This window comes from Uloborus diversus, unplaced genomic scaffold (assembly GCF_026930045.1).
Source record: "Uloborus diversus isolate 005 unplaced genomic scaffold, Udiv.v.3.1 scaffold_149, whole genome shotgun sequence".
NCBI classification, from domain to species: Eukaryota; Metazoa; Arthropoda; class Arachnida; order Araneae; family Uloboridae; genus Uloborus; species Uloborus diversus.
The window spans coordinates 55215-127303 of record NW_026558198.1 but is presented as its reverse complement, the minus strand read 5'-3'; the positions used below and the strand labels follow the sequence as shown (position 1 = coordinate 127303).

General features: G+C 34.3%; 2 protein-coding genes and 1 long non-coding RNA gene across 3 annotated transcripts in view; all 3 read left to right on the top strand.

Annotated features, from left to right (window-relative positions):
* LOC129233002 (uncharacterized) overlaps window positions 1-401 on the top strand; it is a 21549-nt gene extending 21148 nt beyond the window's left edge. The window contains exons 3-4 of the mRNA XM_054867082.1: window positions 25-328; window positions 375-401. Coding sequence (XP_054723057.1) covers window positions 25-328; window positions 375-401 — 331 coding nt within the window. The remainder of the gene's footprint in view (window positions 1-24; window positions 329-374) is intronic.
* A 46-nt stretch (window positions 402-447) lies between these two features.
* LOC129233004 (poly [ADP-ribose] polymerase tankyrase-2-like) lies at window positions 448-2677 on the top strand. The gene has a single exon (XM_054867083.1). The coding sequence runs from the start codon at window positions 467-469 to the stop codon at window positions 1655-1657; it is 1191 nt and encodes a 396-aa protein (XP_054723058.1). The 5' UTR covers window positions 448-466; the 3' UTR covers window positions 1658-2677.
* A 17386-nt stretch (window positions 2678-20063) lies between these two features.
* LOC129233003 (uncharacterized) lies at window positions 20064-50092 on the top strand. Its single transcript, XR_008581419.1, has 4 exons — window positions 20064-20161; window positions 26790-26889; window positions 37616-37695; window positions 49336-50092. It is a non-coding gene; the product is annotated as an uncharacterized LOC129233003 (long non-coding RNA).
* Window positions 50093-72089: the final 21997 nt, after the last annotated feature.

Here is a 72089-nt window from a genome sequence, read left to right as displayed (position 1 = left end):
TAAAAACAACCATTTTGTCTTTAGGAAAAGAGTGGAAGCTTGTCACGATGCATCTGGGGAAATGAAACTCTACCGCGCCGTCCGATGCAGTGACCGGTGCGCAACTCTCGCAATCTCAACGGCTGGACCGAAAGACCTTGGCATGCAAAATGAGCGAGGGTGGACCGCCTTGCAAGAGGCCATCAAGTGGAGACCTGCAGAAGTTGTGAAAATGTTGCTGGCAGCTGGGTCCAGCAGCCACCTCGGAGCCACACACCCTCTTCTCGAGATGCAGGACAATGATGGGAACACCGCCCTACATGTGGCTGTTTATCGTGTGCGCCTCGAAGTGGTCGAAATGTTGCTCGCAGCTCACACTGACGTTAATCCAAGAGACGCCAATGGACGAAAGCCCCTCGTAGACATACAGAACAAAAGCGGGAGAACGGCCTTGCACGAGGTGGCACGTGGGTTTGGTGGAGCAGAGATGGTGGCAGTGCTGCTGGCTGCAGGGGCTAATACGCATCTTCAGGACAAGTGGGGCTGGACTCCGCTTCACATCGCCATCAGCAGACGCCACAAGGAGATTGCAGAAGTCATCTGCGATGCCGACGATAGAAACGTTCTTCGGGATGACGGTGGACGGACCGTGTTGCATTTTGCTGCGGAATTTGGAATGCAAACTATTGTGAGAAAACTTCTGTCTTCGGGACCTCTTCGGAAAACTCCTCGTTCGGGAAAGGAATCGACTTCGAATGCGGCGGAACGGGAAGGAATTGCGCTCTCGGCGAGCAAGGAGGACCTGGTCGACGTACGGGACAACCGGGGAAAGACTGCCCTACACGTGGCTGCAAAATATGGCTTCACAGGGATTGTTGAACTGCTGCTCGCAGCAGGGACAGATCCCCTTCTTCAGAATAAAGGAGGCAAAACGGCCCTCCACGTGGCTATCGATCGGCGCCGGGCGGGCACTGCGGAACTCTTATGTGGTGCTGAGGATGGAAACCACCTGCAGGATAAATACGGAAGGACCGCCTTGCATTACGCTGCGAGGGAAAAATACAAACGTACTGTGAGAAACCTGCTGTTTAACGGCGAGCATCCTCACACGATGGATAATCGAGGAAGTTCTCCTCTGCAGTTGGCCTTCGTAGACAACGGGGACAATAGCGTGGCTGAGATGATCATTTCTTTTATTGCCTGGAAGGACATTTCGGTGGATTGGAAGGGTTGGAAGGCCCGTGGAGTCGAGATCTGCAAGAAACGGATGGAAGAATGTGTTTCGGAGATCCGGCGAATGAAAGAGACGAAAGTGCTCGGTCGCAATATCACCTATTACGACGTTGCGGCGAGGCATGTGGGGAAGGTGGCCGACTATCTGGAGAGCCGGGAGTTCCGGGATGCGTTGCTCGGGGGTGGTTTTGCGCGGGACTTCCCCAATTATGCAGACTTCATCGACTTCAAAGTGAAGAAGGCTGAAAGGAGGAGAATCGTGAGGGCTCCCTGCCTGAAATGCTTTGAAACGTTGTTCGGGAGTCTCCCTCCTTTGCCGGGAACGATCCTGAACGACATATTAGCCTATTTGAGTGAACGAGATATGCAGAACGTCCTCGCAGCTTTTAACCGTGATGTGCCTGACCGGAGGGCTTTTGAAGCTAGCGGAGCTGTCCTCTCATAGCTTTGATTATGGTTTGGTCGCTTTAAATACGAAACGGAGTTATTTTCATTCTGAAACAAAATAATTGTTTTCCTTAATCCTTAAGACTATCATTTGTTTTATTGTTGATGTCTTTAATTTGAAACAGTATGAACCTGTTATTATTTACTCTACCATTTCTAATGTTCTGTAATCATAGTACTAACTGACAAAAGAGATTTAATCAAACAGTATAAATTTGACTTATAGATGAGTGTTTCAAGGACGCCTTAGATATTCTCAGCTAAATTTTATCATCGGAAGATTAGAGTTAAATTTTGTAAAAACAAAACCGTTGCATGCCAAATAAATATTTTTTCCATATTTGCAAAAAGTGGCAGGGACAGTTTTTAGTGTACTCCCTTCTCCTACCCTCTGGTAGAAACAACCATCCCTGTTAAGTCCATAAAAGGGCTGTCTAAAGGTGGTGCTGCATTTTTTTCCTACAAATTTGGCCCCCTGCCCCATTTTGTCTCAAAGTGTCACAATTCTTGCTCTTCTCACAAAGCTCATGTTTTATTAGCTGAATGCCATAACTACTGCAGTCCACAAACAAAACAAATATTTGTTTTTGTATCTGTTTCTATCTGTCAAACCGAATTTCTCAAGAAATTGACACTCAAAACAAAAAAAAAAAGTCTAACGAATATGCGGGAGTTTGAATGTTAATATCAACATCTAAGTCTTGATTCTCAATAGCATAGTTTTGGAAAAATAGATTGTGCACAAGTGTATTGTGTGTTCCATTGATTTTACACACATTGTTTTCCGATGGCAGAATCTGGTTCCTCTTTCTTTTTTGTAAAATTTTGGTTTGCATTTAATCCTCTATTCCTAATACTCATAAGTGTCAATAAGTTTTCTTAAGTTCGTTAGTGTTTGTACTTTTTCTTTTTTTTTTCTAAAGAATAATTTTATTTTTGTAAATATTTATTTCCTGTTTTTGGTGTCATTTTCATCATCTAGGTAGGGGTAGAGAAGATGATATTTCTGCAAATGCCTTTTAATAATTATAGTCGGGGCCCGACTAAGGCTTTTGAGGATACTGGGCATGAACTTCATTCGATGAACCCCCCCCCCCCACCCTTACTTATACAAACTTCTAATAAAGTATTTTGATACTTCACTCTAAATGGAAGAATGTTTGCTTCAACGAAAGTATTATAATATACGTATGTTGTTGTCAAACTTTAGCCTGGTAACAATAAGACATAAATATCAAAAATATCTCTGAAAAACATTTAAAATGCAATAAAATATGGCATAATGTTAGGGGAGCCCTACCCCCCCCCCCGAAAAAACCCCCCTTCAAAATACCCTCCTAGCAATTTAAATGCCGCAGTCTGCCCCATGACCCCTCCCTCCCTTTATGTGGACACCCTGGTTAAGCCTGGAGTGGTTTCGGGATTTGTGAATTTCAAGTTTTTTTTTTTTTGCTGGACTTAATATTTGGCTTTGCTATGGCCAGGGTTGGCTTTCTGCCAGCAGAAACTACTTTTTGCCGTGCCAGTGGCAGGAACTGGTTATAACCGGTAAAAACCGGCAGAAACTGGCAAAAACTTAAAAACATCTTTAATAACTCAAGTAATTACTGAAAGATATTTGTTTAAGTAAACTAAAGAATTGAACATATTTTCATATTTAAAAAAATAAATACTGTGCTAGTACCCACGATTTAGTTTGGAAAGGGAACTTTTCAATTGCAGATGCTCGTAATATTTGAATTAGTCTAACAAAGGACGGAAAATCATAATTAAAGAGGAGTGCAATACAGAATTAAACAGGCATTACTGACTGTAATTTGCTCGCTTATATGTTTCATCTGAATTGCTTTGTGATTGAAATTATCGTGAGTTTCAAGAAAAAAGTGCCAGAATTTTACTTGCCCATATTAGCGTAGATTTTGTACCTAGTGTCAAAACTTTGTGGAACAAATTGGCCCTATTTCTCCAAACTTATTTATCACGAACATTGCTTGTTCCTTGATGCATTGCCTGCTAGCTCTTCTGTTGCAAGAATATGCTGAAGTTTCTCATTTACGCATATTAAATCGAGAAAGTGTTTAGATTTTAGAAACCATCTTTTCTAAGAGGCAAATGCAGGGGCCAAGCAATGTAACATTTGATTTTGAATTGTGTTAATATTGTAATTAAATTGTGCTTTGGTAACAAATTCATTATCTTTTCCATGCATTTTCTATTGAATGTCAACAACTATTTTTTTTTTGGCATTTTGTGAGTTTTTGCCAGTTAATGCCACAAATGTGGCAGACAGTAGTTTTTGCCATGCCGGTTTTAACCGGTTTCTACCAGTGGTTTTAATCGCCTCGGCAGAAATTTGCCAACCCTGGCTATGGTGCAATTTGAATTCGTTCCATTTTTAAAAAATTTGGCTTCAGATTTGGTGCCTCCCCCCCCCAATATTGGTGCCCTGGGCCCATGGCCTTGGGCCCAGGGCATACTATAATCAAGGCCTGGCCCAGGGTATACCTTGGGCCCAGGGTATACTATAATCAAGGCCCTTAGTCTGGCCTTGATTATAGTATACTAAATTGAGGCATTATGCAACCAACTCTCATCCCCACGAGTTTTCTGGTCAAACAGTTTCCGTATCATCTCTTGGTTGCGGAAAGAGATAGAAAGCATAAATTGTTTCTGTCATCCTGTTAAAAATAAAGTCGGTTGAGAATGGTGGAAATCTAAGAATAAAGCCTTCTAAAAATAGACTATAGAGTTCTCTGCAAAAGAAATTGTAATGGTGAGTTGCGATTTTTCTATTTTATTTTTTCGTTTCAGATGCTAAAAAATATCTGAAACAAGTGCAGCAAGGTGTGCACTGTTTTTTAAAGTTACGGACTGTCCAAATAAATAACGTCAGAAAACGGTGATGTCGCATTTTTTGTTACCCTCACCCTCAAAGTTTGACATTATTTGTGAGGGAACCCTCCTAACTGAGCATTTCGGTTTACTTTTTTTATTTTTTATCCGTGTTATAGCTCATGTATTTAGAATCGGCATATCAAGACCAAATATCTTTTCCACAATAAAAGTTAGGGGCAAAAAAGCAAAATAAAATCAACTATGGGCAAGTGCCCCTGTCTTCAGGCGTATTTGACAGTATTCCTAAACTCAAGAGATTTTATGTGTAACTTCGGATTGTTTGGTTCATAACTGGTTGTAAAAGTTTTTCCACTCAAAATATAGGAAATGTGATTCAAAATAAAACATTTAGAGGGGGAAAAAACATTCCATAAACCCTTTTTTTGTGGAAATAAAACTTTAAACATCAAGAACTCACAAATGTTTGTGCTGAAGAGTAATTATAATCAATATTTAAAAAAGCATAATTTTGCAGATAATGGTATACATGGGTTTCAGGGTTACAAGGAAAAATCAGTTGAGGACCCTCTTGGTATCTCTCAAATCTTCTTCACATCAATTAATTTATATTTTGGCGCTAAAAACGGAGCTCCTTAACATATTTACAATATTTAACGAAATTGTTGTGCTTTTTATATGTCGTTGTTTACCTTTAACTTGTACTAATAAAATAACTTTTGCATTGAGTTTGAAGTTCGTTTTTATGTCATTTTAAGCATTACACTTTCAATAACAATAAACAGAATTCTGCAGAGCCCGACTATGGTTTTTGAAGATACTGGACACGAAATTTATTAGATGTCCCCTCCCCCCCCCCTTCATACACATAATCTCCTCTTATACTGTATAATAAAGCAATAAAATATTTGGATACTTGCGTATTAATAAACAATGCTAAATCTGGGTGGAACCTTATCTGTACTAATATTATAAAGAGAGAGGGCGGATTTTTGTGTGTGTTTATATGTTCGAGGTAATCTCCGGAGCCACCGCACCTAATTGAAAAAGTCCTTCACTATGTGAAAGGTGCTTTCTTACTGAGTGACATAGGCTCGAAAAAATCCGATAAATAGTTCTTTTTTTATTCCAATTGAGGCCCAAATTTCACATAAATTCCCGAACATGGGAGTGGAAAATTACTTGTTGCAGAACTATTTTTGCATTTGAAAGATATTATTTCATGTCTTTTTTTTTTTTTTATTTGGCGAAATATTTTAAATTGCAGTAAAAACCGCTTCACTCGCTAAATAGAGTTTTAAAACAACTGTAAATCTAATTTAGTGATTTGACGAAAGGTTTTAAATGCCAAAGGAATTTTAATAGTTTTTTTTATTTTTTTGAAATGGTCTGTATGCATTTTATGCAAAGAAAAATGATTATTTCAGATCAGAGGGTGAGGGGGCGTCAATTTTTTTTAATTCATCGGACTTCCATTAAATTTTTAGCATGGGCATCGCGGTGCGGGTACTGCTAGTGTTAAAATAAACGTACATTATAAAAAGTAGAAGTGATATAGTATGTACGGTAATCAAATATTACAATGTAGGATTTCGTCAAAATTTAACATCAACCTGATTTAAATCAGTTGAATTTTGTAAATCATTAATTTAAATCATGATGTTTAAAATTTAAATTTTTTTTACGTTCAGAAGAATTAATTTGAAAGTCAGAGTATTTTTATCAGAAAAAATCATAAACAAATATTTTTTTTAACAATTTCACGAAAAGAAGAAAGAATGATTCACACACACATATTGTTGTTAAATGAAGTGAATTGAAACTGAACAGAAATATAAAAAAAAACATCATTATAGCAATGAGATCAAACAGAAAAGAACTAGCAAAGGATATATGAAACAAGATGCTAAATGAAACTAAGCATAATTAATAGGATTGGATATTTCTCTGTTTGGGGTTAAGCTATTTAATTACTCATTTAAAAATAAACGTAACATAATGTCTGCTTTTCAGTCTTTGATGAAATTCATCTTAGACGTAAATTCATCAAAGAACGTTCACTATTTTCAATTCATTTTGTCCTATTTAAAATTATTTTTTTTCCTCAAATAATAGCTCTTACATATGCAAAGTTTATTTCATGTGAATGCTCAATGTAGTTATTCAATATATACCAAATGAAAAATAATGTATAATGCCTTATTTTTTTCTCTTTGAATAACTATTATTTCTGACAACTTGTGGCGATTAGAATTTTATCACATTTATGCATTATCCAATTTAAGAATCGTAGCAATCATCAACGCAAATCATTGTCCTTAAAAAATAATAATAATAAATATAGCGCTATCTAATGTAAATAATCAAGTATATAAGACAAAATTATATTTTACCTTTTTTTTCAGCGTAAACAATAGTTTTAACCTATTTAGTATTTTTTAAAAAGCATTGATATTGTTTTAAGGAATAAAGCGTTAAAAAAAGAAATCTCCAAATTGTGTCAGAGAAATATTTTATGTGACTACTTGTATAGTTGTTCGCTAGATGGCAGCACGAACGATAAATTTCGAAGTCTGGACTAAAATCGAGCGTTGCATCGAAGTAGAACGTAGTCTCTTGAAAGCGAAGAAGTACGAATTCAGATTTTCAAAGGTACGATTTTTTTAATGATTTCTAATTACTCTATTTTTTGTTTTGTTTGTATTCCATGATGCTGGAATTGTTGGGACAAAGTTCATTCATTATTCCCGTGCCTTTCTCGAAGGGCCGACGAGAGGCTATGTCAACCGAATCAGAAACTAGGGACACGGCTGATGAGGGGGCCCGATCTGGGATCGGAATAGTATAAATTTAAATGGTAGAAGGGGGACCAAAACTGACATGGGGCCCATCGTAGCACTCGACGGCCCTGCTTTCGTGTCCCGTTCAGTAGAAGTGTGTGTTACTTTTTTTTTTTTTTTTGCCCTCAATAACCTTCCCGAATTTAATGCTGCTAAATTTGAGAAGGCCATAAATTTCTCACAGATTATTCCTAATCCCCCCTCCCCTCAAATAACAAATGTTTAAACGAGTGATTGTTTTTAACTGCTGTAATGTAAGTTATCGTTTACAGAGGGTCCTTAGTCAGGCAGAAAATGTTATTGATCCTGGTATCTTAATAAATCAGGATTTCAAGTTTAGTCAACAGTGCAGCATTGCAAGTAACAAAACCAACAGAATGCTTGAGTTTATCAATAGATCTATTTCAAATAAATCTCACAAGGTTCTTCTTCCGTTATATAGGAGTTTAGTAAGACCTCATTTGGAGTATGCTGTTCAGTTTTGGTCTCCTAATCTCAGGAAAGATATTTCTGTGTTGGAACGGGTTGAAAGAAGGGTTACTACACTAGTAAGAGGACTTTCAGATTTAGACTATAATAACAGACTTAATAGCCTGGAGCAAAGGAGAGCCAGAGGGGACATGATTCAGTGTTTTAAGTTTATCAAAATGAAAGATGTTAACGGGTTAAATTTTCTCACGGAAAGCAAGACAAGGAGACTCCGTATTAAGCTATCCAAAACTCAGGCTAACCTGGAAATGAGGAAAAATTACTTCTTTAGTAGGGTCGTGGGCACTCGGAACAGCTTACCGGAAGAGGTGGTAATGAGCAAGGGGGTGGATAGCTTTAAGAAGACCATTGATCTTCATTTGGGACTTATAAACTGACTAGGATCAGCTTAGCTTTGCCCAGAGCCTGGTGCTGGTAGTCACATTTTGTATTGTATTGTATTTGTACAGCTTAACGAAAAAGACGAATGACGGAATGGTTCCTTCAATAGCAAAACATATCGGCGCAAGTTTACATTTCTTTCCATGATAGAAAGAAATTTATTAAAATGAAATCAAGTGGTAAAAAATAAAGCTACAGGAAAACGCATATCTTTAACGCTACAAACACTGAATATGGAAGCCGAACTCGCAGATATAGGTTGCGTTCGACGAACCTAGAGTCCCTATATGAAAACGTAGTTTTCAGAGTTGCGACAACAGCTACGCTCGGAGAGCGCAACCGGTTTCCAGGGGAAGATAGGGTTGCCGCCGAGTTGCAAGATTGACTGCTTGTTCGCTTTCGAGTTTCCTTTAAAAAAATTGTCACAAGCGGGAGCGGGAAGAGTGGATTAAACGGGTTATGAAGGATGTAAGCACGCTGATTCGAAAATGCATGCTGTCAAAAAATGAAGCGCTCGATTTAGATTTAAACATTAAAAAAAGACAAAATGGCTCTGTGTTAGCAGAATTAAAAGCAGATTTTTTCTTAAACCTTATTCTCTTTAATACTATTAATTTTAATTTAATCAAAAGATTCCGAGACAACGAAAATTATATTAGTTTTAATTGATTCCAAATGAATGAAGGAATAAAAACTGATTAAGAAAATGAAAATAAATAAATTGGTAACAAATAACGAACTTAAAAAATTGCTTGTTTTTGCTACATTAAATTAAGCTTTATAAAGATTTTTGAACTTAGAAATATTTCTTATATTGATATCAAAAGCATTACTTATTTATTTTATTTCTATAAAGGGGAAAAAATACAATTTTCTGATTTAAATGGAACAAAGTTTAGCATTAACTTAAAAATTCCGAAGGGATGTATATGCCTGGGATGGCCCTGGGATGGAATATATGCCTGGGATGGCCATCTGCGGGGGGGGGGGGGGGTATGGCACTCATGTATATGCAAAGGAAAGTTTGAAAGAGTAATACTAGACATATGTAGAAAGCTTAAAACAACGTACCCTATCCAGGCCTGGATCTATACATTTTGGGCCTCCCTGCAACAAAATCTGTATGGCCCCTCCGGTGAGATACACTGAGGTGATCAGTGTATGTTTGTAATGTTAAATAAGTCTTACCAGGAAACATCACGATCAAGGAAATTCAAAAAAATTCCAAATTGGTGGCATTCGAAAGAGCATTGGAAAACATGTTTATGGCACTGAAACTACGTGCCCTCGTGACCACGTTATCGAAATATGATGTCTTAAAAATTGCCGAAATTTTTAGTAAAGTCGCCAAATTTAGCGAGTTTTGTTCAGAAATGGAAGGTACGGCGCAAATTCAACATCTGCATCTGACAAGACGTTTCACTTCCATATTTGGTCACCACCAAAGCGGGTGAGAAATATCGCATTAATTCTTTACTCGGGGTGACTACCATGGCGCGGGGTGTCGTGGCACAGACTGCGGCATTGAAATTTTTAGGGGCTTGTGTTCCGGGATATTAACGTGCAACTGTATAGGGGAAAACGCCACAGCCCGAAATATTTGTTTTATTTTATTGTAAAAACAATGGAATTTTTTGTTATTCTTAAGACTGTTAAAAAACTGATGTTTAAAACTTTTATGCTTCTGCGGGTGAAATATTTCCACTGAAAGAGTTTATTCGATGATGAAACTGTTTTGAAAAAAATATGATAACCGTAGAGAAACGGTAAACATACTTTAAAAGTCTTTTTTTTTTAAAGTCGTAAATCTGAAGTCTTCAACAGTATCTAAATACGAAGAAAAAGACATTTTTAAAGATTTCAAACCATGTTCTCAAATTAAAAAAAAAACGATTTTTGTCAGTTATTTTCAGTGTGTTTTTCGTTATGTGTATCGTTTTCAAGTTATGTGTAAACCCTCTAACAAGTCAAATAAAAAAAAAACTGTATTAATTTTTATTTTGCTCGAATTTGAATTCCCTTTTAACGTGAAACATAATTGGTAAAAGTGACTTCAGTATTTTTAAAAATGACTAAATAACATGCAATATGATGTGCATTTACGTTATAGCGACTTTCAGTTGCAGTGGACAGACTCTTTTCGAACTACAGGGCTTGTTGTAATGAACGTCGACTATAAAATTTTTGATAAGAATCTGTTATGAAGTAATTTCCGACATCGTTAGTTTTGCTGTGCAAATTTTTGACATTTACTATCCGTTGTTTTCTTTTTTTTAATTATTATTTTTTTCGATTTTAAATTAAACATTTTCGCTAGCAGTGATCAGACAATAAAAACTTCATGAATGATAATAACTTTTGAAAAAATAAATAAGAGCTGGGATACTACAATCCATGATCATGTTCTTTCAACATCAAAAACTATCCATTTTATTTTCAATATATAAGCTTTAATAAGCATGTTTTTTTTTTTTACTTATTCATATTAATTCTCGTACATAATTTATTAATTACTTACAACACATTTCATTACAAGAGTACAAACTTAAATTAGTTAAGTAAAACACACTTGAAATGCACTTAAATTCTGAAATGCATTATTATCACGATTACAAAGTTAAATCCTACGTTCAATTTCGTTATAAAGTTGTAGCTCCTCTGGATAAAGCTCTCTAGTTTCCATTTCACAGGCTTCATAGTTACTTTTTAATTTTACCCACACAAGTAAAGGGTTAATTCGAAACATCGTTTACGCGCTTTGCAGATGACCAGAAATGGAAATGAGAGTCTTGCTAGACGCAGGCGATGAAATCACGTGGTATTTTCCATTTCTTGCCAAGTCTTTAAATTTGGGCGAATTTTCGTAAGATTTTAACAGACTTTGACCCCCCCATATCTCAAAAACAAAAGGACGAGGGCACACAATATTTGGATCAAATTTTTTTTCTTAAGATACTCTTTCGAATGCGACCATTTTTTAACTTTTTTCATGATTACTGAACTCGTGATGTTTCCTGGTTAGTGCTAGGATGTTTCTCAATTTTTTTTCTTCAATTTAATAGGCCGTTGGACCCCAAGACGTGGGCCACCCCACACTGTGGAGATCCTATCTCGTTCCCCCCCCCCCCCCCCACACTCCAAAAAAGAGATTAAGAACCTCTGAATATTTCAATGGTTTAGTGGGCACACCTAGTTAAAAGATTAATTTGTATAAAGTTGAAAACTGAAATATATATTAATTAACTAGATGCAGATTGAAATATTCAGAAAGAAATTGGGAAGCTAAAGGGGGGGAGGACATGTATTTTAATACATTATATTTTTCAACATTCGTATATGCATAAGAAACAGATGTCTCCATTGTTTTATATTTATTTTCTCGAAAGTACACTAATCTGTTACTTAAAAGTTTCAACAACATTTCTATACCAAAACAATACTGGAATGAAAGGTAGTAAGGTAGTCGACATTTTTTTAATGAAACAAAATTAAAACAATTCAGAGCACCAAAAAAAAAAAAGGCTTGTACTTATTTTGAATTTTTATGTGGCTTGATGTACAAAATATGTTTATTATTACAAAATGTTTAAAAATTCTTACTTCAAAGTGTTGTTTCCCTTAACAAAACATTAGTTTAATTAAAAACTTCAGTCACTAATGGGCTAATCCTCAAAAAGTGCAACTTGGCTGTCACATGCCTTTTTACAGTTAAAACTAAGGAATAATTTATTATTTTTTAATTTCAGCAAAAATATTTCCATTTAAATGTCTTTTTTTTTTTTTTGTAATAATTTTTGTTATTTTTTTTTTTTTTTTTTGGGGGGGGGGGGGGTTCGCAGCATGTGAATTCTCACCTCCATGTATTAGAATTTAATTGATTCAAAATAAATAAAATAAATGAAGAGATAAAAAAAGGTAAGAAAATAAAAATAAATAAATGAACGACAGATAATGCACATTAGAAATTGCTTGTTTTTTTTTGGGAAAGGCAAGCGTTATAAAGAGTTTTAAATCTAAAAATATTTCCTGTAACCATCTAAAAAGCAATTTTACTAATAAAAATGGTTTGCTATTAAAAAAAAATTGCATGTTTACGTTTACCCTGTACAATTTTCTGATTTTAAATGTGATTAAGTTAAACATTAAATTAAAAATTTGAAAGATAAATATGCAAAGGAAAATTTGAAAGTTCAATACTAGAAATAGGTAGATGGTCAAAACGAGGTAAATCCCCCCCCCCCAAAAAAAAAGAAAGAAAGAATACCAAGAACCTCTAAATATTTTAGTGGTTCAGTAGGCACTCTTGGTTAAAATATTAATTTGAATAAAGTTGAAAATTATTACTTTAATTTGATGTAGATAGAAATATTCAGAAATAAATTGAGGAGTTGAGGGGGTGTAATTTGAAACATTACTTATTTTCAACTCATATGAATAAGAAACAAATGTATCTATTGTTAATTTATTTATTTTTCCGTATCACATCATGCATCTATTACTTACATTTTGAACAATATTTTCAAATCAAAACAATATTATAAAGAAAAGAAAGTAGACACTTTCCTTAATGAAACAAAGAAAAAAATCATTCCCAGCACCAGTAGAGGACTTGTACTTATTTTTAATGTTCGTAGAAAAGCAATGATTACATTTAATTTTGACAGAGATTTTAAATACAACTTAGCACGAAGAAAACTCATTCATTCCATACTAACAGTTCAGGTCATTACCACATAAAGATTACAACAAAAGTCTGTAATGTTCAATTTATTTTTTGGTGTTGTTAAATCTGTACACTTTATTTCAAATATAGAATTTCTAACATTTTTACACACAAAAAAAAAAAAAAAAAAAAAGAGAAAACAAAGACATTTTTTCTCAATGAGGAAATTAAAAATCAAATTCAGGGTACCAAAACAGAATTTGTAACTTTTAAGGATTTTGGGGGCAAACTATTATTGTCAATAAACTGCTTAAGTAACAAAATAAGCAAAGATTAATCTTTGTGTTTTCTGAAATGCAACGTAACTTTTAAAATATTCACATGTTCAAAATGTGGTTATTACTATCAAATTTTTAAAAATTCTTTACCTCCAAAGTATCATTTCTTTAAAACTTATAACTATGGACAAAACACAAGTTTAATCAAAAATTTCAGTCACTTATAAGCATAAAGAAAATAAATTTTGTTATAGGCTTTACTCCCATCTACTCAATTAGGGAGTTTTGATTATACAGGGCAAAATATACTGATGCTTGTAATTTATTTTCTTTTCTACTATTTGTGAAAAAAAAAAACCTTGATTGAAATAAATTGAATTTTTTGTTCAGATTTTTTTCATATAGATTGCAATTCCATTCAATACCCTGTATCATGGATGGATGAACATGACCTATATTCCAACATCCTGAAAAATGCTTCCAGAATTTAGTCAGAAACAGAGAAGGTGCATTGACAGTCGGAAGTGGACTAAGATAACAGTTGCTACCTATCCCTTCCAAAATTGGAGTTATTTGCAGTTATTCAAATCCTGTCCCTGTAGTTTAAGTGGGGAGAAAAATCTGTTTTTTAGAAGGGGGGGGGGGATTTCTGGATAACTACACAAAGAGAATAAGCATCAATGAACTGTTCATTTAATGCTGAAATAAACAAACCTAAATATATCTTTCATAATTTTATGTATACCTAAATTTTTTAGCCTTGCATTGAATACCGAAAAATTTATTAAAAATCTAAATTTAAAACAATATTTTTTACATGACAAACAAAAATAAACCTTAAAGCATTTGTTTTACAAAACAAATCCAAAACTCTTAATTTAGAGAATCAAAACAGAATTCCAGCTATTTCTCAATTTCTGTTGCAAAATTATTGTTTGTTTTACCTCTTTACATTTCAATATTATTATACAAATGAATGATAATAAATATGATAATAAGCGTGACAAATCAGAAATACAGCACTGTTTGTATGAAGAACAAAATTTCATTTAATTACACTATTTAGCATTTAAACACAGAATTTTTGTTGGTTGGTATGTCATTGTTGAAAGTCCAAAGACCATTTCGGCAACAAATTTCCTGAAGTCATCAGCATAATAAGAAGCATAACAAACATGAATGGCATATTATGTATGGAAGTTTATTATTTTTTTTAAACAACTTCATTAGTTTTGATAAAGCTGTCAAGCTAAGAAAACCTTGGAAGATGATTTCTGGACATCCTTGTAAACTAAATATTGGAGATCATTCTATTATACAATTCTTTAAACGAACAGTAAAATACTATTATGAGTTTTCTAGAACATCTGCATCAGGGCTATAATTCAGTTAGTAGTCGAGCTTTCTTCAAGTTGCAGAATGTCTGGAAGAAACTTAAAAAACATTAAGGGCAAACAAATTTAAAAGCAGAAGTAAAATTCTTCAAATGTGCTAAAATCATCAATACGGGCTGAACACAATTGGCAGGAATGTTTTTTTAAACTAGTTCATAAAAATTATAAATGGAAAATAAATATAACACACTTTAATTGAAATAGAGCTGTATTTCAACTACTTTGCATTAAGTGTGTTGTAAAATTTAAGTTCAATTAACAGGGTGTGTTTTAAAAACACTTGAAAAAGTAAAACAACATATTACAGGGGAATATTTTACCTAATTCATCAATCTCTTTTGACTAGCATAGATTGCTTTTTCATTTAATTATGTACACAAAATTATGTACATATTTGTTACTGTGCATCATCTTTGCTCTTAAGAAGAAGAAATCATCAGTTTATGATGACTAAAATAAATAATGAACGTTCGTGATTCTACATTTTTTAGGAACCGTGAGAAAACTTGCTTGTTTTTTCTGCACCTCACTCAGGAATATCCACAACAAAATTGTAGGGAGAGGTGGGGCCCGTTGGACAGTGGGGCATGTTGTACGGGTTCCAATTATTTGAATAATATTAATATTTTTGTACCAACAAATAGCTACTATGGTCCTACAAATCCTATAATGAAATCACATGGTACAGTTATATTGAACAAATTTTATTCCAGAAAGTGTTATTTCAGCAGTCCTCAGTACTTTTCAGAAAATTATGAAATTAATTTTTTTAATGGTTTTAGTCAAGATTGGCGGGGAAAAAAAAATTGAACTCCTGTCTTAAACTTTTACATGAATGCCACCACCTCATCAAAGTGCTTACTTGTGATTGTGATTGAAAAAAATGTGAGTGCATCTTACTAAAGAAATTAATTATAAACTGTTTTTGTTTGTTTTTAATATATAAATTTAAGTGAAGTAAAAATATAGAGAAATGCAATATACTGATGCTTGAATTTAAATTCTTTAAAATAAAGCCACATTTTTTAGTAAATTCATTTATCTATACCTGATATTTTCAGCTGGCCACATGAATCAGTTTTGAAAGATGTATGTTGGGCACCACTGTTTTAGAGCATTTGAATTCCCCTTTATTTCAATGTTCTATTTCCTGACAAAAGTATTGATTTGCTAAAGACTTCAACAAATTAAGATAAGCTCTGTCAAATTGATTATTTATTTATTTATATATTTATTTTTATGAGTGGTTGAAATGAACTCGGATGCAATTGAATTACTTTTTGAGTGGATGAGGCAAAATCATAAACATGTAATAAATGAATATAAATAATGAAAGAAAAATTACTTTTAAAGTTGATGCATTACTAATAATAATATAAGAAAATAAATAACTCTGATATACGGAAGCAGTTACTATACACTTTATTTTGCATTGGTTGAAAACATCGGATAAATATCAAAGATATCCAATATACAGTCGACTCCCGCTACAAAGCGATCCGACTTACGCGAAATGGCTATAACGCGATTTTTTCAACAGTAAAGAATTTTTGAGCTAGCGTGAATTCCTCGCCTGCAACATGAAAATTTTGGGAAAGGAACCGCGGTGAATAAGTTGTTTTTCGTGAACGGACCTTCATCCCTTTAGAATCACTGAGAGCAGAAGTACCCACACTGTAGTAGTCTTTTATCGCTTATATAAATAACTACTTCTCATTTTCCATTATATTTTTTTCATTCTAAATGCGAAAGTTTACAAAATATAACGACACCTAGGAGCGCTGCTTTATCTAAAGTTGGTAAAGATAGAAAGAAAAAGAGAAAGTTTCTGACAATTAAAAAAAAGGTAAAGCTTCTTGAAAAGCTGAAGCTGAACCAAAAAATGCTTCGAAGGGTCGCACAACAATTAGGGTATGACGGTATGAGTAAATCTACCATACGTACAATTAAAAGTCAAGAAAAGGAAATCCATAAAAGTTCACCGAGTAATAGTAATCCAAGCAAAATGCAAAAATTATGAAAATGGAAGCTGTTTTTTACTGTAAATTAAAGAAACCAGGAAGAGGGGTAATGCCATAGATGGAAACTTTATAAAAGAACCAATGAAAGCAACTTTATTTAAAAAATATATTAGAATAACTGCAGCATAAATCATCATTTTCACTTTTTTTTTAAGTTACAAATATCATTACTGAATCAACTGTACAGTACAAACTATAGGGCATTTGTTCTCTTTACTACATGCCATACGTTACAGTACTGGTTTATTTTATGTCTTTCTTTCCCATTGATCATTGTTTTTGTGCACCATAGCAGAATTTTATGTTGAAATAAAACGGCTTTTTTTAAAAATACAAATAGGAATTCAGTTCTTTATGTAAGAAACAGTAAGGTATGGTTAAGAAAAGGTTTTTAACTGTTTAAGGTTGTGTTTACGCATGTCTAAAATGATTGGTTATGTTTATAAAATTTCTTACATACCTTTTTCCACAACGCGAAATTCCGACTTATGCGAGGGGTCTTGGAACGCATCCCTCGCATAAGTCGGGACTCGACTGTATATCAAAATATCGGATATTTTCGAACCCTGACCTTAACAGATAATCGCAAAACCCCACGATGACAGCCTTTATTTTAAAAATGCAATTCCACACTAGTTAAAATTTAAATCCACATTAATCGAGATAGGATTATTTAAAAATCATTTTCCCCACCAAATATTGAAATTTTTACGAACTTGATGTGGGGTAAGAACTTCATGTACCTTATTTTTCTGCTGATCTAGAAGAGTAGAATTCTTCTAAAGTTTGATTCCAAGAAACAGGTTGTGTCATAATGACACACGATAGACGTGAAACATTTTAACTATTCATCAAACACTTTTGAACTCAGATTGTGTTTCTTATTCATATTTTTACATAAAATTATATACATGTGTCTACTGATAATGATCATCTTCTTCCTTCTTAAGAAGAGAAATGATCTGTTTATGATAATTAAAGTAAGTAATTACAAATGTGCATACTGATCTCTGCGCTGCCTGAACGCAGTACATGCAACCATACAAAATGAGAAAGGAAGCGAGAAGAGTATAATGTCTCACTTTTCTCCAATACCTGAAGGCAAGCAAGCCACTGCTTTCCTTCTAACCGACATTGCTTATCCCCACCACATTTCATCACACAAAAAAAGGTTGGATTATAACTTCAAAGCCCTCGCATAAAAAGTTTCAGTTAAAAAATCTTTGATTCAGCATTTTATCATAAAAGTATTGATATTTCAACCCGCAAAACTTTAAATGTACCTAATTTAGACAAACAAGAGCTGTGGCTGGGAGGACTTTTACAATCTCAAAAACCCATGATAACGGTCCTGATCTCATAGGTAATTCAACACTTGTTAAAACTTAATTATGTATCAATCATGGCCATAATTATTTAAAAATCATTTTCTCAATAAAAATAGAAATTTTTACTAACCTGAAGCGGGGTGATAGCATGCACTTTATTCTTCAGGTGATAAAGAAAGAGTAGCATGTAAAGGAAATAACTAGGCAACCTAAAAATTAGTAAACCCTAATTAGAGCATAATAAAAAGTACCAACACACTACTTGAAACGAACTTAGAACATCTCAGTTTTCTGTTTATGATGGAACACACAGTGAGTGACGTGCTTGTTGAATAAAAAAGAGTAAATTACCAAAATAACCAAAACTGCCTACAATTCATTAAATTTTTAATAAAATAATACATTTTAAATTGGCTCGCTCAACCTAAAAAATCGATAAAAACTGCCGTGTATCAAGCAAATGTTCTACTTCATATCCACCTCAAACGCTTTGGCAAATTCATGTGGTGACATTAATTTCATAATCGAACTGACATTTTTTTTTACAATTTTTAACTAATAAATATTTGGCAGAAAATCATAACAAATCGTTTTTCCTTCAATCTAAATGTTATTAAAAGATACTGCCAGCAAGCATTGAAAGTTCTATAATTTATAAGCATTTTATTTCCTCTGCATCTCCTCTCAAAAAAGAAAAATTTGACACTGTAAATACTTACGTTGCATAAAGAGAAGATTTAACTTGGAGTTTTATAGCTTGAAAGAATATTAAAAACGATACATAAGTCAATTTTTGTCAATGATCAAGAAAAATAAAAACCCTAACATTAAAACATAAGTTAAAATGGGTTTTAATATCAAGTCACATTTAATTTTTTAAAAAAATTTCTGCAACATACAGCATTTATAATACAAATCACAAGTTAAGACATCATCACGTACATCACAAGTGTATGTTTTGTTTACTTTCACTCGTCGCCAAGCACGAAATTGATCGCGCCAAACCGAATACAGAGATCTATGGTTAAAAAAATTTAATTTACCACAATTTAAACTTTTGCCGTGTCTTAAAGTGTTGTTTTTCAATAACGTTGTGATTGGAATCATCGATTTAACTGGAAAACTAACTATAAAAGACCCAAATAAAGTGTCAGAAGGGAATTTTAGCACACTGGAACACATGTTCTTGATATAATTACGCGATAGTTAAAGAAATAGGAATGGACTCACTCAAGTAAAGCTACACACGTATAATTTGAACATTGTAGAACAGTAATATGAGCATTAAAATCTTGGACTCACCTTTATTTCTATTTCTATTCAAGAGTCACAACTGACTACAACTGTATTTATGTCGAGGTCTGCATACTAGTGCCTTGCCTCCATTATTTTATATACCGATAGATGGCAGCACCATCCACCGGATCGAACAGTTAATGAGAATTTAGAAGTAGTCCAAGAGCTAATAGCTACCTGGTACTAGCACCCCCAGAGGTATCGTTTCACTTGGAGGACATTGAGACCACGAGCATATATAACGTCGCCCAGTCCCCCTTTAATGACGACGGTGGGTCTTCGACCAGCGGGGATCGAACCCGAGCCCCTCCGGCCCCGAGTCCAATGCCCTACCGATCAGGCTACCACGGCCCGACTCACTTTTAATTTTCCAGATTCTGGGTTTTTCCACAGCACTGTCATACGCTCCATGTTATAATCCTACGGGAGAAGAAGAAAACACTGCCTCAGGCGGTCTTCGACCAATAGGAAAATGATGCCGCGTTGTCGCAACTCTGAAAACTACGTTCGTTTTCATATAGGGACTCTAGACGAACCTAAGTAACCGGTTACTTACCTCAGCGTTCTATGATCACCGGTTACCATTCTAAGCTGTTGAGTGGTTGAATGGAGCAACGTGATCATTAGCTGTCAAGTGATTAACTAACCGGACGCTACCGGTCGTGCTCGTCGAACGTAAGCAAAGGTACACTTCTTCTGCTCTATATGTGTCGCGAAGAGAAGCCTTTTACAAAGATCTCTTTTCTTTTTTACTACTCCAATTACTTAATGTAGTGTAATGTGTTTTGTTTGGTTCATGCATGTTTGGTCATGTTTTTGTCCACTTGATTTCATTTTAATAAATTTGTTTCTATCATGTAAAGAAATGTAAACTTTGGTTCAAAAACCAGTTCGAGTGTTTAAGAACATTATTTGTGCTTTTTTAGCTGCCAAAGGTGAAACTGGTGCGATTTTTAAAGGTACAATTTTATAATTATTCCCCCCCCCCCCAAAGTTGGAAATTTATTTCATGTTCTACATCTATTGTGTCTACGAAGGTAGAATTATAAGAACTCTTTACAAAAATGACTTGTGATTTCTGTCTGTTTCTCGTCACTTCGAACAAAAGAAGCGGCGCCATTTTAAACAAAAGACTGGCTCCGTCGGTATCTTATTCTATCTCTGATTTTTTCTCATTTCATTTTCATAAAACAATGAAATCACTTAGCTTTAAAGTTCGAAACTATAAGTTAAACAGCATTGATTGATATTCGTATTAGAGATGCACCAAACACCGTATTTTGCCAAATATCGAATATTTAGTAATATACTACAGTTTATCATTGTTAACTTTCATTACAATGATCAATTTCTTGGATTGTTTTTAAACAATAATTGATGTTTCATACGGTGTAAAACTTTAAGTGAGTTTAATGTGTCATAATATTTGAGAAAATGTGAAAAGCAACATAATTTAAATTTAATGTTTGAGTGGATTCAGGGTTCGTACGCCCTTGAAAAACCTTGAACAGTGCTTGAAAAAAGAAAGTTCATTTTCAAGTGCTTGAAAACCTTGAAAAAGTTTTTTAGTGCTTAAATTCTCTCAAAAATCAACGAATTGTGCTTAGAAGTTTTAAAAAAGTATTTCACCAATGCAATTTTCTGAACATGTGTTCAGTATGCAACATCGCGAAAAATTGCTTCCGTGTTTGGGATTTCAATCCTTTTGCATCTTGTAAATATTTTGATGCTTTTTACAACCGAAAGATATTTTGTCATATGGTACCTTAGATTAGTTTATTTTTTGTTTAATTTCATTAATTAACAAAGAAATTAATTTTGAAACCATGACAGCATTGAACTTACTCGGGTTTCGCGGAAAATTGCTCTTGTGTTTGAAATTTCAATCTTTTTGCATCCTGCAAATATTTAAATATTTTGGCTAATCAAATGTTAGTTTCGCATATGCTACCTTAGATTAGTATATTTTTTGTTTAATTTTAATGAAAAACAAATAAATTTATTTCATGGGAAACATGCCACGTTGAACGAACTCAGACTTTTCGAAAAATTGCTTCTCGTGTTTGTCTTTTTTGCATCTTGCAAATATTTAAATATATTCACTAATCGGATGTTATTTTCATATTTGCTACCGTAGATTAGCATATTTTATGTTTAATTTCAGTAAAATATAAGTTTATTTTATGGGAAACATGACAACATTAAACTTAATTCGCGAAAATTTGCTTCCCTTGTTTGAGATTTCAATCCTTTTGCATTTTGTAAATATTTTTATATTTTTGGCAATTAGTAGTTATTTTGACACTGCTACATCAGATTAGCTTATTTTATTTTTTTATTTTAATAACTAAAGAGTTAAAGAATTTATTAACTTGGTCTTGTTTAATTATTTGCTTATTTATTTTTGCAATTTTGAATGATTATCTTTACCTAATTTTTGGTCATAATAGATTTTTAAAAAAAAAATTTAAATTTCAGCAGTTGAGCACCTAACAAATTAACTTAAAGTTTGTATTTTAAATATAAAGTTGATTTATATAATTTTATTTATAAGTACATCATTTTTTTATGTCTGCTAAAATAAATAAGGTGTATAACAGGGGTGGTTGTGTTATGATTATTCACTTGAAATCCAGTAGTGTTCGTTTTTATGCTTTTACCTCCTTATATCTCCAATTTTCCCCTTTTCCTCAAATGTTCAAAATTACTACTTCATTATGGTTGTGGGTACTTGGAGCTTATTGAAAGAGGCTTTAATCAGCAAAGGGGTAGATAGCTTAAGGAGGGTCTTTTATCTTCATTTGGATCTAATAAATTGACCAGTACCAGCCTAGCTAAGCCCAGTGCCTGTTGCTGGTTATCAACATGCACTGGGCATGGTATTTCTATGCAGAATATTTTGACTTAATAAACTATTTTATGAATTGTATGCACAGCAAAAGTTATTGTTGTACATATGTATATTCAAGTCATAGGGGTCTTAGTTTTAAAAATTATTCCCCCCCCCCCCCCGCCCCATTTTGCTCTTTGAAACTCTCAGGTAATTTTTTATGAACTCACAAATCACAATTACACCTGAATATTATTGCCTTTCTGAATTTAAATTCTAATTTCAACAATAACCCATTTTTTCCCAAAATAAAACTACTTTTGTCATAATACATGTCAACTTCTTTTAAATCTTTTCGATTCCGAAATATGGCTCTATAAATCTGAACTTGCACATTTATTGTCTATTGCAAGTTAATCAATGAAAGCTGAATAGGCTCAAGTTTGCATTCAGAGTATTTATCACTGCTTAAGCTGCTTTTGTATATTTTGAGGTGTAGAGACTGGACTGTGAACTTTCATAAACTTTTCTTACTTCCTAATTTTTAAATTTACTCGAGGACAGTTGAAATGCCTTATTGGCTGAACAGCTAATAAATACATACGAATAATTGATTTGAATACTTATAAATGATTTGCAAACCTAATATTTTTAGAACTTAATAGTGCAAACTGAAATAACTTTCTGGGTAGTGTTTTTGTCCTAACCACCCTTATATTGTAATAAACCATTGTATGGTACTGGAAATAAATGTTGAAACCGGGGGGGGGGGGGGGGGGTGACTTCAAAAACTCCTCTCTGGCAATGCCATTGAACTTGGGTATTTTAGTTTCTTCCCATAAAAGTTAAAAGCACTTATGAAAAGGTTTTTTAAGTATTAATTTGCTGATTCTAGAAAATATACAAACCTCTGACTGCTGCAACCTTTGAAAAATCTCAAAATTAAACCTCTTGGTATCTGCTTCTCTTATGACCGAACTTTTCAAACATTTTCAGAAAGACTTTCAACGCAGTAGATCTTTCATCAAAGCGTCTCTTGTTGTAGAAAAAACAATTTTGTTTTCCTATACTTTTTTGTATTATTGCCTTATTTCTATGTGTTTGTAGTAAATGAAATCTGCATACAATATTTTTAGTACAAATTTATGATATTGCCTTGAAAACAAAAATTTTTACCTTGAAAAGTACTTGAAAAGTGCTTGAATTTTTTTCTGCCTAAAGGGTATGAACCCTGGGATTGAATTTAATCTACATTGATCATAATTTTTGTACTTTGGTACTTTTCTATAACTTTCTTTTGTTGCATGGGAAAATATGTGTTTGTTTATTGTTGAATAGTTGAATGTGTTAACTGTTTGATTTGGGAATTTGGTTTGTATTAAACCAAACCAAATATTCGGTGACACTGTTTTCGGTCATACTCTTAATTTTTCATTATTTTATACCAGGACACAAAATGGACCAGTAAAAGTGTTTAGAGCTGTAAAATTTTGTAGTGGACCAGTGATCAGATGATGTTTGTATACTGTGTTGCAAAATTCAGTCTTGTAATTTTTTTTGCAATATTGTGTTCCTCCCTCAGTTTGGGCTCCTGTAGTAGCCACAAAGGTGATTAGCTGCTCAAAATTTCTTCTTTTTTTATTTTGCAGCATTGTAAGCTCTGCTCAGGGTTCGTACGGGTCATGTAAATCCTGGATAGTCATAGGGAAAAAAAAAATTTCAGATATGGAAAATCGATATTTTCGTTCAACGTCCTGAAAACGTATTTAAAGTACGGATGCCCCGATAAGTAAATGTGCTGATTAATCGGCGAGTCACAATTATTATTTTTGATTCTGCCGATTTCTCGATCATATGTTTTCTCTTCTTTTGACTTTAGAAATAGTCGTAAGTTCATTGCTGAGAGGCTATTTATTTTTCTCCACCCAAGAGAAGTTATTTTCTCGAATAATTTTAAAATTTCATTCCAGTTTTTGATCCGACTATCACACTATTGTTCATAAAATTACATTATGCAAACTAAACATGAAAATATTGAGGGTAGTCTGTGGTCAGCAGGCTAATTTAGGAGCACTTATAATTTATTTTTTTAATTATTAGTAGCCATTTAATGCAATGAAAATTTCAGTTATCTAAAAGCACTAATGGTTAAGGAGAAAAGTATCAACACATAAAAGAAGTTGTTGTTGCAACGTTGTATATGTAGTTAAAATATTCAAAATTATAGAAAATTAAAGAAAAACATAAAATTTTAAAAAATAAATAATATTACTTCAGCCCTCAGTTTTTTCTTCTTTTTTAGTATGTTAATATTTTTTTATAATGAATTCAAAAATAAAAATTAATTTTTTTCTTGTTATGATATTTAATAATTAATTTTTTGTTGAATCAAAAATAAAAGTTGATTGTAAAATGTATAATGTAATCATATGCATGCAGTTCTGTGCAGATTAATTGGGACAAGCTCAAAATTTTTCACAAATCTTGTTCAATTGGTATTGGTCAACTTACCACGGTTGGGTTTTGGACTGTCCGAAACTGGTTTAGGACAGGATAGGTGGTTTTTAATGTAATCAGTTCGTATTTACTGCAATATTCACAATGCATAAATATAGATATTAATGAGGTTTAATTAATGAGTATTTGATAATATTTTTCTCCAAAATCTTAATTTAAAAAATATTTTACTAAAAAAAATTGCCAATAACTATTACATAAAAACTTCCTTATGTAACAGTTGGTTACGTATGATAAAGGGAAATACGCAACACTACCAAGACAACTAATTTCAACTCCATTTATAACAAAGGAATGCTATTAAATGTGCAATTTTTAGGTGCAAAAAAAAAAAGCTTAATTTTTTAAAAAGTTTTTGCAAATAATATTTACATGATGTTTTAAGGATTTTTTTTCAAATCATGGATTAAAGAACAAGAAGTTGATGACTAAACACTTACATAATAAAACTTGTGCTATTCTTTTTTATATTTATATTTTTAATATAATACGTTTTGTAACGAGAAAAAATTGTAACTTATTGCATTTAAGTCAATTTTTTTTTATTTTTATTTTGAACACTTTATTTTGCACAAATGCATAAATGACAAAAAATTTGATTTATGGTGAAAAAACCCCTCCTGTATACAAATTGAAATTTTTAACGAAGAATTTAATTTTTATGTAACTAGATTAAAATCAGCCGCGTAAATAAGTTACATATATATTTATACTTGAATTGGTCACGTTGAATAAATATATTAAATAGTAAAAAAAAAAAAAAAATGATACATTTTGTTCTGTTTTTGATATTTTCTCACAAAATATAGTTTCTCAAAAAAAGTTCTATACACAAGTGTTTTGAACAGGGTGATAAAAACCTTGCCAACCCTGCTTTCATTTGCACATGTATAAACATAGGGAAATTTGGTTACTATTATCAAAAAATAAATAAATAGAAATAAACTAATGCATACAAATTGAAAGTTTGATCAAGAATTTAACTTCTATGTAACTAGATTAAAGTCAGCTGCACAAATAAGTTAAATGTTCACATTGAATAAATGTTCAATATAAAACATTACTTTGATAGATTTTATTTTGTCTTTGATTTTTGTCACAAAATACAATTTCTCTATGAATATAGTTTTGGACACGAGGGTTTTGGACAGGACGGTAAAAACCACTGTGGCTTTTACTGTAGTGTCCCAAACTTTGCCAACCCTGCTTAAGACCCATTGTTATTCCAGTGAACTTTGCCATTACATGTTAACTGTTTACAGGGCCGGATTTAGGGGAGGGCAGGTGGGGCTACTGCCCTGGGGCCTCCACAACAAAGGGATCCCCCCCCCCCACAATAAAATTGTTACAAAATATCCTAACTTTCACGGATCAGCAAATTTTACGTTTTCTTCCCCACACATTCTTTTTTAACTTTGCAGGTCATCCTTACAACTTCCTGCTTCTTGAGCTCAAAATTTTAAAAGTTATTTGACGAAATGACTTGAATGGAAATTTTTTAAATCAAAAATATTGGATATATACATATATATCAAAAAATTCGGATATATATCAAAGTATTGGATATTTTCGAAAATATGATGACCTTTTCGAACCCTGATTAAGGGCTTCCACTCCTTCGTTGCCCCCGGGCCTCCACACTTCCAAATCCAGCCCTGACTGTTTACATTGATAAGCACTTTTATTCAACTTTAATACATGGAGATCTGGGAGTATCTGTTTGGCTAAAACCTTTTACAACTTCTGTTTTCTTTTGTGAAGATATGAGAAGTGGTGCTTTGAATGACTAACCAACAAGGTTTTATTTTTAAGGGGGATAATGCAGCTGTTATTTGAAACGTGACACTTCTCATGCTCTCTATTTTTCTCTTTCTAGCTTTATTCTGAACTAACTTTGGTAATTTAGCTAGGTTTTTATGAATGAATTAATTTGTTTTTCAGCCTCTGCTCTTTTTAGCTTTTACTTTGTTTTAATTTTTGTAATCTTCATATTTTCCTTTGTTTTTTAACTTATCTCACCTCCATCTTTGCCCTTCTGCAGCGGTCGGTGCCATTTGCGCAATTTGTTTCCGATTTAAATCTCGAACTCCCCGATATGAAACTTTTGTGTGCTGTTGAGTTAAAATGTTCGAATTGGGAGGAATTTATTTTTTTGAAATGTTTGCGAATAGGATAATGTATATTGTTTAAAATCTGTTTGAATACATGACCTATGCTCTATCTTTTGATTCTAATTACAGGAACTGCAATTGCAGGCACTGGGAAGTAAAAACAAAAGAAGATATTTAATTACTTCTGTGAAAGAGTGAGAAGAAATAAAATCGAGGAAAGATGAACTCCGTAAGTGAAACTATTTTTGTTTAAATTTTTTCTTTTAAAAACAGAACTGACGCCAAGGTAACCCAATGTTTTGGAATGTCAGTACCTTAGAAGGACGTGAGTCACGTTATGGTCATTTTACGGGAAAGAGGAAAAACTTTTTCTGGCTCATACAAAGGATGGGGCGTGCCCTCTTTTAACCCTGGTAAAAAATTGAAAAGGAGTTTTTTGAAAAGAATGACATTCACGTGGCTCGATATCAAATAGGCTTCCACATACAATGCACTAATGTGCGGAAAGTCGCAATTTTTCGACTTGGGTCAGTCTGGCTCTGGGGTGCAGATATTATCTTGAATGGATCATGGGCTTCTTCAGAGCAGGAAAGAAAATGGTGTTAGAAAGTATTTTGAAATGAACCCTAAGTTTTGTGTGTGGGGACTCGCTGAAACGACACTTGCTGAAAATTAAATTCCAGTTAATCAACCTTTTTTTTCCCTCCCTTACATTTTCAGTTTGAACACAAACTGTTTGATTTCTTTTCTACGTCACATTCAACATTTTTGTATGCAAACCCGGGTTCACAATTATGTATCGATTGATATGTACCATGATACAGTTGACTCTCTATATAACGGCGCTCTATTTAACGACTTGCTCTATTTAACGACAGCTTTCCATGGTCCCAAGTTGAACTTATTTTTTAGTTTATTTATTTTAGTTTCTATGGACCAATAAATTTTTGGTCAGATTTTAAACACGTTTCCAATGTTCATTTCTTCACATTAACATTTGATTCTGCATCTTCCACTGGTATTATCTCTGCTTGTATAAGCATGTAACATTGTAGTCTGACTTACGGAATTTAGCCTTTTCGGCTTTTCGTTTAAACATCGTAAGTTATCAGAATTCACCGGAAGTTTTTCACAATAATGATGATCATACGAGCTATTCTACTTTCCAAAAAGCGAAATGTGAGGTGTTGCTTAAGGGAGGCAAATAGTTAAAAACAACCAAAAACTTGAGACTTTAATTCAATTGGTTTTTTTTTTCTTGCCGTGTCAAGACTTTTGTATAGAGTATTAGATATAGTTTGTATATTGTGTCTTGCAGATGTGGGATTTTAAAAGTAAGAAAAACTATTTAAAATGTAAAAAAAGAAAATAAATAAATATAATAAAGTGCAACAGTCAAATAATGGTTTCGCTTAAAAAAAAAAAAAGCCAAATATCTGCTTTTGAATTTTTTCCCCTCAGTAACGTGTGGGTGAAATTAGCCGAAAAAAGGCTAATAACAACCAAGCCTGGCAACCCTGAGCAAGTTGATGGCCTTTAAAGGTAGACCAACGGATGTGGAATGGTAAGTTCGGGAGAAATGAAGCAATGGAAACTGAATTTCATTTTAAATAACATTTTATTCAAAAACATGTGTAAAATGTAAATAGGCAAAAACAATCAAACATTTATAAAAAAGAGCACATCCCCTATTAACAATTCAATTATCATAATACCCCCCAACAAACAAATATCACAGAGAAAAAAATCACAGGATTCAATTACTGAAAAATTATCAACAGTTCTAAAACGTTCCTAATATTTTAAAAAAATTACCCTACGCCATGCCACAAACAGGGTTTAAGCTGGGTTCAAAAGTTCTTTAGCATAAAAGCTAAAATTGATGGAAAAATGTTAGCAAAATGCTAAAATGTTACACATTCTCATATATTTATATATGCCTCAGTGTGTTTCATCTCCAGTTGAAAATAAAATTCATATTTCATTTGTGACATTCTTGAAGAAATAAGTACAACAGCAGTTCTTTTAAAACATAAAATAAAAAAAGAAAACATGATTGGTGTTTAGAACGTTGCAGTTCCCTCCTCCTAATAAAGCAGTTTTTGGGGGGGACATAATGCTGGATAAGACTAATAGTTATTGAACTTAATTGTAGTTTAAACATCTCAGCTAAGATTTTAAAAAGATTAAGTTGATTATCGCCATGCACGCTTCCTCTCTAGGATCATACAATTCTTCTTTATTTAAAAAACTAATTTATTTTTTATTTGAGCAAAAAAGCGAAAATGCATTGCTTTATTTTCGCAATTCAGATAGTGTTTTCGCATTATGCGAAAAATGCGACCATAGCGGAAACCCTGTGCCACAATGATGATAGCTGTCCAGAAAACTATTTAAATAATCATACCACTGGAAGTCCATACTTTAAACTTGGCACACATAACAACGAAGGCAACATCCATCTGCCGGATGTTCAGACGAGTTGAAAATGTCCACTCGTGGACAGCAGACCAGAATCCATGGTCAATCAATCCCAGGCACATCCATGCCACAGAAACAGGCAGCAAAGGAAATTATTTGCCCAGCGTAAAGCAAAACAGGAAGCATCCACTAGCAGAGGATGCCTCATTGTATAGTGGATTCAATCCAGTCCGACCGGCTCCGCAATTGGGTATGTGCCAGACGAACCTTCCGTCCCTGTTAGGCCTAATACTTAAAAAAAACATCAACTCTTAAAATTTATATTCCTTAAAAAAACACCTTCGTTACTTGTAGGGCACTGTTTTAGAACATCCTGCACTGTTAGCTGGCTATCGAATCTTGTTACTACATATCTGAAAACCTCCACGTCCTCTGCGTGGATAAATCAATCTATTCGAGCACACATGCTCAAATCAAGACACACCGTCTGCAGAACGGAAGCAAATCATGAGAGATCGATTGATTGATTGACTTTCTATTTAAACCATCTCAGTTACCCCCCAGCAATGACGTGACGTCGTCAAAATTTACATCTGTTGCATCTGAAAGCAACTCACAGTTAATCCTTTAACTGTTGCTATTTCTTAAATTTATATTCTTGACTGCTACCAGCAGAAAGATCCTCAACTCATGAGCCCTGACGTCACGCCCGCCGACGGGCGAAACACGTGATTGACTTGTCGGGTGTTTAGTCACTTGGGGATTTCTCACGCTCAGGGTTTTACGCACACCGGGTAATTATATCATTTAAAACTGGGAATCAATTTCACAGACAAGTTTGAATTTACTGGTGAGTTTTAAACAATTAAAATACATTCTATCTTTCTACGAAATTGCTCCAAGAACCTGAAATATAGGGTTATGCTGACACAAGTTTAAAATTTTTTAGGGACACTCATTTTCATCGCAAGGGTCGCAAAGTGTGTGCTATATAGTTTTTCAGGGGCTTAAAAAGCAAAGTCTGCATTATTGTGATTTTTTTAAATTGTTTTTTTACAGAAAAAACACCGTGTAGATGAGCGAATGCAAAACTACAATTAAAATTGAAAAAAGTGTACAGGGTTTGAAATAACGCGCAAAAAATGGTTAAAATGCGCGAATAAGGTTGTAATTTTTCCCCCCCTCCCCCCTTTCCCCCGTAAATTCTTAAACTCGATAACGAACCCCTTAACGGGAAAGCGGAGAAGATTTAAAAAAAATTAATAAAGCTTCCGTCAATTCAAAGCAATTCAAGTTACATCGACGAATTCCGATTCGCTGGCATCGAAGAATTCCGATCCGCCGGCCGAAATGCGATTCGAAAGCTGCTGAAAACGACAGTCCGTTTTCGAAAAGTATAGGCAATTTTTTACTTTAACTTTTTAATCGCCAGAAAAAAAGTCTTTGTGCAGTAGAAATATTGTTCTAAACAATGGGGACCGAACCCCATTCGGATAATTAGATCCAGAAAATGGTCTATTTAAAAAAATAACTGAGTGCATGTGTAGGTTACTTAGTTGTGAAACATTTTATTAAAAATGAAATAATAAAATAAAATTGCAAAATTACTGAATAATTATTTGAAAATGTGTGTGTGTGTGTGTGTGGTTGATATTACACTAAAAAAATTATAATTTAAAAATGAACAAATATAAAAATGAAATAAAAATGAATTATGAAAAAATTCTAAACAAATTTTCAGAACCTAAAAAAATTCTCCCCCAAATTCAAAAAATCCCCCCTGCAATCTGAAGTAAAGGGGAACATTCCCCCCCCCCCCCGAAATTGAACCCTATTTCAAACCCTGTATGTATATATATTGTTAAGAGTTCGTGCAGCTTCAAACTTTCTTGAAATGACGACACAGTTCTTGAGAAAACACAGGAGATTTATTTACAACTATGTACAAGAAATATCGTTAAAAACTGCTAAATAAACCATAGCGATTTTAGGCAAATATCGATTAGCACCGTACACTCAACGGTCAACCACTTATTTACATCAAAATATGCAAAAATACAGCTGAAGGGCTTCACAAAACAGAGCTAATACATGCTCTCCAGCGCGCCGCTGACACGATTCACAAGCAAAAACTAAAACGAGACTGACTTCGAACTTGCCGCAGGGCTATTTATAAAACCCCGAAGAGAGCTCTCGAATATTCCGGAAAATCGTAGACCGATCTACGACCATCTCATATTTTCTTTTTATTCCATTCACAAATTTTATCATTCAGAAATGAGAGGACCGTATACGTCAGCTGAATGTTAGGGGGTGGTATGTACATCACAAAAAGTTATTTACGGGTTACGTTACTAAGATAATTTTAGATAAAAATAATTAAATAAACGCCAAATTTAGCTAGATTACACCAAATTAATCACAAAAATAATTACTATTTACAGAATTTGTAACAATATGTATATACACAACCACCCACAAGAACTGCTTGTTTAAATAAAAGCTATAATGAGATTTAAAATAAAAATGAATCTCTAAATTATTTAAAGGTATTAAAGAAAAACAAATTCTGTATTCAATTTATCCTTTAACATTCATTATTAATACTTTATTCTTGTTATTCAATGCACTATAACTTATTAGAGATCCTCTTGCCCTATTAGAAGCCCCTGGTCCTCTAAAATAATCCATTCTATTCCAACAAAAAGTTTTACTGTCAAAGGTAATGACTAAAAACCGGTACATTTTTAAATGCCAAAGCATTTCAGTTTCTTTGAAGTGAAAACCTACAAAAAAAAATATGATTCGGAGTAAATATTGTAACGATATCGACAATGTATAAAGTAAGTAATCTCCCATTCTAAGACTGACCCAGTGAGGTATTTTGTGAACCAGCACGTGATTCGCTACCCACCATCAAGACAGTTTTGCCAGATTGGGGGAAATTTCCCCATTTTGGGGAAAGCTGGTGATCTCTGGGGAAATGAGTTTTGAGGGGAATTCTTTTGGGGAAAATTTTTTTCTTGGGAAAAACCTGGGGAAAGAAAAAACCTCGGGGAAAAAAGAATTTGTTTCATATTGAGATTCACGACAAGAAGTTACATTATTTGTATCAAACAGCGTTGGTTTACCTTTGATCAGCTTTATGGAATTCGCATTTCGCATTATGTGGAATATTATGCTACGGAATTTCGCATTAATGTTCTGCGTGAGTAACTACTTGATACGTGAAACGGGTAAAAATAAGTGTGATGAAGAATGTTCTTGGATAAATATATACAAAAATCATAGTTTAAATGTACATACAGAAGCAGAGTAGTAAATGCAAGTAGAAAAAAAAACATTTGGCTATTTCTTATCTTTCGGACAGGCGCTTGTATTTATGACTGGCACCCGCATGGCTTTGCCCGCAGTAGAAAATTAAAAGGTGTTTTGGTTCCCCCGTATATTTACAAATAATGCATGATGAACTTCTCGCCAATTGGCTTGCCCACGTTACGGTTCTACGTTATAATAGCTTGGTAATTTACTCGTCCATCTTATGATCATTTTGCTCGGGAAAATGTTCTTTAATTTGGAATAGAAAAAGAACAAAATCGAATTTCCGAAAAATCGCTTCAAGGTGCACACCCCTATGCTACAAATTAATTTTGTGCCAAATTTCATGAAAATCGGCGTAACGGTCTAGGCGCTATGCTCGTCACAGAGATCCTAACAGACAGAGAGATATCCAGAGACATAGGCGGATTTAGGACTGAGTTCCTGGGGGGGCAGGATTTTTTTTTTTTTAGCAACATTTTTATTGCCCACTCTCATGTTTTTGTATGTTTCCTGCAGGGTTGGCAAGTTTTTGCCGGGGGCGGAAAAAACATGGTTTTAAATAAAAGAAATAAAAGTACGAGTTTTTCCAGGCAGCTGTGGAGAAACCGAATTATCACATTCTTTTAACCATGATGATAGAACATGGTGGTTTCGAAAATATTTATGCACTTCTACAACATGTTTTATAATGCTAGGTGGTGTAATAGCTTCGCCGAGTAGATTTAACCAGTGAGAACTGCATCCATGTGTGGTAATTATTGAATAACTGAACATCCTCCCCAACACATTTTGAAGAGATAATCCCTTCCTTCCTCATACCAAAGAATTCATGTGCGTCATCACACCAAACAACACATTGGCATTGAATCCACAGGGGTAACTTCTTGCTGATAATTGATAAAAGGCTTTGCCATTTTCTGTAGAGTGAGCTAGTATCACTAAAAAGTAGAGTGAAGAAAGAATGCACATATTGATCAGCTTTTTTTTTCTTCTTTTTAAATAATTCTATTGGCTATCCATTTTCCCAGTAAGTGAGAAAAAATGCATTATTTCTTTACTAATGAAAAGTTGATATTTTTCTACATTCAAGTAAATATTCTGTTATTAATTAAATAGCTTAAAAATCTTAGTGGGATCAAAAAAAAGTGATTAATTAAGTATGTGTATATATACAATTAGAATTCAAACTTTTTATTAATTTACTAAGCTTAAGTAAACATTCTTTGTTTTAGCATTGAAGGAATTGGCTCATTCTGAAAAAATTGTTTTAGCAAACATTTAAAATCTTAAGTTTTGCAATCCCAACATTTGTTTTTTATTTATTTTTCACCTTATAAATTAGAAGTAACATGGTAAGACATAACTAAAATATTAAAGCGCATTATTTATATTATATTGTCACTATTTCTTGATTAACAATATAATGCTACTTTATATGCAATTTGGTTTTTGCCGTTTTTTCCATTTTTGCTGGTTTTTTCCATTTTCGCCATGGTTTTTTCCACTGTCCCAGCAAAAATACCTTTTTGCCGGCAAAAAACCCAACCCTGGTTTCGTGTGATGCATAAGTCCATGCTTTACTTTTTTTGTGTGTCGTTTTTCATTAATGTGTGTTTTCATGTTGTCCTTTTTGAATTGACCTTAAGAGAGGGAGCTGGTATCAAGAGAGTGAAGCAGGGCTCCCTTTTTAGTGGGAAATAGAACATCTCCAATTTTAGGGGGCCGGGGGTTTCTCCCTTGGAGGAAATTTTGTAAAATGGATATAAAATTCTGTGTTTTGAAGCCTTATAAATGTTAATTGGATAGACATAAAAATCGATAACTAGATTATACAGTTGTACAGTATTGTTCAAAAACAGCCATTTTAAGTTTGAAAGAAAAAATAAACTATAGATTTCACATTACAACAACCTTTTTTTATGTTAAATAGAAGGGTGCAGAAATCGAAAAGGAATAGGGTAGTGTATCATTTTTTCCCCCCTGGCTAAACAGATTAACAATATGCAGTAGAAGTAATTGGAGCCCACTTTTCTTAGGATTTTCAAAGACTTATCTAATTATTTTCAAGGACTCTAGAATAAATAAAATTATGTAACGCACTTCATTTGTACTTTCCAGTCTCTGATATTTTAGTACTTGATTGTAAATTTTTGCAGTCCTGTTCTAACTTTTTGAGAAATAGCTATTTTAAATTCAAAAGAAAAAAGAAACCATAGATTTCTCATGACAACAACTTTTCTTCAGTTGCAAGTGGGGCAGAAAACAAAAAGAAATAGAAGTAGTGTGTATTTTTTCCTGTGCTAAACAGATAGACAATATACAGAAGAAGTAAGACAAAAGCAATCAATATAAAAGAATTTCCAAAATGCTGCATTCAGGATTGAATAAATAGCAAGATATGAACCCTGTTTGTAATTCACTCTTACCTGCAAATTTTTGCTTGATTTTTTGTAATTTTTACGAAAATTCGTCAGTTTTTACGGTTAAAGGATTTGTACGATTTTACCAATTTTTGTTACGTTTTTATAGACTTTTATAAAATTTCAGTAAATTTTTTCAAAACTTTTGATGACTCAATTATTTAGAGTTCAATAATGACAAGGACTGACTTACTTAGATTTAGATGATTATGACTTACCTTACTTTTCAAACAGCATTTATAAAGTAAGTAAAATTGTACTCTCCCTCCAAGTAAAAAGATTCATTTAATTAGAATACTCAGATAACTGAAATTTATTCAGTTTGCGGTAGTATGAATTCTCTCTCTCTTTTTTAAGAGAAAAAAACTCTCTCTCTTAAAAAAAAGAAAGTGAGAGAGAGAAGGAAAAAAAAACTTTTTTAGAATTTCTCAAAAAAAAAAAAAAAAACAATTAATCTACAAGAACATAAATATTATGCACAAATACGCTTGAAATGTGGACACAAATCAAAACGAGTAAGTCGTTCTGTTAGCGCGAAGGGGAGGGGGGAGTTTTTTCTCCTTTGCTTTAGGTTCTAATTTGTTAAAATAATCGTCAATTATTATAAGTGTTGCAACGTAATGTATAGCTCATTTAGCCTGTATTTTCATTCATATACTTGCCTAAATGGTTTTCAGTCCAAAATAGTGAATTTAGACACATTTTCAGCACCCTAGTGACTGCTGTACTATTTGTATTTAATGTCCGTTTTTCTCCCATCAGAAGAATCTAAAAAAAGAAAAATTCATGATTTTTTTGTTTTACGATTTTAGAAGATGTGTTGTTGCTATATAAAGTCCTCCCATAACTGGAGGCATTGCCCCCTATGCCCCTCCCCCCTATAAATCCACCCATGCCCTTCTCAACTACTCAAAAAAGAAAAAAAATAATATTTTTCTTTTTTTTAAATTTTTGGAAGATGTGTTGTTACTACATTGGGTCTTCCCAAAACTGGAGGGAGCATTGCCCCTCTGCCCCCATAAATCGCCCATCGACAGAGACTCTCAGTTTTATCATTAGTAAAGAAGATAAAGAAAGATAAAGATAAAGAAGATTTAAAAAAAAGTTAAAATGGGAAGAAAAAGAAAGTTTGGGAATTTTATAAGAAAATTTGGCTATTTAGGGGAGAAAAAACAATTTCAGGAGACAAAAATATTAAAGGAAGTCGATTCATTTTATGAAAATATTAGTGGAAAAATAATTTTTGAATTTGGGGAATTTTGATAGAAAACATGGCTTTTTGGAGAAAAGTAAGAAGGGATTTGGGGAAATCTGGATTTGACCATCTGGCAACATTGCATCAAGATACACATTTCGTTGAATTTCTTTTTAGCGACAATTTTCCTCGTTGATTAGTCACAGCTTCATTTTTACGCTACAAGGATCGACAAATACCTACTATAATTGGCTATATAAGAAGACAGATTTCGTGCAGAACACGTAGAAGTTTTTGTTTGCTCCACTTTGGTAAAAAAAAAAATTTTGACAGACTATAAAAAACAGTATTTTACTTGGATGTACATCAAAGTAAGCACATTCCAGTTTACACATTCCGGTGTTGCCAGATTGTCAAATCCAGATTTCCCCAATTCCCTTTCAACTTTTCAACAAAAAGCGATGTTGTCTATCAAAATTCCTCAAATTTAAAAAAAAAAAAATTCCTCTAATATTTTCATCGAATGAATCGACTTCCTCTAATAGTTTTGTCTCTTAAAAAAAAAAATTCCAAAAAGAGTCAAATTTTCTTATAAAATTCCCGAACTTTTTTTTTCTTCCCATTTTCGCTTTTCTTTTTTATCTTCTTTATCTTTCTTTATCTTTACTAATAATAAAGCTGAAAGTCTCTCTGTCTGGATATTCTCAGGATCTCTGTGACGCGTATAGTGCCTAGACTGTTCGGCCGAATTTCATGAAATTTGGCAAAGAATTAGTTTGAAAGCATGGGAGTGTGCGCCTTTAAGCGATTTTTCGAAAATTCGATGTAGTTCTTTTTCTATTCCAATTTCGAGAACATTTTCCCGAGCAAAATTATGATAAGATGAACGAGTAAATTATCAAGTTATCATAACGTGGAACAGTAACGTGGGCAAGCCAATTGGCGAGAAATTCATCATGCATTATTTGTAAATATACAGGGGAACCAAAAGACCTTTTAAACTATGGGCAAAGCCGCGCGGGTGCCACTAGTCATAAATACAAGCGCCTGACCGAGAGATAAGAAATAACCAAATTTTTTTTTCTACTCGCATTTACGACTCTGCTTCTGTATGTACATTTAAACTATGATTTTTGTATATATGTATCCAAGAATCACACTTATTTTTACCGTATCAACTAGTTACTCACGCAGAACATTAATGCGATTTCCGTAGCATAATATTCCACATAATGCGAATTCCATAAAGTTGACCAGAGCAAAACCAGCGCTGTTTGATACAAACAATGTAACTACTTCTTGACGGGAATTTAAACATGAAAAACAAATCTTTTTTCCCCAGGATTCCCCAAGAGAAAAAAAATTTCCCCAAAGAATTCCCCTCAAAAAACACATTTCCCCAGAATTTCCCCAGAGAGCACCAGATTTCCCCAAAATGGGGAAAATTCCCCCAATCTGGCAACACTGACACATCCTCCGCCCAAGAAAGGGCAACTCTCTATTACCGCGAAAGGAACTGTCCTTTTCCGACTACCTCTACGACTAGGGTTTGATTTGTGAGCCACGTTGTCTGTCCTAAGAGCTCTCTTTTTTTCCAGGGAGATGGCTGTAGAGCGAATCGCGAGCTGCCGTCAACGTCGAAACGGCGATCCGAAGATTCGGAGAAAGAACCTCCCAGGTAAATATCTGCCGATGAATCCTCAGAAAGTACTTGCACGGTAATCTATTGTAAGCTGAGAAGGGATCCATCCCCTGAGTCATATTTGAACTTATTCATCTTAGTCAGGGTTCGCAGATATATATATCAGTCGATCTATATCATGATATACAGTGCAGAACCTTTTATCCGGGAACCAAAAAACCGGAAAACCAGAAAACCAGCAATTTTTTCCCAATTTTCCTCCATTTTTTAAAAATATGCATTTTTGGCAATTTTTGAAAAACTAAGATCTTTTTTTTGAAATACCTAAACGAATATGAATGGTAACTTAATGAATATAATGTTAATCACGTATAACTTGAGAAAATGTTTACGAAAACGAACTTCAAAGGGTTATCATCCTTTACGAGGAGCAAAATTTCGGAAATATTTTCTTGAATTAAAAAGTACACTCGTAAGTCTGAAATTTTCATGTTTAATTCCAACTGAAAACTAAAGAAATGAATATTGTCGTATTCTAATGCAATATTTTATTTAATGGCCTTTAATTAGAGCCGTTTAGAGCGTAAGTAGCGTCGCAAAAGTGCGGGAAACGCTGGAAGCCAGATTCGAGAATTTTCCACATAGTGTTCGTGAAACTTAGAGATCGTTAAACGCAAGACTGTAATAAGGCTGCAAGAACTCACAAATAAAATTTCTATTGATATTAACTTAATGCAAAAGCAGTAAGAATCAAAAACTACCGTAATTGCAAACAGAAAATCTTTACAAATAATTTTAAAAGAAAGAAAAAAAAAAACGCGTTCATAAAAGCAAATTCTTTTTATACACTACAGTAAAAAAAAAATCGCACATTTACGTTCAGACTTTTTCTTGCCCATATCTTCATTTTCTTTCGTTTAGAAACATCGAAAAGTGGTGGGGGTTTTTTTCTTTTTCAAACTGAATGTGAGGGTCTAAGGTTATGTGAATAACTTACGTTTTTTTGGAGTTTAAATTATTCTCTCACTAGTAGTTTTTAATATTTCGATATGTAACAGCATTTCTGAACTGTTTTCTTCCTATTTTAATCTGCATTACTATTTATTACAGTAATTTAATTTTTATAAACAATCGGCCAATAGCGCTTTTTAGCGATCCAGAAAACCGGGAAATTCAGATATCTCCAGGATAGCGATGGTCCCAAACTTCCCGGATAATTGGTTCTCTACTGCATATCCGATATTTATTTTGAAAATATCATGATATTTTGATATTTTCTATATTTATTTTTCCAAATACAACATTTTCACTAAAAAAGGTATGTAAATCATATTAATATTGTTCATTTTTCTTAAAAATAACCAAAAAGTTATGTCCCTATATTTTATGATGTATTGATACATCATTAATATAGCAAAGTAATATAATATTCCTTTTTTATTTGTATTTTATATTCATAAAATTATTAGTAATGTAATGATTTTAATTCATAGTGAAATTGCCTAATTAAATATTAAACATTGCTCAGAAAAAAAGAAAATGTCTAATCAATGTGCACCGACAACTGTAAAAGTAGCTAATAGAAGATGTTAAATTAAATCCATTAAAATTGATGGAAATGTAAAATGAAATATTAGACATAAAAAATGAAAGAAACCTTAATTTTAAATCTACATATTGTAATAATAATATAAGAAAATAAAGAGTGATTTGACCATGCATTTACTATTTTGAAGACTTTAGTTTGTTTTGGTTGAAAATTTCGGATATAATATCAAAATATCCGATATATACCAAACTGTCATTGACGTAGATCAGAACTTTTCTAATAAAATAATAATAATAATAAAGTAATTAAAAATAAATAAAAAAACTCAAGAAAACAATCTGTTTTAAAAAATAAATAAAATTAAAACGATAGCTAAAAATGAAAAAAGGAAAGAGCGTTGAGATTTTTTTGGGGGGGGGGATTTGTGCCGTTAAACTTCGGGGAGAGGGGCACCCTTGTGAAAGTAACTAGTTCAATTAGTGTTCACTCTAGAAAAAAAAAGGGCAGGGTGCTGGTCTTTAAAAGGGGCATTATTTATTATAAAAAGGGCACTATTTTAACGTGGTCTTCCCCCATCCAAGACCAATGACGCACCTCTCAAAAGTACTGACCCCCCCCCCCCAAAAAAAGAAGAAAAATGGCATCTTAAAACACCTTGCAAAAATTTCATCCATTCCTCTACCATGAGCACCCTTCCCCCCTGAGGGGCGTGCACAGCGGGGGCGGGGGAGAAGGGGCACCTCTTGGGGCCGGGTCTGATGCTCAAGGGGGTCCAATATTTTTTAAACTAGGGGTGAAATATGGAGGCAAACAACATAGAGGGGGACCCGGAAAAGACATTTGTGACGGGCCCTAAAATTTCTGTGCACACCCCTGACCCCCCCCCCAATCGCCACCATTGACTTCAGTATTGGATATCATTTCTTCCAGAAAATGCACTTACCTTAAGGGTTAAATTGCCCCCCCCCCCATGCCAACTAAGCACATTTTTCAAACTCCATAGGAACATTTAGCTAATGCTGAATCTTAGCTTTGGGTGTGTTTCAACATTTTCAGGCTATAATTGTGACTACTTTTCCTATAAGAATAGAAAATTCTAGGCATTTCAAAATCCTTTGAATTTCAATGTATGATGAACAGTATTTAATTACGGATCCTTCCTTCCTATCTAAAAACTGCCTAGTAATGTGCTTAATGCCATTAAGTATTTTAGTAGACATCAAAATCATGATGAATGTAAATTCAACTTTTAAAACATATTATACTTCAAACAGAATAATTATTAAAATACTGTGTGCAGTGCTTCAAAAATGCAGTCGTAGCAATATTCAAAACAAAAAAGGTTTTATTTGAATGCCTATTGTTGGATTTGACACAACTTCATGACACAAATGTGTTTGCAGATGTATGCGCTACCCAAGTAGCTGGGGACAATCCAAGATTTTAATTTCACTGAAAAGTTTTCTGAAAATTTAATACATCAGCATTTTATTTTTGTGATTTTTTTTAAAAGCAATATTATAGTTTTTTATATATATAAAAAAGAAACAGTAAAAGATCATTTTAGTTGGAAAAAGCATAAGTATGTCAAAAGTATGTTTTTAATTATGTCAATAAGTTTTTTTTTTTTTTAAATAATCTGTTAGTATACAAATCGTATTCAAGGATAATACAAATAATCAGCAAAAAGGAATGAATGAATATTTCGCAGCAGAAAATTTCCCTGGCAAATTTTACACAGAACAATATGTTTCCATTTCAAACGTTCTTTTTTTTGGGGGGGGGGGGCGGGATAAAAATCAAGATAACAATGAAATACCCTTGTATTTCGGTTCAGTAGTACTTTGTACTGTGTACTACTTAGAAAACAATTAGAAAGTTCACCAATCAGAACCAGATGCGAAAAGATTGATTCACAATCATTAGCAATGCGCCAAAATTAGCTAAGCCTAATTTCCACGTGCAAAAGAAAAACGGACACAAAGGGCTGAAACGCTACGAAAATTGCCTATTCATACGATGTTCATTGCTCAATTCAACATTCTATTTCAAAAATAACTTTTATTTTGGTGAAGATGCCGTTTTTGTTACATTATTTTCGTTAATCTTCCGATTTTGCAAGTGCGATTTTAGGGAAGTGATAGTTATAAATGGGGTAAAATCGATCTGTATTTGACCTTGAAATTGTTAACTAGAACAATAAATATGAGTTTTAAGACGATAATTTCACAAACTTAGTTATTTCATTTTTTTTTTTTCAAATTTTTTTATTTATATATATTTTTAAAAAATTTTCGCGGATTAATTCAACAGGATTCGTGGGCCCCGTTTGGCTCGCGGGCCATAGATTGTGCATTCCTTAGAGTCTAAGGAATTCAAGCACTAAGTTAACTTTCAAAACTTTATCAATTACTTCAAAAAAAAAAAAAAAAAACGCTCTTTCCAATCCTTTTACAAGGATTATCAAGAGCATACGAACCCTGCTTCTGTTCTGTTTTACAGGAAAAAAGAAAAAGAACAGCCTGAAATATTTCAGTAAACTTCATATTTTTTCGGCTGGCATCATCGTCAAGAACCGTGTATTTTCAAATCAAGAACCGTTTGCGTTTGCACTCGGATTTTTCGGACAAGAAATGGAACAGTTCATCTGCATCTGTTGCCTGTTCTTATCTGACAAGTAGTACCCCTTCTACTTTTCCTGGAACTGGCGCCCCCTGGTCCTACAGATGAAAATAATATAGGAAGACTACCTACCACCTTCCCTCTCTCATTGCTGATTCTCAGAAACTCAAGGATGGGGAGGAATTAAACAATAATCTCTCCCCCGCCTCCCCCCCCCCGCCATCGCGGACGACCGAACACCTTCCCTCACCCTTTCAAATCCATCCTCAGCAGAAAGAAGAAATCTATCTTTTGTTTCCAACTGATAAGTCTGTTAGAATTCCGAGAATCTCATCCCCTCTTTGCCTAGGTGTTTGTATCTCCTTTTACTCATGGGGCCGTTTTCAGGGTGAAATTCTGGAGACAATGGCAAGACATGAGCGTTTTTGGAGACGATCGCTGGACAAATAAAATCGCCCCGATATCGCTGCGGGTCCCAACGATGCTTGAGGCACCTTTTTAAAAACACAGGGTGCATATTGTTATTTTTAAAAAGGGCAGGGCGCATTCTGCCGATATGGAAAAGGGCAGGGCGCTGCGCCCTTCAAAAAAGGCCTAGCGGGAACACTAGTTCAATGTTGTTCTTTTTTTCTGCTTGAATTTTAAGGAATTATTAGCGCTATTGTTTGTAGAAACGCATCAGTATTTATGTGTTCTAATTACGCACACACATTTTATTTGTATTAGTCCTACTATGAAGCATAAATTTTGAGGTTGTTTGTCCCTTTAAAAAATACCCATGTATCGGTATTATATGATCACTAATCACAGTTCTCAAAAATCAGCATAATCTTCAATGAAGTCAACTTTATTTGCGGTTTAATGAAAACTGACAAATGTGACAGTCTTTTTAGTGTAAGGACTCCCCCCCCCCCTCCTCCCCTGAAACAGACTCCTGGCTCTGATCTCACATTACTCGTTTGCGATAGCCCTCTGTGAGGGGCTGGAAATCAACCCTTCAGCTGAGCGTTTTCTTTCTTTTTTTTCTTCAGAAATTCACATTTAACACTAGAAAGCAGTGTTGCCAGATTGGGGGTAATTTCCCCATTTTGGGGAAATCTGGTGCTTTCTGGAGAAATTTTGGGAAAATGGGTTTTGAGGGGAATTTTTTGGGGAAATTTTTTTTTTCTTGACAAAAACCTGGGGGGGGGGGACCTCGGGAAAAAAATAATTGTGATTAAATTTGCGTCTTGACATCTGGTAGTTACATTGTTTGTATCAAACAGTGTTGGTTTAGCTTTGCTCAACTTTATGGAGTTAGCATTTCGTATTAAATGGAATAGTATGCTACGGAATTTGCATTAATAGTTTTGCGTGAGTTATTAATTGATAAGTGAAACAGGCAAAAATAAGTGTGATGAAGAATGTTCTTGGATAAATATATATACAAAAATCATAGTTTATATGCACATACAGAAGCAGAGTAGTAAATGCGAGTAGAAAATAATATTAGATTATTTCTTATCTCTCGGTCAGGCGCTCGTATTTATGACTGGTGACATCCGCACGGCTTTGCCCGTAGTAGAAAATTCAAAGGTGTTTTGGTTCCCCTGTATGTTTACAAATAATGCACGATGAAATTCTCGCCAATCGGCTTGCCCACGTTACGGTTCCACATTATGATAACTTGGTCATTTAGTGGTCCATTTTTAGGTCGCAACTTTTTCATAGTATTAAACTCATTTTTAGCTGTTTTTCGCCAAATAGCATTTACGCAGTGTAGCATCAGTTTTGGGGGATGATAATTTCCTGAATTGTACACAGTACAAAGCCTATTGAGCTGAGATACAATGGTATTTTCCCTACCTCTTAGCCCTCCCCCCCCCAAAAAAAAGTTTGAAATAATAGTAAACGACTGTTGAACCTTTCTAACAACCATTTAAATTGCTCTAATTTTCTTAACAGAAAGTAGAATGTGCCTTTGAAAGATCCGAAACACAATGCTAATAAAAAAAAAACTTTCACAAAAATAGATTATTGATACAGTACTTTCACAAGAATAGGTAGTGAGAAAAAAATCCTGGATTTGCCCCTGGATGTTGTCTCTACAGTGGCCGCTGCGTACATGAATCCCGTTTGCTACAAACAGTTTTGATTGCATAAAGCGGCTCATTCGATAAAGCTGGATTTGTTCTGTTTTTGACGATTTGATTCATTAAACAGGGTGTCTATCCACGTGGAAAACATGGAAATGTCAGGGAATTATTTTGTACTGGAAACGTCAGGGAAATTCACTTATGTATGCAGAAAACCTGGAATTTTTTTAAAAAAATTATTACCAGTTTCAAAAGATGTTTTCTTTTTTTAAGTTTAGTAAAATTAATTTATTCAGAAATTCATGCAACTTGAAATTACTAAAAAAAAATATATTAAAAGAGATGTATTTGATGCTTAACAATTTAATGAAGCAATTTCTTAAAAGTTCTCAAAGTTTCTCAGAAAACGAAAGCTTAAAAATTTCCCAAGAAACAAAGTCTGTTTTAAGGATGAATGGATGTAATTGAAATTTACATTAAACAGCGATATAAAAAAAACGTAAGGTGTATAAAATGTGACATAAGCACAGTCAACCCTTAAAAAAATAGCGAAAATAGGTAAACTAACCTTTAAAAAATCACATGAAACAATTTTGTTTGGGGTATGGAAAACCTAGAAAAGTGAGGGAAGTTAAAAAATTTTTTTTTGGGTTTACACCCTGATTAAAGCGGTTGATTCAATTAACTGGTTATTCAACTAACCGGCGTTCTCCGTACATGCCAAAATGTAAAATGTAAGTACAATCGGACCTCCATATATCGAAGCAGCAAATTGCCGAAAAAAATTCGATATATAGAAATTTCGACTTATAGAAACAATCTTATTTTATCGTACACATCTCCTAAAACACTAAGATTAAAGCTAATTTTCATGTTATGAAACCCAATTTTCTAATTTATACGAGCATCGGATTAAATGAAAGTTAATAACTAAAACATTAACAAAAATTACATTTTTGCGCCGTCATACATCTTCATTCTTCGGCAATTAACTTGATTCGCAACATTAGGGTTGTTTCGTTTTGACAATGAAATCGAGAGAAAAGTAAAAAAAAAAATCTTAACTTGAATGATTTTTACTGAAGCCAAAAAGACTGGGAATGATAATCAACAGACAAAAGGAATAACTTGAAACTGGTTTTACAGTGTTACTGGTCACAACTTAGATTTGAAATATACTTGAGGGAATTTAAGAAATCCAGAACAGAACAACGACCTATTTACACAGCCCTCAACCCCAGATTCCTTACGAATTTCGCAACAACCTTTAGTAGACATCATTTTCTCCCCTAATTTTCATTTTTCACGAAACAAACAGCCTGAAATTGAATCAAAATCTACGAATGTCTCGAAATTTTTTTCGGTATATAAAGATTTCTATGTAATGAACGTAGAAATTTGCTGACATTTCGATATATAGAAAATTTAGATGTGTGGTAGTTCGTTATATAGAGGTTCGACTGTATCTCTTTGGAAAAGAGATTCCCACCTTTTGGCGTGCGGGCAGTCGCAATGATTTCGCATTTTGGATTCCATGCAACCACAGTAATAGGAAGATATAAATGAAACTAAAAGGAATAAAACAATTTTTCATTCTACAGCTCAGCAGGAGTGAGGAAACTTTTCTCTCTTCGTAATGCAAAATACGTCAGGGGCCAATATGTCCCCTTTCGTCCTTCTAGGTACAAGGTTCAATATTTACACTTCTATGAGGCTAGTCAGTGGCGCAGCAAAGCGGGGGGAGGGCGGAGGTTTGGGGTGAAAACACCCCCACCCATTGCTTTTAACATAAATGCAAATTCTTTTGCCGTAGTTTATGTATATGAAAGGGTTGTTTTGATCAAAAAACAAAGAAAATCCTTTCAAAAGGTATTTTTGATCAAAAAACGCCTTTCAGAAATAATTTTTGATAAAAAAAAAAAAACTCCAGAAGGTATTTTTCCATAAAAAAAAACTGTCCAGAAGGAATTTTTTATCAAAAAATCCCCTCCAAAAATATTTCTGGCTGCGCTAATGGGCTAAGACTAAATGATTAAATAAGCAATCAAATACGGTCATATAATAGAAAGTTCCTTTCCTTTCAGTTAATTATCGTTCGATTTATTGAATAACAATCTGTGCACAAGGTCAACGGGCCCCCGTCGTCTTTCTAGTGTCAAAGGTTTGAACGAAACCTTTCTGTTCTACCTCGGGGCCTCTTTTTTTTGGAATTTTCTAATTTTCTCAACGATACAACTTCAAAAATTTGCTTTTGTATCAAAAAAGAAAGTGAGAGAGCTGAATTCAATCCTTTCTAAAAACAACCATTTTGCCTTTAGGAAAAGAGTAGAAGCTTGCCATGACGCATCTGGGGAAATGAAACTCCATCGCGCCGTCCGATGCAGTGACCAGTGTGCAACTCTGGCAATCTCAACGGCTGAACCGAAAGACCTTGGCATGCAAGATGAGGCAGGGCGGACCGCCTTGCATGAGGCCGTCCTTAAGAGATCTGCAGAAGTTGTGAAAATGATGCTGGCAACTTGGTCCAGCAGCCACCTCGGAGCCACACACCCTCTTCTCGAGATACAGGACAATGAAGGAAACACCGCCTTACATGTGGCTGTGTGGCATAAGCGCCTCGAAGCGGTCGAAGTGTTGCTCGCAGCTCGCACTGACATTAATCCAAGAGACGCCAACGGACGAAAACCCCTCTTAGACATACAGAACAATAACGGGAGGACGGCCTTGCACAGGGCGGCAGGTGGGTATTCCCCAGAGATGGTGGCAATGCTGCTGGCTGCAGGGGCTAATACGCATCTTCAGGACAACTGGGGCTGGACTCCGCTTCACATCGCCATCAGATTAAGCAAGGAGGAAATTGCAAAAGTCATCTGCGATGCCGACGATAGAAACGTTCTTCGGGATCACCGTGGAGAGACCGTGTTGCATTTTGCTGTGAAATTTTTAATGCAAACTATTGTGAGAAAACTTCTGTCTTCGGGACCTCTTCGGAAAACTCTTCGTTCGGGAAAGGAATCGACTTCGAATGCGGCGGAAGGGGAAGGAATTGCTCTCTCGGCGAGCAAGAAGGACCTGGTCAACGTACAGGACAACTACGGAATGACTGCCCTACACATGGCTGTAAAATATGACTTCACAGAGATTGTTGAACTGCTGCTCGCAGCAGGGACAGATCCCCTTCTTCAGACTAAAGAAGGCAAAACGGCGCTCCACTTGGCTATCTGTATGTTCCAGGAGGACATTGCGGAAATCTTATGTGGCGCTGAGGATAGAAACCACCTGCAGGATAAATATGGAAGGACCGCCTTGCATTACGCTGCGAGTAGAAAATACAAAAATACTGTGAGAAACCTGCTGTTTAACGGCGAGCATCCTCACACGATGGATAATGGAGGAAGTTCTCCTCTGCAGTTGTCCTTCGTAGACTACGGGGACAATAGCGTGGCTGAGATGATCATTTCTTTTATTGCCTGGAAGGACATTTCGGTGGAATGGAAGGGTTGGAAGGCCCATAGAGTCGAGATCTGCAAGAAACGGATGGAAGAATGTGTTTCCGAGATCCGGCGAATGAAAGAGACGAAAGTGCTCAGTCGCAATATCACCTATTACGATGTTGCGGCGAGGCATGTGGGGAAGGTGGCCGACTATCTGGAGAGCCGGGAGTTCCGGGATGCGTTGCTGGGGGGTGGTTTTGCGCGGGACTTCCCCAATTATGCAGACTTCATCGACTTCAAAGTGAAGAAGGCTGAAAGGAGGAGAATCGTGAGGGCTCCCTGCCTGAAATGCTTTGAGACGTTGTTCGGGAGTCTCCCTCCTTTGCCGGGAACGATCCTGAACGACATATTAGCCTATTTGAGTGAACGAGATATGCAGAACGTCCTCGCAGCTTTTAACTGTGATGTGCCTGACCGGAGGGCTTTTGAAGCTAGTGGAGCTGTCCTCTCATAGCTTTGATTATGGTTTGGTCGCTTTAAATACGAAACGGAGTTATTTTCATTCTGAAACAAAATAATTGTTTTTCCTTAATCCTTAAGACTATTCATTTGTTTTATTGTTGATGTCTTTAATTTGAAACAGTATGAACCTGTTATTATTTACTCTACCCTTTCTAATGTTCTGCAATCATAGTACTAACTTAAAAAAGAGATTTAATCAAACAGTATAAATTTGACTTATAGATGACCGTTTCAAGGAGGCATTAGATATTCTCAGCTAAATTTTATTGTTGGAAGATTAGAGTTAAATTTTGTAAAAACAAAACCATTGCATGCCAAACAAATATTTTTTCCATTTTTGCAAAAAGTGGCAGGGACAGTTTTTAGCGTACTCCCTTCTCCCACCCTCTGGCAGAAACAACCATCCCTATTAAGTCCATAAAAGGGCTGTCCATAGGTGGTGCTGCATTTTTTCCCTACAAATTGCGCCCTTTTGTCTCAAAGTGTCACAATTCTTGCTCTTGTCACAAAGCTCATGTTTCATTAGCTGAATGCCATAACTACTGCAGGCCACAAATAAAACAAATATTTGTTTTTCTATCTGTTTCTATCTGTCAATCCAAATTTCTCAAGAAATTGACACACGAAACAAAAAAAAATTGAACCAATATGCGGGAGTTTGAATGTTAATTGGAAAATCTAAGTCTTGATTCTCAATTGCATAGTTTCGGAAAAATAGATTGTTTGTGCACAAGTGTGTTGTATGTTCCATTGATTTTACACACATTCTTTTTCGATGGCAGAATCTGGTTCCTCTTTCTTTTTTGTAAAATTTTGGTTTGCATTTAATCCTCTATTCCTAATACTCATAAGTGTCAATAAGTTTTCTTAATTTCCTTAGTGTTTGTACTTTTTTTTTGTAAAGAATAATTTTATTTTTGTAAATATTTATTTCCTGTTTTTGGTGTCATTTTTGTCATCTAGCTAGGGGTAGAGATGATGATATTTCTGCAAATGCCTTTTAATAATTATAGTCAGGGCCCGACTAAGGCTTTTGAGGATACTGGGCACGAACTTCATTCGATGAACCCCCCCCCCCCCCTTCCAACCCTTACTTATACAAACTTTCGATAAAATATTTTGATACTTCACGCTAAATGGGGGAATGTTTGCTTCAACGAAAGTATTATAATATACGTATGTTGTTGTCAAACTTTTGCCTGGTAACAATAAGACATAAATATCTCTGAAAAACATTTAAAATGCAATAAAATATGGCATAATGTTAGGGGAGCCCTACCCCCCCCCCCCGAAAAAAGAAAAATACCCTCCTAGCAATTTAAATGCCGCTGTCTAACCCATGACCGCTCCCTCCCTTTATGTGGGCACCTGGTTAAGCCTAGAGTGGCTACGGGATTAGTGAATTTTAAGTAGAATTTTCAAAAGAAATTGTAATGGTGAGTTGCGATTTTTCTATTTCATTTTTTCGTTTCAGATGGTAAAAAAAGAGTCTAAAACAAGTGCAGCAAGGTGTGTACTGTGTTTAAAAGTTACGGACTGTCCAAGTAAATAACGTCAGAAAACTGTGATGTCACATTTTTTGTTATCCTCACCCTCAAAGGGTGACATTATTTGTGAGGGAACCCTCCTAACTGAGCATTTCAGTTTATTTTTTTATTTTTTATCCGTGTTGTAGCTCATGTATTTAGAATCGGCATGTCAAGGCCAAATATCTTTTCCACAATAAAAGTTGGGGCAAAAAAGCAAAAGAACATCAACTATGGGCAAGTGCACCTGTTTTTACGTGTGTTTGACAGTAATTCTTAACTCAAGAGTTTTTATGTGTAACTTCGGATTTTTTTGTTCAGAACTGGTTGTAAAAGTTTTTCCACTCAAAATAATGAAAACGTGATTCAAAATAAAACATTTAGAGGGGGAAAAACATTCCATAAACCCTATTTTTGTGGAAATAAAACTTTAAGCATCAAGAACTCACAAATTTTTGGGCTGAAGAGTAATTATAATCAATATTAAAAAAGCATAATTTTGCAGATAATGGTAAACATGAGTTTCAGGGTTACAAGGAAAAATCAGTTGAGGACCCTCCTGGTATCTCTCAAATCTTCTTCACATCAATGAATTTATGTTTTGGCGCTAAAAACGGAGCTCCTTAACATATTTATAATATTTCACGCAAATGTTGTACTATTTATATGTCGTTGTTTACCTTTAACTTGTACTAATAAAATAACTTTTGCATTAAGTTTGAAGTTCGTTTTTATGTCATTTTAAGCATTACACTTTCAATAACAATAAACAGAATTCTGCAGAGCCCGACTATGGTTTTTGAAGATACTGGACACGAAATTTATTAGATGCCCCCTCCCCCCCCACCTTCATACTCATAATCTCCTCTTATACTGTATAATAAAGCAATAAAATATTTGGATACTTGCATATTAATAAACAATGCTAAATCTGGGTGGAACCTTATCTGTACTAATATTATAAAGAGAGGGCCGATTTTTGTGTGTTTATATGTTCGAGGTAATCTCCGGCACCACTACACCTAATTGAAAAATTCCTTCACTATGTGAAAGGTACTTTCTTACTGAGTGACATAGGCTATAATTCGAAAAAATCCGATAAATAGTTCTTTTTTTATTCCAATTAAGGCCCAAATTTCACATAAATTCCCGAACAAGGAGTTAAAAATTACTTGTTGCGGAACTATTTTTGCATTTAAAAGATATTATTTGATGCCTTTTTTTTTTTGTTTATTTGGTTAAATTTAAAGAAATTTTAATAGTTTTTTTTTTTGAAATGGTGTGTATGCATTTTATGCAAAGAAAAATGATTATTTCAGATCAGAGGGTGAGGGGGCGTCAATTTTTTTTAATTCATCGGACTTCCATTAAATTTTTAGCAAGGGCATCGCTGTGCGGATACTTCTAGTGTTACAATAAACGTACGTTATAAAAAGTAGAAGTGATATAGTATGTACGGTAATCAAATATTACAATGTAGGATTTCGTCAAAATTTCCCATCAACTTGATTTAAATCAGTTGAATTTTTTAAATCATGATGTTTAAAATTTTTTAAGTTCAGAAGAATTAATTTGAAAGTCAGAGTATTTTTATCAGAAGAAATCATAAACAAACAAATATTATTTTTTTTAACAATTTCACGAAAAGAAGAAAGAATGATTCACACACACATATTGTTGTTAAATGAAGTGAATTGAAACTGAACAGAAATAAAAAAAAAAAAAACATCATTATAGCAATGAGATAAAAAAGAAAAGAACTAGCTAAGGATATATGAAACAAGATGCTAAATGAATCTAAGCATAATAAATAGGATTGGATATTTCTCTGTTTGGAGTTAAGCTATTTAATTACTTATTTAAAAATAAACGTAACATAATGTCTGCTTTTCAGTCTTTGATGAAATTCATCTTAGACGTAAATTCATCAAAGAACGTTCACTATTTTCTATTCATTTTGTCCTATTTATTTTTTTTCCCTCAAATAATAGCTCTTACATATGCAAAGTTTATTTCATGTGAATGCTCAATGTAGTTATTCAATATATACCAAATGAAAAATAATGTATAATGCCTTATTTTTTTTCTCTTTAAATAACTTTATTATTTCTAACAACTTGTGGCGATTAGAATTTTATCACATTTATGCATTATTCAATTTAAGAATCGTAGCAATCATCAACGCAATTTATTGTCCTTAAAAAATAATAATAATAAATAAATTCATCCATTTATATTAAATGTTAAAAAAAAATAAATAAATTTCTTCTTCTCTTTCCTTTATTAAGTAACGCTATCTAATGTAAATAATCATGTATATAAGAAAAAATTATGTTTTTCCTTTTTTTTCAGCGTAAACAATAGTTTTAACCTATTTAGTATTTTTTAAAAAGCATCGATATATTTTTAAGGAATAAAGCGTTAAAAAAAAAGAAATCTCAAAATTGTGTCAGAAGAATATTTTTTGTTGACTAATTGTATAGTTGTCCGCTTGATGGCAGCACGAACGATAGATTTCGAAGTCTGGACTATAGTGCCTAGAAAGAGTAGTGTGCCGATCGACGGGGAAAAAGTGAGGTCAGATCTGAGGAAAAACCAGATGGCGCTGCGCTCGAGGTGTACGTTATGCTCCTCAATCAGACTCGTTTTAAATCAGCGATGGCATGCTCATTTCGCAGTTTAAAAGCCCCGTTTTTCGAATTGAACTTGTTTCTGCACAAAAGACAAATTCTGTAATAAGTGCTATTTGTTACATGGGTGTTCATTTATTTTTTGAAGAATATAAAATTACCTTATGCTAATTTATCTTCAATGAAAATAGTAGACTATAAGGGGCCATTCATTAAATATGTAAGGGCCGCCATTCACGGGCGCTCCATCCATCCGAACGGCGCGGCAACACTCCAAAATCCGCCCGTGAATGCCGAACCCCTCATCCATTTGGATGGCATGGCGCAGCTCGCTGGATATCCAACCGAGCCGAAATCCACCGCACCGCGCCGATTTTCGACCGCTCCATCGCATCGTGAATGTGATAACCCGTTGGAGTGGAGAGTCGAGATAGGAACTAGTGGTCGATGATAATCTCATGTACCTGACGCGACTAACTAATATCAACCAATTAGAGTATTTGGTTTGAGCTCCCTGGGTTTGAGAGAGGGAGAGGGGTGAAAATCGTGATGCAATGTTTGTTTTCGGTAGTGAAATCATGTTTCCTCGCGTAATGGATGTAATTGTTTTTTTTTGTTTTTTTCCAACTTTTAGCTCTACAATTGGAAAAGAAAGCAAATTGAATAAAAAAAAATGTTGCCGTTTAAGAAATGCATCATATGTTCTACATGCATATTGTATTTGTTTCGAATAAAACGAATGATGTTTAAAGAAAAATGACAATTTGAGAATCATCGGTTAAGAATGAATCTCTGACAAGGCAAAGATTTTCCAATAATTTACTCACAACAACAACTGAATAATACTTAAGAGAATTTTGAATTTAAATTGCAAAATAAAACAACAGTATTATTTAAACCAATTATTGTTTGTGAAAATGTGTTTCGTTAACAGAGAGGTAGGAGAACAAAAAATTGGAAATGAAAAAGATTAACTGGTGTGACTTCTACTCTCAAATATTAGAGCCTATAAAAGTAAGAAAATAAAGTAATACTTATATTAATAGGTTTTATTTACAGTTGTTAGGTTCAGTAGATTGTACTCAAGGTGTGGGTTTTTTTATAAGGCTAAAACTTTATTGCGCAGCACATTATTCATACTTGTCAAAAAAAAAAATAATAATAAAAATTTTGTACGTATCTGTTTATCAACTTTAGTTAGTAATAACTAAACTGACTTTTTTTACAGCATACTTTAAATATATTTTTCATAACTGTAATGTAAGCATTTTTTAGTGCAGCATAATGCAGCACTAAAAACTGCATATTCTGATATGTTTCAGTTTCATTAATTTAAAAAGAAAAAAAAATCCTACATGCCTAAATTCTTCAATTCAAAAAAAAAAAAAAGAAAGTCAGTCTAATATTTTGAACCCAAACAAAACAATATGAATTCTTTTTTTCTTAGTGATAGAAAGATTTCATTGAAATTAATAGTAATAGCAAATATTGATGGTTCTTAGCGCTCAGCTAAATTTTCCTACAAAGACTTTATTTAACAGGTTCTTGCAATTAAATGAATAATCAAGTGTATATTTTCATGTTAAGAAATACATATGTTATAAATTTTGCACTAGTGCAGATAGAATTTACCTTCTGCGGGCATTTTTTTTGGTCATAACAGTTTAGGATTGACAATATACATTAAAACCATACGTTCCTGTGGGGGGGGGGAGAAGGGGCACGACTTTCTTTGCATCACTACAGTTATGACAAACCTAACCTGGCAGCATTGTAATAGTAGGATTGAGATTTGCGTAGCCTTTACAATGCTGCCAGGTTAGGTTTGCCCTAACTATTTGTCTTTGATTGAGAGTGATGTGGCAGATAGATCCGAAAGAAAAAAGATCTGTATCCGTATCATTATGGTAGATCTTAAATGGATTTTTAGTCATAAACTCTTATTACATATTTGAAATTCTACATGTGGATAGCCTATAAAATAACATACAATCAGTAACGTAACTATGGGGTCTAGCACCCCAGGCGAACTAAAGAAATTGCACTCCCTCCCCCTAGGGTGGCCCACATGGGAAGTCACCGTGACCTCCAAAAGAATTTTTTTTTGGAACATTGATATATTGATTTGACAAGTAGGAGGCAGCATTGTAATTTTTTTTCTTATTTTCTTTTTTAGAATTGTTTTCAATTATTCCCAATATTCATTCTCAGTAGATGTTATGTATGTGTATACCCCTCTAATGCCGATACTAACAGGACAAATATTTTTATCCATAATAGAGGGGTGTCCGCAGGACAGGGGTTAAATGTTATTCGCATTGGAATCGGGGGGAATTAAAAAATGTCCGTATAAGAGGGGTGTCCGCACTTGAAGGGTGTTTGTTAGGAGAGGTTTAACTTTATATATATACCCACTCTAGCTCTTGCGAGGTTATTTTTTTTTATTTAGCATTTTTCAAATTCTCTGGTCAAAAAAAAAAACCTCTTAATTTTTTTTTTAAATAGTTGAAATGCCGCCCCCCTGGCAAGAGCCACTCCTGCTTACCCCTAGTTACACCACTACATACAATTAAATTTAAATCAGCTTTACTTTTTTTTTTTGGAAATTATAAGGTAACATTTAAGCATTTTTTTTAAATATTGATTTAGGAATTGCATTCTTCCTCTTTTCGTCTTTTCCAGGCATTCTTCGAAAAATTGAGGCTAAATTCTCTGATTACCCTTTGTAAAGATGTTCTCGGCTGTGTAATTATGTCAGTAAGGGCAAGCCGAGAGGAATGGAAGAGCGGCATTTATGTGCCGAAATATTATTTCTAGCCAGCAGGTGTAGCAGCTACTACTATAGCGACAGAACAAGCAAGAAATAATTTTTCACATTTTATTTCGGCTTAAATGCAACGTGGTCTCATTCTTATCGGCTCACACCTACCACTCTTGTTAGAAAAAAATTGAAATAAGAAAACATCTCATAACAACAAAATAACTTTATTTGTACAGCATTTATATACATTCAATTTTAAAGCGAACATTAAGGGCAGGTGGTGTTAACTTGCGCACATCAAATAGAAGACTATATTATTGACAGATAAATAGTGCAATAAATGTAAAATTTTTATTTAGAGTTTATCAATAAGGAATTAAATTTTAAATTCCAAATTTTACTGCAGGCAATGCTTTACTTAGTGAACGCAATGGTTTTATTTACTTATACAACATTTTAAAATCTGAACGGTATAATTTTCTCTCAAATTTTGTAGAATTTTCATGAAATTGAATGTGTAGAAAGCTTCACGTGGTACTTAGGACCTTGGGGGATGGAAAACTAGGGTGTCCTAAAAAAATTAAAGTAGATCTTTTTTGTCGCATTCCCTCTTATTTTCTTTTCTTTGATATCCAAAGAAAAGAAATGTTATGTAATTTGAACAACGACAACCTGTGCCAACTTGCATCCAAAAGCATGAACCAGTATGCCTTATGTACTACACCAACCTTGGGTAAACCTTGCATACTAAGCCAAATCGAAAAATTTTTTTTTGAAGATTCAAAATTCAAAGTGCATAAAAAGTTACCCTTATAAACCCCGCATGTACTACAAAATCATTAATATCCAAAAAAATAAAAAAATTTAGGCATCTCGCACAAAGCCTAAAATTGATCATCTTCCTTCAAAACATTATTTCTTCCTATTTTTCTTTTTTTTTAAATCAAACATACTAAAGAAAATATCAAGTTGAAAAATACATTAGCTAACAAACTTGCGAATCAACATTTGCAAATGAATAATAAAAAACAATGTGTTAAAAATGAAAAAATTAGCTGAAACTTACAGAAATCAATATTTGTGAGCACTATATGGAAGACTTAAATACTGCGTGAGAGCAAAAGTTTCTATTTAACATTAATTATGTAACTGCAAATAGTCAAGATAATCAGTTACTACTCACTGTTTTTTTTTTGGGGGGGGGGGCAATCACGATTGCTAATTGTTCTCATTTGACTGTCCTTGACGTTACGCTGATTTTATTTTCCTCCCGCCTTCCTCTGCAGCACTCCCACCCACCGTCCTTTGCAGGCGCGGCTCCTCTGGTCCTGAGCACTGTCCTTCAGAATCTGCTTCTTCTGGTCGGTGGCGTCCATGTCTTGCACACACGTACACTCGTACACATACACATACGTGCATACACATAGGTTTATGCACACACACAACTATACACATGTAACCACCCAGGGGCAGGCTTGGGGGGGACAGGAGCCTTTTCTAGAAACAATAACTCCAATGAGTAGGGCCCAAAGGCAACCATATAGGGGGGGGGATTAAAATTGTACTGAAATCGGTTTCCATGGGGAAAATATTTTGTAAACCATGGGGCAAATTTTTGAGCCCCCCCCCTAAAATTTTGCATATGAGCACCTTTGGTAGGGTCTTGTCGCAACTCGTGATTGTGAAACACATAATTTGAATTCAAAATTTCAGAATTCAAATTAATTTACTTTTTTATTATTGTCTTACACAGGTGTCTCAAAGGAGGGGACTGTTTCGATAATTTCAAAAGTAAAGGGGCATTGCCCTCCACTTTTCTAACTTCAGAAATATCAACTGATCATAAAATAATAGTATAGATCGATTATCATGTTTACTGAAAAAAAATCCGACCTAAATATGTTTAATATTTTTCTCATGTAATTTCATGCAAATTGTGAAATGGAGGGAAGAAGTCTCTACTGCGGCCATCTGCCTCGATTTCTGAGATCATGTCCCAAATGTATGAGGTCATTTAAGTAATTATCACGTTAAAATCCAACGTAGCCTAATTTTTATTAAAAGTTGATGATAGAAGAGTTCCCCCTAACCATCCCTTCCTGTATCTATTTTGGTGCATGAGCTACCTATAAATCCTTAATGGGCCAACTTTTGACTATAGAGCATTAAAAATGTATCATTTAATTAAATGAAGTTGATTCCTTTCAAAGGACTAGCAGTGTCGAGTGTTTTCACTTTTATTGATCTTTAAAATAGGCGTACATCTATTGTTTAACATGACCACCTTGCCCAATGTACCACTTCTTAGCGTAAAGTGGTCATAACTACGTATGAAAAAGAAAAAGAATAAAATATTTTTTTTCTTCCAAAAACTTAATGGAATGTGTTCTTAATGCAATGTTTCAAAACAACAAAACATATGTGAAGTTTTTAAAGAAAGTCTTAAATATTTATTATCTACATGAGTTGAAAAGCAGGATTTTATGACAATTCCCCATCCCCTCCTGATCGTAATAAATGAAACAATTTCATAGACAAAAATAATGAAGTACATACACTAAATTAATTTTTTTTAAAAATTAAAACCAAAATTGGCATTGCATAAAAATAGTTTTAGTAAATATCCTATTTTCAATCACAAGTGATCAGAGTCCTGCCACAAACTAAAGGAAACATAAAATTATAAAAGATAATTTTATGTGCAGAAATAATTAAACGAAGAAAAACTGTTTTCCTGGAAATTAAAATTGCATAACTTCAACATTTCAAAACATTAAATATAAGAGTAGTATGAAAGTACATGATAAAAGCAAAGGAATTATTGCAATGCAAAAATTATACAAACCGTTCTTCTTTTTTTTACTTCCACTACTGAGGGATATATCCTAAAAGCCAACAAAAGCGAAAGCCAAATTTACATTAACAGGCAATCACCCTCGTATGACCATTGGGACGAATTCCCTTTATGTTACTTACTATAAACGTGTTATGTATATTTAAAGTTACATACACACAGAGAACAATATTGTCCTTAAAAACATAATACTGCTGCAGACGGGAAGGCAAAATATCTTTGTTGACTTTAGGCTCTGTTCACATAAATTTGCAACATTTTCATCTCAAGAAATCACCCACGTCGTCATTTCCACAAAAATTTGCAGCTTAGGAAAACAATTCCTTTCACAGCAATGAGGAGAACAAACCCCTGAACTTGAACCGAATTCATTCTTATTCGTGTAGCCGTAAATTAATGAGCGCACACCTGGTTTAATCAAGAAAGCCTGCATTTTCAGTTTGTTTACAAGAATAAAGCTTTTTAAACAATTTAAATCTTTGCGATTTGTGAAATAAGTTGTCAGAGTTTGAAAGGTTAATCTATCTTTTCGAATTTTTAAAAATACGAAATAAAAATCATAATTACTTAATGAAGTAAAAACTTTTACTTTAGTCCAGTAACTCAATATTAACAACTTATATTTTACAGCATTAAAGCAAATGTGACAAGCTGTTTGCTTTTTTGAGTGATTGTAAATATATATGTACCTATGTGTCAGGTTTTTCAAATGGATAATAAACGAAAGAGATGAATTTTTTTATGAAGTTAGCGCACACGATAAGAACTTAGAAAATGCTTCTCACTTAATGATAATTGTTGGTTGTTATAAAACTATGAAATAAATTATCGTAAAATCGGCAATATAAGATTTTTCTACCTTCAAATGACTGTTAAACAAGGCAGTTTTGCATAGCAAGTTTCGAGAAACGTTAACCGTTCTGGCGAACGATTAGCGAATTTCAGTAAAAGGTAATCTAATCTAGGTTTGCAGCGAGCAATCTTAAAATGCAAGTAAACATAAATGCTTCTCCTCATATTAGTGTATTTCTTATTAGTAATTAAAGGACGAATCGGCTTTATAGGAGATAAAAAATCAAGACTCGTTCACACAAATAAATGAACAAATTTGTCTGCTAAAGTCAGGAGATAAACGTATACAAACCTATTTGAGGACTAGCTATCATTAAATTGACGTTATTTCACCAATGATATCCAAATAATTACAAAAACAGATGCCCGAATAACGATTTTCAAATTGTAAACAAACATTGGCGCGGTGCGGTCGTGTCGTGAATGCGGTCACAATTTTATCCCATTCCAAATGGATTGACTCCTAATGGCTCGGCTCCATTCGGCTCGCTCGTGAATGGCGGCACTAAAGCAAGCAGTTATCATCACGGTTATTTGCATAACCGTGCATCCAAGTGTTTAGGAGCAATACTGCCGCTACTTCTGAAAAAAATGACTGTAATACCGAATGAACTTTAGTGGGAAATTGTTATTGTAAAAAAGATTAGCAAAGAAACGGAACATTTGCTTACTGTAATTTTCATTATTATTACAAATTTTACTGAACCTGTTTAATTGTCCGATGATGATGTTGATAAAAACGCGCTTATGTAAATTTCTATGCCAGTGAGTCATAGAAAGAGTACTGAAATTGAAATTATTCCGTTTGTCGTATAAATCTAAATTTAGAACATTGTTTCATTTTTTATATTAATATCCAAAAAGTTAATGTTGTTATCGTCTTCATTTGCACAATTAAGGTATAAACAATCAGGATAAACGTTTTTGTGTTCGTTAGTAAAATCAGAATTTAAAACCAAAATGTCATCTACATAACGAAAAATGTTCAGGCTCTTATTGGATTTGATAACGTAATTATATTCGTAAAAAAATAGAAAAAGGTTTGCAGCTGTACTAGAATAGTTAGTACCCATGCCAATGCCGTGGGTTTGCCTGTAGATTGTGCTATTAAAATGAATAAAATTATTGTTGAAACAAAAATCACAGAGATTTAAAAAAAGATCTCTGTTAATTCCGAGTTCCTCATCGAAAGAAAATAAATCAAAAATATCTTTGATGTTATTATAAAGTAATTCGATGGAAATGTTGTATGTTGTTGAAAAGATTCTCAAAATCAAACGTTTGAATAGATACAGGTGTGCAACCAGATTTAAGTCTCGATAATTTCATAACTATTATCAACAGACCAACAATAAGTAGTATTCTTGAATTTTTCTTTGAGAAAAACATAAATGGATTTCAAATATCCTTGTAATTTAATGTTGAAACATTTGTTTTTGCTGCCCACAGTGCAGCATATAAATCTAAATTTTATAATAGTTTTATGAAATTTAGGTGTTAAAAACAGGAATGGCATTTTTTTATTATTAGAAATGGAAAAAGTTATGGAAAAAAGGTTTTTACATTGCCTGATAAAGGCATTGAACTTTTTATGAATAATATGTTCATTCAAATTATATTTTTCATAATATTTAGAATCACTTAGTTCAGAAAACTTTTTTGTCATATAGAACTTTTTTCATATAATAGCATAATTATTAGCTGACCTATCGACAGGCACAAAAATAAAACTTTGTTGCATTTTTTTGATGTAATTGATATTATCTTTGTATAATATGAAGTACTCATAACCCTTATCGTTGAGAAAAACTTTAGTAAAATTTTGGAAGCCCTTATGAACATGGTACTTCCATTCAAAAAATGCATCAACAGGAATGCTGAATCTGTAAGCAGTATTTAAAATGAAGTTGTTTAAGTCCTGTGAAAACATATCTAAAGCCACTTTATATTTTATATGATTATTTAGTCCCGAAGGACATCATATGTCTAACGTTTTCATTCTTAATTATGTTCAGATTGCCTGTGATAATGTGCTTATGATGTGTATCAACAAATTCCATGAAATCAGTTTGATCACAGATGCATTGCTCCTCGTCATCTGAATTAGAGGAAGCAAACTTTCTATAATTAAAGATAGTAGAACTGAAAGGTTTGTTGTATTTATATGTAATGCTAATACGAGTATCATTTATAGGTTTTTTTTTATGGTGAAATTTTTTTATTTGTCATTTAAAAACCATTAAAATCCCGTTTAAAATCAGCAAACACTGCGTGCGGCTAAAATGCCATGTGTTCTGCCTGGATCGAATTCCAGGGATTAAACAAGTGTTTATACTTGAACTGCTAGCGCTAACTGGCCTGTATTGAAATCAGCGACTCCACAAAGGAATCCAATCAGGAAAATGATGCACATGGTTTGGGCTGTCGTTGTGTAGAACATAATGGCACATCCAATAAGAAAAGCAACTCCAAATCCCAGTAAGTAAATTCCTAGTTTTAGTGCAGCAGTCAATGCCATCTTGCGCCTTCAATCTTAACACGTCGGTATTTCACCTGACTAAAAACAAACGCAGAGCAGTCTCCACGCGATTTGAGCGAAGTCTGCTTTTCAGATTTATATACCGGAATGTTTAACCAGATATATGAATTATTCTGAGATATCTAAAAGCGATGCAGAAGACATGCGTTCTAGGGAACTGTCTGTGTCATTCACAAAGGATCTACTACATGATCTACCTCATTAATTATGGCACAAAAGTAGCTGAACCAGGACAATTATGACTGAGGCGAGAAACTGGTTCTGAACAGCAGCTCCACCCTCCTCCTCCACCAATCTTCATTCTTTCTTTTTTCATTCGAACAAATTTCCATCTTAATGAGTGTCTTAAATCACACCATTTATTTTTGACTTGGTATCGGTGAGTTGCACTCCCATAGCACAGAACGATACTACAGCTGCAAATTGTCTCACAACGGTGCCCAAGTTCCCCTGGCATCAAATATAATCTGTAAGCATTTCGACTTTTCTTTTTGGGGCTAGAATTCTCACCTACTTTTACCGAATGTTTAATTTATCCTTCAGATTTGGTCCGTTTCTTTGATTCATCTGAATACACCTCATGTTGCGCTTCGGGTAGAGCATTAGATGTCAAACTACATGACCTCCTTTTTCTACCAAATTGACAACTGATTCAGTTTTCTATTGTGGTACTTCTGATAATCTTTCTACACTGTCTTCCGAAGATTCGGAATCTAGTAAACGCGTTTCCTACTTTTTTTATTGGAGTGATGGTTTTGAACTGTTGATGCATAGCGCTCATCTACGAAAGACTTTTTGCTCTTCAGTTTGCTATGGTTTCGCACACGGGTGATGCGGAACGTCATCATGTGCAGTAAATTTGTAAACTATATGAGATCTTACGTACTTTTTTGTGCCTACCCAATAACAATTATCAGCTTTGGCTGTAGCATTCGTTTGGGAAATATTTTTACTAATGCTTTCTTCTGTTAATCAACCTTTTTCATGGTAAATTATTTTAGGTGGCGTAAACCTGAATATGCATACACTGTTACCCTTTTGAAATATGCTGAAGCAGCTCGTTAAATTACGATTAATAAGTTTCTTTCAGGGTTTCTCTGATCCAGTATTCTTTAGAAAGTTTTAGCTCCTCAGTGTCAAGAGCACTGTGCATTTCCGCTTCTTTTTGGACTTTCCTATCAGCACCTTCCATGCACGCAATGGCTTTCCCGCATTTTTGAAGAGCTTTCTTCAAAAGACTTTTCTTTTTGTGGCTAAACTTCTCACATACTTTTACCGAGAGTTTTATTTGTCCTTCAGATTCGGTGGTAGTTTTGAACTGTTTGCATTTTTGCTTCGGGTAGAGCATCAGTTGATAAACTGGATAACCTCTTTTTTTCTACCAAGTGGACAACTGATTCAGTTTTCTGTTGTGGTGCTTCTGATAATATTTCTACACTGTCTTCCGAAGATTCGGAATCGAGTAAATTTCATTCAGTGTGCCAAATCGAGTGTCCTTCTTTCCTTTCATTGCAGTGCATGTTTTGAACTGTTCGTGCATAACACTCATTGGCGAGCAAGAGTGTTTTTGCTTATCAATTGCTTTTTGGAGTAGCCTGGACATTCGAAGAGTTTCTTGTATCGCTTCATTTTTCTGCTTTATTTCTCCCTCCTTTGGTTCAGCATTTGACGTTGCTTCTTTGGCGTCACTTGTGACATGACTTCCTTCGACATTCGGGTTAACACTTTTTCTACTATCACAATGAAGAGTTAAGCAGCTGTTGTCTTTATCGTGGTGGACATGAAACATATCAACATATAATTCCTATTTAGAATATCCATCGATCTTCAAGCTTTGTTTTTGCTAAATCACTCGATTCATCCATTTTTGGAGGGAGACAGGTTTTTTAAAAATCAACCTCCACGAAGATCTGTTTCGCTCAGTCAAGTCAGAGAATCAAGTTTAGCACTTACAGAGACCTTATAAATTTGTACCTCTTTCAGTTAGTCGCAATTTGGAGTGGTTAAAACTGCCCAGGGATGCAGAGTTCTCTGCCCGCTAAGTATTTTTTTCTACGTATTGAAAAAAATACGCTGCAGTTACCTTTTTCTAGGTGAATTGTGTGAAGTGGCTTACACTGAGATATGAATGCAGAGTTACCCTTAGCAATTACTTCTCCAGCGATGGACTGATCTAAGAGTCTGGCACTTTATTTGAGAGTTGTGTGAAAGTTAACCGCTTCACATGCAAGCCCAGCAGGCATCGTTACGCACCACTCAGTTCAAACTATATATCGCCTCATTTAGTCCCTGCCGAGTATGAGGAAAGTGTTCCTTTATCGGCCGAATTGCATTTCCTTTTACGCAGTGGTCAGGTTTGGCAAAACGATCTTAAGAGACCGACATGGCTTCATTAGATTATTGTTATGGCGTAGCTGATAATCATTTATTTCTGTCATTTGATGCTTCCAAAATAAAACAAAATCCTTATCCCGTAGTCTTTAGGGAATTTTAGCAGAAGTGCATAATTTCATCTCCATGTTTTAAGGAAGCAAGATGACCCTAAATGATGACACTCATATAGATGTGCTGAATAAATCATTTCTTGAGCGTTTTGCGATTTATGTATCATGCCATCAGCCGAAAGTGAGCTGTATATGTTTGCGATGTTGAAATCAAGGAGAGGGAAAGAAATGTTAAATGGGAGAAAAAACACAGGATTTCGTTTTTTAAAGGACTTGATTAAAAATTACAAAAATAAGCCCCTTTTTTCTGCAGTCGCGTGTCATTTTCATATCTAAATTTAGCGTGGAAGCTTTTCTCTCCTATTTCGAGGGTTTCGAAACATCCATCCACTCTTATACGTTCTGTGGCTTATTCTAATGCTGAAGCGGCGTTCTTAACGCTTGCCGAAATATTGTGTTGCTTGTAAAACTGTCGGTTACTCCTTTTCAATGTTGAGCCTGTACTCCATTACATGTTGCGCTCAAAATATTGGCCCTTGTCAACCACACTTGCTTAATTTTATGTTATATTTACCAAGAAAATTTTATCTTGAAAATGTGATGCTTAATTTCTGGAATTCAGACAAATGTTTCTTGAATTTCAGTTTGTATTGTTTCATCTCTACAATCATTCATCTCTATCGTTTATTGATTTTTATATATCTAAACATTCCACTTAATATCTTGCTATAATACTTCCTTTTGGTACGAACGTTTAGCTGGATAGTTTGATATGCGTGCATACATCCTGTGATTACTGTTTGAACCGCATCAAGCATGATACCTGGCTTTTTGTCGTGCCACTTCTGTACCATTATTTTCCCTCTATTAAATGCTGTTATATTTTTTTCCTTTGAATTCTTATCCCGCATTTCTTTTGAAAGATTCTTGCAGTTAGTCTTCATTGTGCCGTATGTGGGCGAGTCTTGGGTTGGATCAGTGTTTTTGCCAGTTCCAGGGAATTTGCATGTGCATATAATCATATTTGAGGCATAGGCAGAATATCTAATCAGAGTGGGACTGGGGTAAAGAGTATTATTCGTTTAAAAGAGTAACAACTATAATCACAAATTTCATAAATCAAACTAAAATTAAATCTAGAATATTTGTTTCACCATTAAAAAAAACATAGTAATCAAACTATGTACAAAAATGATCTCAACTTTCAGAATTTACAAATTTAACCCTGTATGATACACTTTGAAGCACAGTGATATGCATAGTCCAACATTTTTGCTGGAAGATGCACTAACAACATATGAAAGAAAATGTCGTCCAGATAATCTAACAACATTTTCGGCTGGTCGGATTCCTATTCTGCGGTTTAGATTTTCCTTCAAACCTCCCGTTTCTTCTATAAGCAGCTCAATTAAACGTAATCGAAATTCAACTTGAGTCAAAGTCCCTCCATGATTTTGTAAATTACAAATACGTTCCATACAGCTTGATTTAATAAGTGACGGGATATTTTCGTGTAGTATTTTTTCTCCTGGTTTCTATTTTTGGTGTTTGGGACAAGCTTTAAATTCGATTGTAGTTCGTAGAAACAAATCTGGAAATATTTCAAATTCATACATACGGAGAATACCTGCTCAAAATCTTTCAAAATTACGCTAGTCTCTATAAGATTTAAAGTTTCATTGTTTTGTCACAAAACAAATGAGTTCTAATCCACTTAGCTCAGCAAATAAAATCTTGTACTATTAACGTTGCGAATTTCTTTCTTACTACAGGATTATACGAAATGCATACTACTTTTGGTCTAAAAAATGGCATTAGCTTTTTATAATTGGGCTGAACTCTGAGTGGTTTAACGCCTCGTTGGTACGGAATGCGTTTAGTATAATTTCTGGCTTTTTATCATTGCATTGCACCACGAAATTGGTTTACATTTTGAAAGGCTTTACTTTCTCTTTTTCTTTGTTCTATGCATTTCAATGCAGGAGGCAGTTCTTTTCCGTTGGATTTCCCAGTTCCACAAATATCAGATTTTCCAGCTTACGATTTCCGCTAATTTGGGTGATGTGTACAACCGTGTTTAAACTTTTTTTAATTCTTCCAGATTTGTATTTCAACATTAAGCATACTATACCGACGAGCCGTAGCCGCTTAGTTTTGAGCACTTTCCTTCTTTCTAAGATTTGATGATTCGTCAACTTTCCTTTTCGTCTTATCTGGACTTGCAAACCATTTATATTTGCCTTTATTGTTCCGTAGATATCAGTTTTTTCCTTGATTAAAAGTGGAGAAGTGTCTTGACACTTTTCGTCGATAATTCAAAATGTGCGTAAGCGTCTTTAAATGCTGGATCCTAGCCAATGTGAATGATCGATTGCATATATATATCTACTTTTGGATTTTGGGAAATATGTTTTAGATCCGACTGTATAACCTTCCCATCTGCTTCACTACTTTTCTGTACAGCTTCTTCGACACTCATTTTTTCGTCTTGACTTGTTAAAATTGAAAGCAAAGCATCCCGACTGAGCAACACTTCCTGCAGCCTCACTAGTTTTCTTTGAAGCTTCCGCGGCAGTCTTTTCTTCGTCTGTACTTGTTGAATTTGAAAACAATCAGCAACCCTGCCGGTTGCTCCACTAGCTCCCGTAGAAGCATCACCAACATTCATTTTTCCGTCTTAACCTGTTAAAGTTGAATACGAAATATTCGGTTGTGTAACCGTGCCAGTAGTTTCACTGGTCACCTTCGCAATTCCTTCGACATTCATTTCTTCGTCTTGATTATATGAAATTGTTGATGAAATATCTGATTTAGCAACCTTGTCGGCAGTCTCATCAGCTTCATTCGTAGTTTTTTCGGTATTTACTTCTTTGCCTGGACTTCTTGAAATCAAGAGCGAAATGTCTGAAATATCCTTCGGAGTCATTTTGCTATGAGTTTTACCAACTTCCTTAGAATTTTCTTCCTCACTCATTTAGAAAGGAATTTCTTATTTGACTCAGAAACTAAAACTTCCATAGAAGATACCTCTTCGACATTCTTTACAGCGATTTGTTGAAATTGAAAGATCATTTTCATCCGTCTTATAAAGACTGCCACACACTTCACTGGCTTCTTCGTCGAGTCCTTTTGAAATTGGAAACAAGTTGTCCGGCTGAAAGCTTCATTAGCTTGCTCAGAATTTTTTTCGACATTAAATAGCTCACTTCGCTCTGAAATTGAAAAATATTTTTCATCTGCTTCGACAGCCAGAGTTTCTGCTTCTTTGGAAATTTCTGCAACATTTAATCCTACACCGCAACTTGATGAAATTGGAAGATCATTCTAGTTTGACTCAGTAACCACACTTTTAGCTTCTTGAAAATGTTACTTCGACATTGATTTCTTCATCGCTACCTTGCTGAAATTGAATGACGCATAAGCATAACGCAATATCTCTCCCCCATTTTTCAAGATCGGATTTGGCTCGTTCCTTTGATTCATCTGTAGACACCTGATGTTGCTCTGTGTGTACAGCATCAGTTGGTAAACTGGATGACCTCCCTTTTTTTTTTTACCAAGTCAACAACTGATTCAGTTTTCTGTTGTGGTTCTTCTGATAATCTTTCTATGCTGTCTTCCGAAGATTCGGAATCTAGTACCCCTTTCCTCCTCTTTTATTGGAGCGATGTTTTTGAACTGTTCGTACGTAGCACCCATCTCCGAGAGACATTTTGCTGTCCATGGATGCAGAGTTGTCTGCGTACGAAGTGTATCTTTAAATTTGTTGCAAAAATTACGCTGCAGTTACCTTTTTCATAGTGAATTATTTTAAGTGGCGTAAACCTAGGTATGGATACAGAGTTACGCCTTTTCCCACAGTCTCCTATCATTTTCGCCAATTGGCTGTTATTTATCAGTGTAAAGAGCACCTCTCTTCATTCAAGTATTTCTCAGATCAGAATGAGAAAGCAATTACTTCTCCAGCAGTGGACTGATCTAAGAGTGTGGCACTATATTTGAGAGTTGTGTGCCAGTTAATCACTTCAAACGCAAGACCAGCAGGCATCGTTACGCACTACTCAGTTCCTGCTAGAATCCCTGCTGAATATGGGGATCCCTTAGTCTGGGCAGTTCTTTAGGGGATTGTAGAAGATTTTCTTGAGCGTTTCGCGATTCATGTATCATTCCATCAGCCCAAAGTGAGTTGTTGAGAACGGTATATGGTTCCAGCAATATAACACTTAGGAGCAGATGCTATGCCAACTTTCATCCATTTTGAACGACAGACATTAAATGTTTACCTTAAAGGCTGGAAAATTGGTTCATGATTTTCAGCCGATACTGTTTTACGTCTGTTCGACTGTTCGATCGAATCGCTCGGTTTTAATTGACTACTGTACGGTTTAACCAAGAAAGTGGAATTTCGCTTATACCTTCGAAGAATATCTTTCTTTAGGTCATCTCGTGGCTCTGATTCCTCTTCCGTTGGTTCATAGCTTGAAGTTTCGGAATGATCATTGCTACCGACTGCTCGTTTATACTTTCGGATCAGCTTTGAGCACTTCTGTCTTGCAACTCTTCTTTTTTGCTAGGGTTTAATGTTTTGCTAACTTTCCTTATCGTCTTATCTCGAAATATAAGCCATTTCTATTTGCCTTTATTGTTCCGAAAATATTCTTGATAAGCTGTAACCTAGCCAATGTAAATGATCGAGTTCCATATATATCCACTCCTGGATTTACGAAGCTCCCCAGCAACCCATTATATGCTAGTCACGATTCGTCAATTGAAATACCCTTCTCTGGCAAAATACCGATTGAAAATTTCCCTTGTGGAAAATTTTCGCTACGGGCTTTAGGGTAATTCCTTGCAGTAAAGAAGAGATATAAATCTATGCATCTCCTCTGCCTCTGACTCTTTCCACTTTAATGATTGATTTGTTCAAATCAATACATAAAAGACTTTTATAGTGTTAGAAATAAGTTGGAAATGACAATTATATGTAGTTTCTAACTTGTTGCTGGTCCATTTATTTGGGCAATATAAAGCAAAGAGTCATCTAAAATGCAAAATGATTGAAAATATCATTTAAAATGCATCAAAAATGAAATTGAACTAAATAAAAATAGTTTAGCTATATGTAATTATTTAAACTTAAGTAATGAATGCAGCCAATCGTGACGTGACACTATTATGCTCAAGAACACTAGAACTAATAAGATTTAAAACAAATCCTTTTCATTCCTGTATTTTCAACAAGATACTGAATGAAACTTCTATATTTTTAGAAAAGGAAATTACACAAAAGTTCTGAAAGAGAAAACCAAATTTAAAATTAAAATAATTGCTATTTTCAGAATTTTCAATATGGTATTATACAAATAATTTGGGATAAAAGTTACATAAATAAAAATTAAATTATTAATGCTGTATGATAAATTTTGAAGCATGGAGCAGCACAAAGTCCGACATCACATTCTTCACATTCGAATCGTGTTTCCCGTCTTATGCGCTTGCCATTATCATTGGTCTTACCGCAACACACTGCACACTTTCTGGATGGATTTTTTTTTCTTGCAGTTTGTTCTTTTACATAAGAAGGAAAATGCCTCCCTAACAATCGCGCTACATTATCAGTAGTTTTGGCTGTAACATTCGTTTTAAAAGAAGATGCTTTCCTCTATCAGTCTTTCCACAAGTTTCAAACGAAACTCTATATGAGTTAAAGTGCCTTGGTTTTTTTTGTATAAAACGAATGCGTTCCACTCAATTTGGCTCAACAAATAGCGAAATATTTTCTTGTAATACTTACGTTGCCGATTCCTAGCCACGAAGTAATATAAAATACACTGATCGGATCGGTCAACTCCTCCCATTGTATTGTTATAAAACACTACTGCCTTTGGTTTAAATATGGCAGTAGATTTTGTATGTTTGGGCTGCACTTCAACCATTTCATTGTTATGAAGTGTACTAAGCATGATCACCGGTTTTTTGTCCTTCCATTTCATCACGCAAATTTTTCCTTTTTGAAAGGCTGTGATTTCACCTCTTTTGAGTTCTGTGGTCTTCAGCAAAGGAGGCAGTCCTTTTCTGTTCGATTTCATGGTTCCACAAATATCAGTTTTTTCCTGTATGAGGATTTCCGCTAGCTCCGGAGATGTATAGAAATTGTCCTTTGTTAAGCAGTAACTCTTCCCAGTATGATCACTAAGCAAAGAAAGAACACTTTTGGTGAACAGTCCAAAATCATCAAACTCAGAATTAAATGTCGTACCTTTTCCCGTGTAAATAACGGAATTCCATATATAACCACTCTGGGATTCACAGAGCTGGTAGAAACGCGCTCTTTTGCTTGGAATGTATTGTTTCCACGCTAGGCGCCCCTTGAATGCTATCAGAGACTCATCTATTGATATATTTTGTTCCGGAGTGTAAACCGTCTTAAGTCTGTGCACAATTTTGTCATGTAGGTCAAATATTTTTCGTAGCTTTGGATTTGGATGGTTGCTGGTGTTAAAATTTGATGAATCATTCTCAAAATGCAAAAATTTCATGATGAGACCATACCTTTTTTCGGTCATTATTTTCCCGAAAAATGAGGTATATATTGATGGTCTTTTCGACCAAAACCATTTTTCTACAGGTTTCTGTACTATTCCCTGCAGTAACAACAACGATATAGATCTTTTCATTTCATCTTCATTGGTATTCTGCCAGGATAAAGCTCTCGATCCAGGAGTAAGTTCAGAATTTTCAAAAAATCTGCAGCATATTCGTTGGTTTCGGACACAATGAAAAAAACAATGTCTCTGTCGAAAAATAAATTGAAATACTCTAAAGGATCTTCCAAATCTCCCACTACATGCTTTATTCCAGGATTTCCAGTAAATTGAAATTGTGGAGGGCTCATCTGTGCAGATGTTGAATCAAGTTTGCTCCAATTTCTAACACAATCCAGTGAATCATCTTCCGATTCGCTGTCTGAAGAAGAATATTCTTCCTCTGAAGACTCTATCAAATTCTCCAACTCAGAATCACTACTCATATTTTCTCTATAATATCACTCTAAAAAATATTTGTTTCGCCTATCTCTAGTTGAAAATTACTATCGAATGCAGACTACTGCATTCTTGAACCCCTATTTATGCTGAGAGTAACAAAAGGTCCAAACATGTACGTCACATGATATGGCGTTTAAGTACTTATTCAAAAGTTTGTTTTCAAGTAAAAAAATCTACTCCTTTATGTACAACAAGCAGCTGCAAACAATATGATTCCAGTATTGTAAGGATGAGTTACTAAAGCTTCAAAGCTTATCTTAGTTTGAGGTATTATTCAGGGAACATTTTCTTATCAATCAGCTGGGAATTTCTCCATCAAGTGCGATCACGTGTCTTACTTTATGAAAAGAACTTAAAATGATGCCCCCCTTCTGACGCTCTAACTGATGGATCTGCATTCATGTGTATGGAACATACAAAGGGGATGCAAGTGTCAGGTATTCCCCCGAGAAGTTCTCCGAGGAGTATACCTACCTAGGTTTCAAACTTTTACCATTTCAATATCACGACATCATTTTGATACCATGGCCCTTCACGACGCCGCTCACCTCCAGGGGCGGATAAAAAAATTATTTTTATTGCTAAAAATTGAAAAGCGCACTTCCCTCCCCCATGCAATGTCTCATAACAAAGTTTTCATGACCTGAATTTTAATTTTTTCTTAGGATCCCTTAAGAAAAAATAAATCTACTTTAATTATGCACTAATATACTTTGAATGTGAACGTAAAATACCTTTCTCATTTCAAACCAAATAAATACTAAACCCTATATAATTTCACCGAGATGCTATAAAATGAGCGATTTTAATTAGGAGCATTGTCAAAATGATTATAGCACGAGGGCAAGGTATTAGATAAACCCATTCACCTTTTGAGTTTTTATGATTTAATTTAAATTTTAGATATAAAATATTGTGTTATAAAGAAAATCATTGATTCATGTCATATTAGTTTTATTGAAAAATTCATGAACTATTTATATGCGAATTTCAATGCAGTTGCTGATTTGTTCTTAAAGCTATGATAGAGTTGAGATAACATTTTGATATTACATGCTGTTCCTACCGAGTGCTTCCTTCCATTTTGCATTTTTAAAAGCTGCAAAATTAATCTATTATTTCCCAGATAGCTTCCTGGATTGAAAGGACCCTTCTCGGGAAATCTAAATTTTAAAAAAGAAATATGTTAAATATTGATTCCATCAAAGAAGAACTAATTGACGAATCGCGATATTACTATAATTTCTGAACTAACTATAGAAAAAAAATAATAATAAATTCGTCTAATCTTGGAGTTAGGAACGGCGTAATGAGATCACGTTCATCAGCTGTTGTGGATCGCGATGCTTATGTTTCAACTTCTTCGTATGTTTCAGGCGATAGGAAAGACGCAGTTCTTTTCCTTGGAGTAATATTCTTAGTCTCGGTCAGCTTCTCTGTTTGCGTTTTCTTATCTTTCAATAGAAGTTTAACGATGCAGTCTTCCATCAATTCCTGACCTGGTACATGTTGTTCAATGTCTGGAGATATTTTCGGCGGAGATTTCTTCGATGGAGTCGATGGTTCTTTCACTGTA

Excerpts from the sequence above, each read along its gene's own strand:
- LOC129233004 (XM_054867083.1), top strand. The coding sequence starts at position 467 with ATGGTGGCAGTGCTGCTGGCTGCAGGGGCTAATACGCATCTTCAGGAC.